General features: G+C 32.9%; 1 protein-coding gene across 1 annotated transcript; it reads right to left on the bottom strand.

Moving 5' to 3' along the window:
• Positions 1-6,825: 6,825 nt before the first annotated feature.
• LOC142322748 (putative sodium-dependent multivitamin transporter) lies at positions 6,826-53,686 on the bottom strand. Its single transcript, XM_075361823.1, has 11 exons — positions 53,551-53,686; positions 49,842-49,963; positions 45,472-45,693; positions 41,605-41,829; positions 40,646-40,761; positions 37,115-37,357; positions 28,590-28,764; positions 25,620-25,844; positions 15,090-15,265; positions 11,378-11,582; positions 6,826-8,760 (listed from the first exon to the last, which is right to left on the bottom strand). Exons 2-11 carry the CDS (start codon positions 49,956-49,958, stop codon positions 8,701-8,703), a joined length of 1,764 nt encoding a protein of 587 aa, XP_075217938.1. The 5' UTR covers positions 49,959-49,963; positions 53,551-53,686; the 3' UTR covers positions 6,826-8,700.
• Between the last annotated feature and the right edge of the window lie 7,262 nt (positions 53,687-60,948).

Genomic DNA, 60,948 nt, shown 5'->3' with positions numbered 1-60,948 from the left:
ACGGCTTGTAGGTTTGTGTTTAGAACAACCGCTTCGGTGGTAGCTCTAGTTGATGTTAATATGGCTACTCCACTTCTAACTCTTACATTTGGCGGTTGATCTCGCCGGAATATATTGAATCCTCTTAATTAAAAATTTTAATTTCAGCGGAAATGCGTTTCTTGCAGACATATACAAATCGGGTCTACATCATGTACCAAGCATTGGAGCTCATGGATGTTTGAAAAACATCCATTGATGCTATCCATTGTACTATCGACTCGCTGATTTTAAATTATATTATAGCCTCGGTTTTCCCTTCGGCCATCCTTTTTTTCTTTTCTTCTCCATCTTACGAACAGCATTGTGTTCGCGGAGAAGGTCGTCGCCCGTAAAGCTTCCGGTCTCCGAATCGGAGACCACCGAAGCCGCCGACGACAACGGGCATGGATCGGCACCGGTTACAGGCGCCGATTGTGGGGCGTCAACTTGGCCGACCCCAGACACGGGGGTCGCACCGGTCACCGCCTGTGGAAAGGGGGACACTCGTCCCCCCTGTGAAAGTTTTTGTGGCCTCTGAGGCTTAGAAGCCACTTCAGTTACAGGAGGCTTGGGAGCCTCCATAACAGACTCTGTAGCTGTCACTTACTTCTCATCAACTAAAATCTCACTATGACGGACTTGGATTTCAGGTTTAGTGTCCGTTTTCTTCTCTACTGGAGCGACTTTCTGTTTTGGAGATGTGTCTTCAGGAAGCTGTACAATTATTCTTGACTTAACAGGTTCTTTAGTGCTGAGAAGCTTCATTTTATTTTCAATTATCCTCTCAATTAAGCCAGCCAAGGTAGGTGCGAGTTTGTTGATGATTGCACTCTCATCAACAGCAACTGGAGCAGGAGCAGGAACAGCAGCCGCAGCCTGAGCATAGGTTGTTGTTGCTCTAGGTCTGCGGGCGTTTACGATCTTCTTAGCTTCAAAGTAGTGACCTTTTGCAGGGTTTTTACTTCCTGCACAGCCACTTCGTCTTTGTATACAGGACAGTTCCTGGATCTACAGGAATGCTGTCCTCTGCAGTTTATACAGGTAGGAGGCTCCTTACACGGCTCTCCTTCATGAACTCCATCACCGCACACGCATATTTGCGGCCTCTCACACCTAACAGCGGTGTGTCCAAAGCGTTGGCATTTAAAGCATCGCATTGGTTGCGGGACAAATGCCCGCACATCCAACCGATGTATGCCCGTTCTTATCTTCTCCGGCAAAGTAGGCCGGTTAAATGTAAGAACATGGAATGCTGAAGGTAGGACTTCGCCATTCCTTCTCATGTTCAACCTCCGACATTCTAATACTCCTTGCGGCACTAATTCTTCTACAATTTCCTGCTCCGTACAGTTAAGAAGATCCCGACAGACCACAACACCCCTTGAGGTGTTGAGCGTGCCGTGGGAGCAGGTACAGCTAGTTCCCCAATTTTTTAAGACCTAGGAAAAATATTTTATTTTTAGGAAAAAAATATTTTATTTAAGCTAAAAATATTTGTTTTTACTGTTTTGGAAGTACTGTTTTAGTTGGCAATTAATTTTGTAATTACTACAAGTCCGTTATTATTTCTTTATTTTCCTCCCACTTATTTTCATATGCTTACTTTTTACTATATTACCTACTTTTTTAGAGTACTTTACATTTTATATATACTTTTTTTACAGTTCATACTGCTAATGATTGTTTAACAATAAAATTGAACATCTAGGTCTACACTTTTTATTACAGTTATTTATAAATGGTTTTCAGAGCATAATCATGTTTTTCAATTTAAATATGTCAGCATATTTTCTACCAATCAGACACATAACTGTGCAGAGAATTACTCAAAATAACATTAGATGGTTTTATAAGTGACACAATATGCTATCAATGTTGATAAGGTATTTCAGTACCAAATGTACCTACCATCTTTTTTATTAGTTTTTTTTTTTAATTCATTGAGCTTTTGTTCTAACTTTTAAAACATATTATTTTGAAGAGTAACCGTAATTCTATTTTGTTAGTCTTTTAATATCACTTTGTTCTCTATTAATTTTTATATGTTTAATTAATTTATTTTTATTATTCTACTTATTTATATAATCTATTTTTGTAATAAATGGAATATCAGTCTTTGGGAGAAAGACAACTGCAAAGAGGAAAGTAATATTATTGTAGTGCATAAATAATCTGAACACAGATGTTAATTAACAAAATAAAAAATAGCTTTATTTAGAAAAAAAATCTTTCCTGTATAATTTGTGAATATCTAGTAATTAATATGGCCTCTATTCTTAATCACTTGCAGTACATGACTTGGCATCGATTCAACAATAACTGCTTTAATGAGGTCGGTCAACTGTTGTAGTAGAATCAATTTTTTAGAGATGATTTTTGACTACTGTCCAGAGATTTTCAACTTGATTTAAATCTGGAAAGTGTGTGGCCAAGGGAGCACTTTCATCTTTTGTTTTCAAAAAATTTACCCACTTTTTTGGCAGTATGATATGTGACAAATCTTGTTGTAACTCCCCATTGCCTTGTGGTCATTTGTTTTGAAGTTGTGTACTTAATTATAGTTGTGAACTTTCCTTCAGAATCTTGACATATCCATTATTTTTCAACATACCATCTAGTGGAAGTAATGATCATGGCCCTTCAAATGTGAAACAACCCCAAAACATTTTTCCTGTTGATGTTTAAATAGATTGTTGGATATGAGCTGGAAATGTATTTTCATATTATGATTTTCTAACATATGAAACGCTTTGCCCTTGGACATAAAAATGTGATTCATCAGCAAACATTTTTTCAGTCTTCTTTGGTTCACAAGTATAGTTTTTTTTGCACATTGATGATATTAAAAGCTTTTTAACCAGCCAAGAAGCTTCCCACCCATCTGCAAAAGTTGGCATTTAGCAGTTGTCATGTAAAGATCTATTCCATTGGCTGTTAATTCATAATTTAAGTTCATAACAGATAATTTTGAATCTGGTTTACTTTTTCTCACCAATATCCCCGATCCTGTATTGAAATAGTTTTACTTTTACAGCTATATATTTTCCTTTCCTTTGAGGTGAAAAGGAACCAGTTTCTTTAATTTTTTTTAAAAATAGCATTATTGTCACTCACCACACCACACTCCACTCAGAAGCTTGTTGTCATTGTGTTATATGGTGTGCTCAGAAAGAGAAACAATTTTCAGACACTTTGTTAGAGTTATGTCTATTACATAATCAAAACACAGATCAAAAAATATGATTTTGTAATTAAAAATGAAATAAACTTTCACAAAATACTATTTATTACATGAAAATTGCTAAATAACCAAAGAAAAATAACCTCATATTACACAGACAACTTAAACAATGGGTGTGGTCAAGCGGTTTAGCCACAACATATAAATAAATAGAAGATTTCCTGTGTTCAGATTAATGTGCATACTGTAATACAGCTAGTGTTATATAAAATATAAATAGTATTATAAAAGATTAATGATGAATAGAAGATAAATTAATGAAGTTATTTATGAATAACTAAGTAAATAAGCCAATAGATAAAATTCGAAGCAATAGGAGAATTTTTTCTTCAGTAAAAGAAATTAGATATTAGTTTTATCCTGTTCCATGTAAAAAAAAAAAAACATTCTCCAGTAAACAATAGACCACCCATAAATATTATCTTCTCCACCAATTTTATATTGATTGTTTTGTTTTCTTCAACTGTTTTTACTTCCTTGTATGAAGTAAATGATGTCTCTGCTTACGTATGTTTCTTGCACAACTCAAAAACAATTAGCTGTAGGATGTTGAAAATGTGGATTTAGGACTGTTGTAATATCTAGTTGTGCACCTTCACTTTTGATTGCAATTGACTGAACCAAAAGTGTCCAAAAAAGTCCAAAATTTAAAAATTGAATTTTGTACTTTTTCTCAACTGCAGAAGTAAGCCCTTATTGAGTGCTTTTCAATGATATCATCATATGGTACTTATTTTCATTGGTTCCAGAGTTATAGCCAAATAAAATTTTAATTAATTAAATATGTGGATCTTACAGGGGAAGGCACATCGGTTCGAATCATACTTCATCTCCTTTTTTTTAAATTTATATTGATTATTAACAATTATTAATTAATTAATATTAATTAATTAATTTATTAATTAATTTAACAATTATTAACCTCCGATTGTATAAACCTTTTACAATAATAATTCAATAATAACAATAAAAATAAAATGAAAAAATATCAGAAGTTATTAATGAAATAAAATTTGATGTACTTTTCATTTAAAAAAAATGTTTGTATGTAATTTAATAGGCGTTCAAGAAAGTCATGTGGTGTCCACATCAGATTTTTCTAACTGCTGCTGGGTCTGGGTGTGTGTGTGTGTATAAGCAAAATGAAATTACTTCTACCTGTTTGCCAGGCCTGACATAACTGCAATATAAATGTAAATGAACCAGTAAAAATATAGCTTGGAACAGTCTCAGGTTGACCATTCTGAAACATGTGGTTAATTGAAACCCAATCACCAAAGAACACTGGTATCCACAGTTTAGCATTCAAATCCACTTAAAAGCAACTGCCTTTATAAGGATTCAAACCTAGAACTTTTGACTTAGAAAATCAGCTGATTTTTGATGAGGTTAACCATTAGATTAACCTGGGGGGTTCCAATATTATATTGATTATATTATTAAAATCTATAGTGCCCAAGTACTTGATGTGAATAATCAATTTTGTTTGAGCCCAAAATTAAGTTTCGAATTATAATGAAAGGTAGACTTCAACAATCAATCTCTGTTGAGTAATATTTTTATAAACTTTTCATAAGTAGTTAAACTTAACCTTATCTGAATTATCAATTTCAAAACTGTCCTCATAAAAAAAATATTTTCACTAATGCAGTCTAAAAGATAAACATCATATTGCTGAAACATGTATTTCAGTATATAATTTATTCCAGAAAAAATCTTAATGTAATTTTTTTCTTTCTGATGTCAGTTCTAAAACTTTACTTCTTAGTAGTTTTTTACTCCAAAAGATCACAAATTTAATTTTTCCAATCCTGTATTACTGATCATTTTGATGATTTATTTCAAATCCTGTCTTCTTCTATCTGTTTATATTTATTTTTTCTTTTAGTTAGGTTTTATTTTATTAGTGCAATACATTTAACCCACAGGGTTGGTCTAATGGTGAACGCGTCTTTCCAAATCAGCTGATTTGGAAGTCGAGAGTTCCAGTGTTCAAGTCCTAGTAAAGTCAGTTACTTTTACACGGATTTGAATACTAGATCGTGGATACTGGTGTTCTTTGGTGGTTGGGTTTTAACCACACATTAATTAACCACACATCTCAGGAATGGTCGAACTGAGAGTGTACATTTCATTTACACTCATACATATCATCCTCATTCATTCATCTTCTGAAGTATTATCTGAATGGTAATTACCGGAAGCTAAACAGGAAAAAAAAAGAAGTACAATACATTTATTTATTTTTCTATAATTTTAAATGCTGTGGTTGGTAATACTGAAAAGTTTTTTCTCTAAATGTTGTAAATAGTTGTAAAAAAGTTCTGAATATAGTATCATTGTTGAATCAGCTTAAGAAGAATATCTTGGATATGATTGTAAATCAAAAAACTATTTAGATCGCAAGTAACTGACAGTTTAAAATTCAGCTGTCCAGGTTATCATTAAGAGAACTACAAATAACAAAAATTTATTAATTTTGAAACATTATAAATCAGATCTTACAGCGACATTTTTAAGAAATGCTTATTACTAAACAACACGGTCCAGATGCCATTATTAAAAGGTAAGGCAATCGAGGAAGAAAAGTTGAAGATATTATAAAAAATTCTTACAGATTCATTAAGGTAAACATTGAAAAAAACAACACAAAACTTTTATTTATTAAAAATTTACAAAATATTTGTAATGATGTGCAACTGGAATAAGATTACAGAAGTTGGGTTGTTTTGAGATCACAGGTGTCTTTTTCTTCTTTTTTCTAATTTGTAGATTTTAATAAAAATACTTAATTTATAGTTTAATTTTTAAAATAAATCATAGTAATAAATTACTTGTAAGGTTTTAATTTCTTCAAAAACTTACCTTAATACTGATTATTCCAAATCTTATCCAACAATGAATTCATGAACTCTTAAACAAAAGGGAACATTTGTGAGAGTTTCTTGATGTACTGGAAAATTATTTAAAATGGATGGAGCTACTTTTGAAGATATATGACACACTGTATTTACAGTTGTATTATTTATACTATAATGGTTCTTATGTAGCTTGTTAATATATTTTCGTTAAATTTCATCATGAATATCAGTAATGATATTTCATTAGAAATTGCTCACTTTGGATGTGAACAGAAAAAAGTTCTTACATTTCAAAAACAAATCATGAACTGAGTACAATTAAAATATAAACATACATTCCTTTTGTGAACACTTTACAATTTACAAAAAAATAAGTTTTACATGATCATCCTGATTTAGTTAGAGGATGGGTCTTTTTACAAACAATATCAGTTTGAAGTAAGAAAAAATAATTTTAAAATAGGATTACTATTTCAAGTACTGCAATAAAGAAAATATCCTGAATTTTTTATAATAAGTTACTTTTATTCTCTAAATTACAAATTGAAGAGTTTCATTTAAGAAATTAACATTACAAAATGTTTTAAATAATTAAATTTTATTGTATTAAAATTATAGCATCAAGAACTTGAATAGCATCAAGTAAATAAAATAATCTTAAATTATATGATGACAAGTAACATCAACATAAATACTCTTAAAATTAGGTCTTAATGACAAAGGGTCTTGATATTCATAACCTAAAAGGAAAATTTAAAAAAGTAGACAAGTAAACTGTTTAAATAGGAAAAGTTGTAAAAAAAAAAACTTCCAACTCTCCCTGTTTAAAGTCAATTTTTTATTTTCTGAACAATCTTCACAGCTTATGAGAAACGATCTTTTCTTATCTTAAAAATCAAGTTAAAAAAATTTCCCACCAATTTACTTAAAATGAAATTAAAAAATGTTGTTTTTCTTGAAACAATATTATTGTTGATAGGTTTTTAAATAATACTAAATAAAAAATATGAATTAACATGTTTGTGATCATACATTTTTATTCAAGACCGAAAAACCGCTTTGCTGGATGAAGTTGTGATGAAAATTTCCAATGCCATATTAAATTATTGTATACTGAAAGTACATGAGCCTGCTGACATTGTAAATATCTAGACAATCATATCAACTATAATTAACAAAATGTTCTGGATAGGACTTAGCTTTCTGCTTGATAGGTGCCATGTTTCTTAAAGGTCAACCAAAAATGTATTCATCTAAATACTTTCAAGGGTATTTAGAATTATTTAAACACAATTCTACTGAGCTTCTTCAGTGTTTTATGGAAGTAGATAAAACATAGATTCACCTCATGCTGGAAACCAAACAATGGGTGGGACAGGTATGTCAAAAGAAAGGGAAAATGGTTCCACTTGCAGGAAACAACATTGTAGGATCAGGAAAGGAAATCACAGAAACGATCCAGCCATAGGACCATAAATAATGTAGGATATGGAACCAAAGAAGTAATGAAGGACCACAGAAATGTGGGGTTTAATAAGGAAAATTAAAATAAATGTTGGGTTTAATGAATGATACCATTTAGGTAGAATATTTATGTTGATTTGGATATAGTGGACTGTAAAGAATAATACTAGGGCTGGAACAATTCCTTGGACTGGTATGAGAATAAAGATGCTTGATATATAAGATAAATGATATTTAATAACAAGATTCACTAAACTACAAGACATAGTAAATTCATGTAATGATACACTCGCTGATGGAGCAGAGCCGTGTTACTTATGACAAATGCTAAGCATGACTGACTTACAGAGCAGAGGATCTTGCTTATGACAAGTTCTAAACACGACTGATTTAATGATTAGTTATAAACAAACCTTACTACGATTCTCCCACCACTTCTCAATGTCCAATAGACATAGCTAGGGTTTTTTGGGATTCTAGTTGTGCTCATATACTATCTGGATTAAGATAGGACCATCACCAGGGAGTACTACACTTCACTACTGTATTAATTAAAAGGTCCTATTCAGAGTAAATGTCCACATCTGGTCAAAAAGAAAATGCTCTTTCATCACAATAATTCACCTGAACATGTTTCAGGTTGTTGTAAAACTCCATTTCACTTTGAAGTGTTTTCACACTTGTCCGATTTGGCTTCCAGCATTTTCTTCCCCCAAGAAATGACTCGCAGGATGAATATTCATTTCAAATGATGAGATCCAAGCTGTGACAACAGTTTATTTTACAGAGTTGAAAATCCTATTATACTGAGAGTTTTAAAAATTTGGAAAGTAGCTGATTTAAATTTATTGAATTGCAAAGTGAATGCATTGAAATTTTTTTATTTATTTCTGAAATATTGTGTTTTTTTTTGTCAGACTGAGAACTTTTCAAATGGTCTTCATATAATGTAACATAATGTATTGATCATCAAAATAAAACATTTATTAATTTTGATTAAGAAAGATAGCTCAGTTTAGACAGTTTTTTTACAACTTTCGCTATTCAAAAATTGTTCTGTAGTCATGATATGATGTACTTATATGATAAGTACATATCATGATATGATATTACTTATTTTAACATTACTGTTGATGCATCATCTGCTTCATCCTTTTCAGTCATTTCAACCATCTGAAAAATTAATTAACATTGAATAATTCAAACTTAATATACTAATAACTAAAAAGCATAATTCTTTGAATATTACAATTTATTTTAAAATAATTTTGTGTTTAATAAAGGTTTGTAATGAATTACACAGTGCAAATTTTCTCGTATTTTCTAGTATTAGTTTTCTACTATTAGTATATATTATATATTATGCACAACAGAAGACACCAATATAATGGTTGAAAATCGATAATGATGACAATAATAACCAGTTTTTTCATGTAAAAATACTAGAAATATAGTAGATAAAATAAATGCATTATTTATATTTTAATGGTTGTGTAGTCGACCTGTTGGACATGTAATTATAACACATGACCAGTATTTAATCTATCCACCCTATAAAATTAGCTACATATTATTTTAATATATAGTATTTTAAAATATATACAACTGTATGTGTACTTATACAAAAGACTTAAAATGATCTACTAACTGGTTGTTAGGTTAAAGATATTTAATAATATAGAATCTTAGTTTTTCAAATAATTTTGTTTTTAGTTCTAAGAATATTCTTCCTTAAAATTGAATTTTTTCAAAAAAATAAAAACTGCATTCACTTGGAATTATTTAATTTTCTGTTATACAGTTAAAACTGAAGTTATTCATTTAACCAAATTCTACTTTTTAACTTTTTATTTAGTAGTTGATCTTTCAAACAAATTGAGATGAAAAAAAAAAAAAATATTACAGTGTAAATATTACATTTTAAATTTTAAGTGTCAAAATCATATCTTTGGCTTGGTTACTGCATCCTCTAGCAACACATGTTAATTGTTTATGTGCATAACTGTGCAAATCATGCTTTGAGTATGTAACAATATCTTTTGTTTACATAATGAATATGCTTATTATATAATGCGCATTTATTATTTCTACTTAGCATAGTTAATTTTTATTGAACAAAAAAATAATAAAATGATTTTGATTTGAAAACAGGAAGAGAAAATAAAAGACACGAACATAAATATTTTACTTTGATATTAATTTATAACTAATGCCATAAGTAATGCATTGTGAATTTCTTTTTTTTAAGCAGACTGCATAAAGCTACACAGTATGTCTGTAAAGTTCTCTAACTAAATTAAAGTAAAATACAGATTTAAAAATAAATGAATTTACTCACATTAACCCTCTACATAGAACCCTTCTCTAATTACACACTTGTAACAGCGCCGGTAGAGCCCGTCAAAATCACTTTGTGGGATCGCCTTCAACTGCTCGGTGCAAACCCTTTGGATGGCCGGAATGTCGTCGAAAAAGTGACTTTTCATCTTCAACTCGAGTGTCGGGAACAAAACATTCGTCTGCTGGACTCAAGTCGGGTGGGATAAGATGATGATTTGATTTGAGGCGTCCCGAGGCATTGTCGTGCAAGACAGTCCAACTGCTTGAAAAATGCGATGTATCAGGCGTTTCATTACTTCCAAATAGAATTTAGAATTCACGGTTTGACAAGTTGCACGTGGACTTTCGCAATGTTTTTGTCGTGAACAGCTGTTGACGGCCTCCCGCTTCGTTCGTCGTCAGCCAACGACTTTTTACCGTGTATGTTGTCAACAGCTTCCACCACGCGTATGTTGTAGCACAAGATGTGGCTTCATCACCGAATGCGTGCCGTATTATGTATAGAATAAGTTTCAACGAAAGATTTTTGAAGTTGAACACAAAATTTTATCACGTTTCTCTGTTCCATGTCAGGAGCTCGCACAAGGTCACATGAACACAAAGTACTCGATCGAATATAACTTGTGACTGGAGTGAAGAAACGTGATGAAATTTTGTTCACACGCTCGTCAGACACCATACTACATACTTTATTGGTTGTCCAAGAGTTGGCGCTATTTGTATCGACTACAGAAATTTATTTCGGGAACTTTTCAGACATACTGTGTATCTTGATTTTTTTAAAGAAGTTCGAGCAAGTGTTTAAAAAAATTATTACTTTTTAACAAATCTCACTCTTTTCTTTTCCTGTTTAGCCTCCGGTAACTACCGTTCAGATAATACTTCAGAGGATGAATGAGGATGATATGTATGTAAATGAAGTGTAGTCTTGTACAGTCTCAGTTCGAACATTTCTGAGATGTGTGGTTAATTGAAACCCAACCACCAAAGAACACCGGTATCCACGATCTAGTATTCAAGTCCGTGTAAAAATAACTGGCTTTGCTAGGACTTGAACGCTAGAACCCTCGACTTCCAAATCAGCTGATTTGGGAAGACGCGTTCACCACTAGACCAACCCGGTGGCTCAACAAATCTCACTCTAAATGTACAAATAGAAAATCCACGTACTATCTACTAAAGAGAAGATTTACAATATTTTTTAAAGAAAATAGAATAACTACAAATGTCCTGCTGTGCACAAAACTGAAACTAAAAACAGTCATGTAATGAATCGATGCAAAATCTTTGTTTTGTAAATTAAGACGACAAGATGTGTTATGATTTTTTAGTTGGAAATGAATTCTCAAATCCTTTGAGATTACTTTGACATCCTTTTAAACATCATTGTTGGAGAAAATCCATCAAATTGGATTAACTTAGGAACTGTTTATAAAACATACATACTTACATTAACACCATGACGATTCTGTTTTTGTCTTTTTTTGTAGAAATAATTTGCTAATGGAGGAGTTAATAGTTCAAAATTATCACTATTAAATTTTCTTTCAGGATTTGTAATTAAACTAATTATTATTCCAATTACAATGAATGGAATAAATCCAAATAGTGGATACCACATGTAGCTCATTTCATAAAAAATAAAGTAGTATTGACTGTAAAAAAACAGAAATAAAAATTAGTACCATAACCATAATGGACCCTCCTGATGACCTGGTATGAAACCCAGCAATTTGACAAATCATATTTAAGATCAACTAACATCTCACACTGTGCACAAAGGAAAAATCACACAAGAGAGTTAAGTGGTTTTCTTTTTCATTTTTTACTGGGCCAAATAAATTGTTGCATATCAGATAAGAAGTCCACGGAACTATGACAATTACTCTGAAAGTGAAACAATATTTTATTTCAGCTTTCTATTCACCAATGGTCGTTATGATTAATTTTAAAGCAACATCCACAATCGGTAACTTCTACTCTTCAAATGTTTATTGATCAGTGCTGATGAGATAGAAAGTATAAACAATGTGACGGCTAATTTTTATCCAAATCGGTTGATAACCGATATATAACCCATCAATTGGTCTTCTATAAAATTTAAATTGACTATCCTTCTCTCTTACAATTTACTGGAATGGATTGGTCCAACAATACACTAGTAGACTGCTTCCAGTTGAATCACAAAATGAACAAAGCGCTTAGGGCATTGTTAGTGAGAAGATGATGTTTCATAAGATATTTTTATTACTAAGTTGTACTGTAGTTCATTATCAATGACTGGAATGCAAAGATTTTTTTGCTGAAAGTACAAGGATAGACCAGACGAGTATTGAGATTAGTGACTAAATTCAGAAATAGGGATAGGTTCTATTAATGATTATGGACACAAAATATCGAGGACAATACTGAATGCAGACACTGAAATAAATAGACAACTAACTACTTCATCGAAAAAATTAATTTTGCTTGTCAGCTGAAGTTTATCAGAAGTCAACCATTCATCAGTATACAAAACAGCTAAACCTATAACTATATCAAATTCAAAAAGAATCATTGAATTGTTAATCCCAGCAAAAAAAAAACAGCTAAAAAACATCTTCATCGATTTGATAGATTTTTAGATGTGGTTCATGTTACGAACTCGCTATTTTTTTCTGACAAGGTGTGGTTCCATTTTGATAGCTACATAAAACACCAAAACAGTAGGATTTGGGATTTGGGAAATCCCAAGATGTATCATGAAAAACCACTGGTCCACAAATCATTAAAAAATTTTTAGTACTATTTTCTTTGAGTGCACCATTAATACAGAGTAATATTAGAATATTTTATTGCACTCTTGAAAGAGGAAGATCGATACTGTTGATTACAACATTGTAAATAATATTATGCAAATTTAAACAATTGATTTTTTTAGTGAATTCTTGAGTGATCGCATCTCTGATAATGGCTTATGGTCACTGAGATCTTCAGATTTGAAAAGCCAGGGTTTTTCTTTGGGATGATTTCAAAGAAAAGACCTTTTCTTTTCTTTTTCTTTTTCCTGTTTAGCCTCAGGGAATTATCATTCAGGTGATACTCCAGAGGATGAATGAGAATGATATGTATAAGTGTAAATGAAGTCTTGTACAGTCTCAGTTCGACCATTCCTGAGGGTTGTGGTTAATTGAAACCCCCAACTACTAAAGAACACCGGTATCCATGATCTAGTATTGAAATCCGTATAAAAGTAACTACTTTTACTAGGACTTGAACGCTGGAACTCTCGACTTCCAACTGCATCAACAAAATGCAACTAAAGTTATAACTAACTGAAGTTCAGTGTTGAAGCTGTATCAAATATCCAATCGCAAACTCTGAAAACAGTTGCAAGAAATGCTGTGATAAGAGTGGAGAAGTGTGTTCGGTAAAATGGTGGCAACTTTAAGTATTTACTCTAGAATTCAAGATATAAAATTTTATAATAAACTGTATTTAATAAATTACTTATGAATTTTTCATTTAAGTATACCTACTGATATAAAGTTATGAAAAATAGTTGCATTTTATATGGGACATTCTGTGTAACAGAAATCAACTCCCTGATCCCTTCAGAGCACAAACTAACCTACTCTCCAGCTCTGTAGAGTACATCTATTACAGCCATAAATCACAGTTTTAACAAAATCTAGGATAAGTAATAATAAATTAATACAAACTTTTCAATAATAAAATAATTCAGAATAAAGATTACTTCTACTCTATAGAAAAATTATTATTTTATCTATACTATCATAAATGTTTAATATATTCATTTCCGTTTTAATCAGTAATCCAGCGTACTATAAATATTTTGAATTAAAAGTAAAATGGAACAATTAATCTAATAAAAAATGTTTTTATCACAAAATATAAACCTGTATATTTCAATAAATTTAAGCTTGACTACTCTTGAAACAACTCTTCTGAAACTAACAATCCATAATAGAAGTTATAGGAGAAAAAAGTCTCTCTTGTATAAGAATGGTATGTAGCCACAGCACAAATAACTATCGTGGATTACTCTCGTAGAAAAATAATCAATAAAAAAAAATATACATACTTTATAATCTTTAAAAAATAAAACAGATGTGAGAGTGAAATTAGAAAAGACAAGTCGTGCGGAACAGATACTTAATTAAAAAACAATCCATTTGCAAAAACAATTTTCATTGATGTAAAAATAAAATAAACAACTTTTTAGAAAAATAAAATTTATACAGCTATAAAAAGATAACCTGCAACTATAAAAATGCTATATTCTAACGTGTTATTCATGTAACCATTATATTTCAATCTGCCAAGTACCAGTCTCATTAAATGATTTTGAAAATGCCCATAATATGTTTTTTATCTGTAAAAGAATTGTATTCCAAGATCTGATGGACGATTTTGTGTAAAATTTTGTATTGTTATAATTCTGGAATGTATTTCTTTTGAAAAAGTATGGATATTTTAAAAATAGTTTCATCATTCTGGTATTGGGCAGAGTGATAAATAATGGTTAGATATAAAACTCTTTATCGCCATCAATTATTGTTTATAGATACTTAAATCTTTCTTTTTCAAAAATCTTCTGAAAAGCCATATTTTTTCCTATTCTTATGCAGATAAAAAAATTGAAAACATCACACAAGTTTTGTTTTATACATTTTAGGTTGAAAAGATTAATTATTCTAATACTGTAATTAAACTTTTTCAGTGACTTTTTTTGAATACATAGAAACATGAAAACGTCACCCACCAAGTTATAAGGTTCTTAATATATTACTGTGTGAACATAATGTAAGTTTTAACAGTCATACACCTGTAGCAGGATAAACAGTAAGCATGTTGCATAACATACTACTTATTAATAATAAATTTAACTAATAATTCTGAATTACACAGTAATTTTAAACTTAATTTAATAAAAATAAAGTATACAAGTAATGAGCTTTAAAAAAATGCTTGGCTTGCAATATTACAGTGAAAGAAATGTATATTAAGTAGACTTTTTTAATGATGTCATTGAACAATGAAACCATAATGCACCATTTTTCTTTGATATTACTCAAAGAAAAATTTGGTGCATTTATGTGTTTAAAAGTTATAAAATTTAGAATTAATTAAATAATACTTAAAATGATTAATATACTTACGTGTCTGGCACTTGGGAAAGAGTTGAATTACTCAAAGAAGAGATCGTTAAATTACTTAAATCAATGTAACTGCAGTTTTTTACAGACATAGGTAACCTTTGGAGTGGTGGCTTAGGGGTTCCAGAAGCTACCCAAATTGACAAAATTAAGCTTGAAATGAAACCGATAATGGCACCCTGTAACAAAAATTTACTTTAACAGCATTTTTATGAGTATATTGAGCTATTAAATCTAATATCGCTACTTTACAGTTACTGTATTGTATCCCTGTTAAGTAAAATGATCCTGCCAGATTCCTTTTTAGATATGAAAACAGATATACTACAAATAGTATATAACTCTAAGTCTGATAATAGTTATTCAGTTACATTTACATTGTGTAGAATTCATGAAGAGGCCCATCAGAATGATGGACAGTAGTAATTATTTGAAATGATAACTGTAATGGCTATTAGCAAATTTTGATGATTCCTCAACCTTAAAAATACAATTTTAGCATTGAAATTTTGGAAAGGTACATGAATGTTTGTATCTATTGTAGCTGAACTGCTCCAATGGCACGTGGTACCTTATGAATTTTGTGGTACCCCTTAAAATGGACTGTTTAGGTTTCTGTAGCAATGGCCCTGAAAAGGGCTGTTCATGTGTTTGATGAGGCAATGTTAGCTCGGCTTGACGGGTTGTAGTCGGGAAATTGCAGCTTGTCCATTGGAATCAAACCAAGCAGAGGAAGCTTGGTCACTACAGCTCGGCAGTGGTGACCTCCAGAGCCCTGCAGTGTTGGGTAAGGCCTGCTGCTTCGGCAGGATTGTTGGCATCTTCCCAGAGATCCCACCTTGGACCGGCCATTGGACTTCTTCCTTCTTCTTAGTCTTATCCTGGTTGTGGTACGAGTGTGAATGCTTTTACATTGCTTACATTGCATATGCTTATATAGTTGTTCGTGCATGATGGGGTGCCACTGCTACTGAGGTGGGGTGTTACATGCTCAATTGGCTGGGCAGGGAAGCGTGTGTGCAGGAGTGTATGTGAACTGCAGCTCCCCTGACATCTTACCATCTAGTTTCACATTTGCCGATGGAAAACATAGCATGTATGTACATAATTTAATGCCCCTTAAGCTGTCAAGATACTTTCTAGTGGTGTTAAATAATTATTTGAAGAAATAATTGTACCAATTATATGAATTTATTACATGATTAAATTAATTAATTTTTTTTTTTTTTCTTAATTCAGGCGTTAATTGAAAAGCATGGGTGTACTGAAAAATCATGTGCAGTGAGTCAGATTATGAAAATCCCCCAACAACTTTGAAACCATTCCAGATAGAATACTATAACTTCAGGATAAGGCATGGATCTACTACTTTACCTTTTGATGAGAAATAGAATTTCAACCCCTTCTTGGAGGGTAGCCCAGGGGTTGTAACTAAAATATCTTAAATGGTAACACCCTTTGTGTGATACCTCATTTTAAAGGTTTTTTTATGACACAAAAATTTTATAAATAAAAAGTCAGTACAATATCTCTACCAATAAAATGGCGGTGGGATAAATTTTGGATTTTAAAAATCACTAAATATAGTAAGTTCAAATAATAAAATTAAATAAAAAGAAATTAAACTGAATTAAATAAAAATTTTATATAATATATTTTGAAAGTTAACACAAAAAATTGTTTTTGTTCCAATTTAATGAGCAAATAAATAAAAATAATATCACCTAATCATGCTGATCAGCTGATCATTTAGGCCTCTTATCATTGTTGAAAAAATGAAGCTTACTTCATTGTTGTATAATATTCAACTTATACTGTTTCATTACTACAGTGTTAATATCTAATGAGAATTTATTGTGATTGCTTGGCTAATTGGTTTGGTCTAACTTTAGCATGTTTGTAAGCCACTTTTGTTATTTACATCTTTTTTTACCTTTTTGTAATTATTTTTTTTACTGAATTAATTTTTTCTTTGCTACCTGCTAACATTGTTATCAACATATCATTTAGTGAACAGGAGAGAGTCAGATTTTTAATGATGAGAAACTTTTGTGATAGATTTGGGTCGTATAATGATGTACAATCATAACGATGATTAAACGATGTATAATCGTAACGATGATCATAATGATTAAATAATCATAACCCTATTTCAAAAGATACAGTGTCCAAAACCATTAAATAATTTTAAGAAGATTTACAGGGAGCATCAATAATAGGGGAAAACCAGGGAGCCCTAAATCTGCAACAAATAATAATAAATCGTTGAGTGATTATACAGGAATTTATTGAGAATCCTCATTTCTCGACTCGAACAGCAGCAAGAGAACATAACATTAGCTGAAGTTCAGTGATTTGAACATTAAAAAGTGAAAATTTCAAAGCCTCCAAAATCCATCTGGTGCAAGAACTTAGTAAAAATGACCATGATCAAAAATTGAAGTTCTTGTTTAAACACGCCTACAAAACCAGATTTCTTCCCTGTCATATTAGGTGCTCCATCAGTCGTAATATACTGCATATACTGGTTATGGGTACTTTCAGTCCATAGGTCTTCTTGAAATTCATGAAAATTATTTATCCTTGCTGGCCTACCCTTTAATAATTGCATGCATGCTAAGTCTTAAGTAACTCAAACGTTATCATCAATACTTCTTATAAGTAGTAGTAACTGAGCAGTATCGTTTATGTCAGTACTCTAGTTCGTGGTAATAAAACAGAATTTAAACTGACTAATCCTTGATTCTAACTGTGACGATAGCTGTTTATCTATTGTTTCAATTCTAGAAGTAATTGTTTTTTTTGAGACAAATTGGCAGTCTCAAAATCCTTTGCTTTGTCAGGACACAAAATATCACAAACTTGGAACATGCAATATTTCACAAACTCCCCATCCGAAAGAACATAACTAGCATGTTAACTGCTTTTTGAGAACTATTTTGATTTTCAAAAATATTTTGCTGACCTAAGAGCTTTTAACGTAGATCTTCTGCTTTTTGTTTCCTTCCATCATCGGTCATAGCTTCATAACTGATATTGTTATGCTTAGATATAAAATTCCGGGAAATGTTAAATTCTTTGTAGATGGCCACAGTTTCATTACAAATAGGCACAATGGATTATCCTTAAAAGCTGTGAAAAAGTATTTCCAAGTCCAGTCATCTTTAAAAACATGGCACTCTGAATCAACTTTACGTTTTTTAGTTGCCATCTTGGCAAATCAGAAATGTCTCACAAATAATCACTAAAAAATAGCAAATAATAATAACCAACAACAATCTACTGGAGAGAACTACTGCATAAATAACAATTGACTCAGACTCACTGAGAGTATTAGGCTGTTAGGCGGCGGCTGGAGTGATGGGGGTAACACAAGTCGGTCTGTTGAGCACTACTATTGTGAACGCTCTGGTGGCGTTCCGTTCTGCTACCATGTGTGCAGAATACAGACAGAAAGAATACGATGTGATACGATACGAATGTGATGTACAACATGAATGTATGTGCGTGTTTGGTTGAGTGAAATGATCAGAACGCGGTAAAGAGTGTGTGTAAGGGACCATTCAGAACTGTGTCACGGGCCGGATTAGACCAGTTTAGGATCCACATCTGACCCGCGGACCATACTTTGTCCATCACTGTTCTAGAGTTTATTATATTCAGTTTTGGTTGGGGTCACCTTTAACCAAAAAACACAATTGAATCGGTCATTTAAGAAAGGGTTCAATGATAATCTCTCCACAAAAACCGTTTTTTTGTATGTATGTGTTTCTATAGGGTAGATACATATTCTGTAAAGAAATGGCTCGATTCCATTAGTATACGAGGTGTGTGAGAAAATTAATGAGATTGGTAACACTGCGAGCGATCTGGCAAAGCTGGGTCTACCGGTCTGTGCTAGGCCGGTTTGTTCATCCCTTCCACATGCTCAGTACGAGTTTAAACTCCGTTCATCCAACACATTATTTTTGACAGCGCCATCAGTGAAGTTGTGCTTTTGTTGTGTGTTACGAAAATGGAGCATTGGAATTTAGAGCAACGTTGTGCAATCAAGTTTTGTGTTAAACTTGGGGAATCCGCGAGTTTGACCTTTAAAAAGTTGAAACAGGCCTACGGGGAACATTGTTTATCAAGAGCACAAGTTTTCCGCTAGCACAAATCATTTGTGGAAGATCGAGAACACTTTGAAGAGCAGCCTCGCTCAGGGAGACCTTCAACTTCAAAATCTGACAAAAACATTGAGCGTGGGAGCGTTCTTGTGAGATCAGACCGTCGTTTAACAATAAGGATGATGAGTGAACAGTTGAATTTAAACACTTTCACCGTACAGCAAATTTTGACAGACGATTTGGACATGCGAAAGGTTTGTGAGAAATTGGTACCGAAAAACCTCACAACGGAACAGAAGGACAATCGAAGAAACGTGTGCGTTGATCTTCCTGAGAGGATTGACAATGATCAAAAAATCTTCAATCGTGTGATCACAGGTGATGAATCCTGGATATTTGAGTACGATCCTGAAACAAAGCGGCAAAGCGAAGAGTGGCACACTCCGTCAACTCCTCGACCGATAAAATGTCGAATGAGCAAGCCAAAGATCAAAACCATGCTGATTTGATTTTTTGACAGTAGCGGTATGATGTATAAAGAATTTGTTCCTTCAGAACAAACTGTCAACCAAGTATTTTACAAACGTATCCTTCAAAGGCTCAGAAAAAGTGAGTCGCGTGAGACCAGACATTGCAGTCATGGATGCTTCATCATGACAATGTCTCCTGTCACACAGCCATTTCTATCACGGAATGTTTTACCTCAAAACGGATTCCTACGGTTCCTCAACCTCTTATTCACCTGAATTTAGTCCTTATAACTTTTTCCTTTTCCCGAAGTTGAAACATGTTTTAAAAGGACGTCATTTTGGAACTCTGGAAAACATTCAAAAGACTGTAAAACCGACCAGTAAAAGCCCTACCAGTTGAAGCCTTCCAGCGCTGCTACCAGGAGTGGGAACAACGACTGCGCTGGTGTATAGCTGCCCAAGGAAACTACTTTGAAGGGGATAATATTGTTGTTTGAAAAAAATAAAAACTTTGGTAAGTAAAAAGTCGGTCTCATTTCTTCTCTCACACACCTCGTATATGGAAGATACAATCGTTTCAGAAGCGAGTTTCTTTATAGAAGCGACTTGACTCCAGAAGATGCGACCTTTCTATAATGAACGTACTGACATCTGGTGGTGAATTATGATAATATTTTTGAATTTCCTGTGGAATGCAGTCATTATTCATAACGAGAATATCACTATTTATATTACAAGATTAAACGTTAAAAAACTGTATAAAATATTCAAAGAAAAACACCCTACTAGTCAAATTAAATACAATTTCTATTTGCAATATTTCAATAATAAATTTGAACTTACTTTCGGGCAGTCCCAAATAAACGTATGTATAACATGCGAGAACTTGTAGTAAAAAAGAAAAACCCCACATCGAATGAACGTGCCAAACAAGTCGCTGCTTCTGAATACACGGTTCACAAGAGCCGTCCTAAAAAGTTTTTTACTAAAATCAAATAAAGTAAGAAAGGCATATGATTATCTCACTCCATTTCGACTCTAAGGCAAAACCTGTCCCTGCCGTGAATCCTAGTGTAGGATATATTTATCTCCTACAATTAAGATTTTTTATGTATTTAACATGCATAATCTAGGTACAGGAAAATCTGTTATGTATGTATACCGACAAGGTGAAGGGAAAAATGGTGCAAACGAAGTTTGTTCCTTCATTCTAGGTTATATAAAACGTCCCTCATACAGTGATCCGATTCTATCTCTTCTAAGATGGATGAGCGGGACAAAACAAAAATCTCTCTCCAATTAAAATATGCACAGCCTTAACGAGACCAAACGATTTGAAAAAAGATCGGGTGGGGCTGTGTCGGAGCGCACGGCCGTTGGTTTAACGTGAAACGTTATAGACCTCGGATGAAGTTCCTTCGAGCTACAGACTGACCATTCAAGTTAAATGGGATAGCCACCATCATATTTGTTTTTTGAACAATACTGAAAGTCTCCAATGAGAAATTTTAGTTCTTTCATTTGGTCAGCTCTACAGTCGGTATGTACGTCAGCGAGTCACTTTTAGTGTATCGGATTAAAATAAAAACGAGACATTGACTTCGTACTAAATTTAATTAAAATGATACATTATATTTATTTCGACTAATATTCGATGACAATTTTGTTCTGTGATATGAGAAGAAAAAGACATAAGCCATAATAAGCAGCGGTAGAGGTGCTCGCGCCGTCGGCGTCGTTCACCGAGCACTCCGTGCCAGCTTTGCGACGCTCCCGAAACAGTCTCGCTCGCTCGGCACCGGTCATCGGGGTATCTATGCGTAGCCCATAACCTTTCCAGCAACATGCGTAATTTGTATTTCCGGTTGGTTTTTGCGCGGCCTGAGACTGACATATTGAATTTTTGTACTTTTTACACGTAAATATCGTCCAAAATGCACTTACTATTATTTAAATCGATCTGTCTTACAAACTCTAAACACAAACACATGAATCACCACGCTATCAATTCTAAGTCATGAGCTAAATTGAATGAAAATGAACGAGAGCGTCAGTTCTGGCTGATCTGCGCTGTGTCCCCTCCCCGTCAACCCGTTCACGTAAAGTTTTATTCGTTACTTTTAAAAAAAAATTACATACCTTAAACTCTTCTTCCTGTTCAATCGACTTTACTTCAAATAATTTTTACTTCCTTGTACGAAGTAAAGGAAGTATTGTAATCGGGAAAAATTTCGGTTTTCAGATTTCAATGGGAATATCGATTTTGATCATCCCTGAATCCGTTTTGACTAGTTTCCGCGTGACGTCTGTACGTAAGTATGTAAATATCTCGCGTAACTCAAAAACGAATAGTCGTGGGATATTGAAATATTGAATTTAGGACTGTTGTAACATCTAGTTGTGCACCTCCATTTTTGATTGCAATTGACTGAACCAAAAGTGTCCAAAAAAGTCTAAAATCCAAAACGATATGGATTTTGGAGTTTTTCTTAACTGCAGTAATAAGCCCTCATTGAAAGCTTTCCAACGATATATCATAAGTGGTACTTATTTTCGTTGATTCCAGAGTTACAGCCAAATAATATTTTAATTAACGAAATATGTGGATCTTAGGGGAAGGCACATCGCTTCGATTAGACTTCATCTTCTCTTTTTAACCTTTTTTTTTTTTAATTTAAATATATTGCTTTATTAATAATTATTAACCTCTCATGGTAAAACATTTTTACGAGAAATAATAATTCAATAATAACAAAAAAGAAAAAATATCAGAAGTTTTTAATGAAAAAGGTTTTATTTACTTTTCATTTTATAAAAATGTATAAATGTAATTTAACAGACGTATAAGGAAGTCATGTGTTGTCTAGATCAGATTTTATTCGATATCAGTATCATTCTGATTAAAACAAGTTTTTACTTATATTACAGAAATTTTTGTTTTCTTGAACGGAAGAAATGATATCTTTTTTTTTGTGTTTTTTTTTTGCGGACCATTTTTAACCACTCGGAGGCAAACGGTAATCGCCTAGACGACGCTACCTTGGTTGGCCCTGAGTAAAGTGTTTTTAGATAAACGTGATTTTTAGATTTTGTTTTCTAAATTGAGGCCAATATGACTTCATGAAAGGGATTGGCACCGACGATTGCATCTTAAATGCTCTTGCCGAGGTGAAAAGCGCCGACTGCAAATACAGAGTGATTCAAAGAAACGGGAAATTTAAAAAATTAAATAACGTTAATGAAAATTTTTTTTAGAAAATGAATTTTATTTCATTTAATTGCACAAATGTTGCCATTTTAGGATACATACATTTTAGTTTATTTTTTAAAGATGACATCTTGCGGGTGAACTCCTCTTCTACGTAAACACTCACGAAGTCTCTTCGTTAAATTGTTCATGGTTTGACGTAACATCTCAACTGGAATTTCCGCAATTGCTTCTCGGATCTTTGCCTTCAGTTCTTCCGTTGTAGCAGGTCTACTGTGGAACACTTTGCTTTTAAGGTGACCCCACAAAAAGTAATCGCAAGCTCAGAGATCAAGCGATCTGGGAGGCCATCTAATGTCACCATTTCGTGAAATGACAAGTTGTCCAAACAATTGGCGTACAGCTGCCATCGATATTCGTGCAGTGTGTGACGTTGCTCCGTCTTGTTGAAACCAGGCTGTGTTAAGAATCGGTGGAAATCTCTTTGGTTGTTCCACAACAAAGGTTTCAAGCATGGCTACATAACGAGCCGACGTCACTGTAATCGCAAGACCGTTGTCATCCTCAAAAAAATAAGGGCCTATAACACCGTAAGATGATAGAGCACACCACACGGTCACTTTCTGGCTGTGCAATGGACGCTGGTGTAGCTGCGTAGGATTTTCGTGTGCCCAGTATCTGAAATTTTGCTTGTTAACAAATCCACTGAGGTGGAAATGCGCTTCGTCTGACATCCACAGTTCGTGAATGCTCCCAACACACTGTCATTTTTTTTGTAAAACGCTTTGATAGCAAATGCACGTTGCGCACCACTCCAAGGATCCATGACAACTAAATGGCAGGTTAGGTTAGAGAGGCTGGCGCCACTTATCAAGTGGTACCAATCGCCCACGGCAAGTTGCGGCGGACGCCGTCTCTGTGATGCACAAACTTTGAAGGATTGCTCGGAAGGATTACGGGCTGTCGGGCCGTCAAATGTACGTTGTGTACTTAGGTGTCTTCGAGAGCATGATCACATACGCGGCGCCAATTTGTGCGCATCGGTTGGATAGAAATAGAGCACTGCTTCAAAATTTAAGGAGTGCCCAGCGCTGAGCCTTGACAGTATGCACTGGTGTTTTTAAAACAACCTCCTACGAGGCTACCACCGTATTGGGAAAGGCTCCCCCAATCGATTTAGTGGTGAAAGTTCGGGCAGCCACGTGAAAGTTGCGAAGAGGTCGGGAAGCCGAGGCATTTGGGGTGCGGTTTCAAACCGGGCTAGAACCGGAGCGGAACGGTGATCACAATGCACTGGATCTAAATTTCGTTCAGTTGCCCATTTCTCGCCTGCGGAAGAGGCTACGGAGCCTCGCGATGGAGGCATGGCAGCTTGAATGGCACACCACGACTAATGATCCTTGTATAGGTTTATACAGGATCTGAGGGGATGGTATGCCTCGAATTCATTTTTAAGGGCAGCGGGTGCCCAAGTGCCACCAACCATGTGGATTTGAAGCAATGTCTGTTTCGGTTTCACCTAGCGGCTGATGAGTTGTGTGTCTGCGGGGAGTCCAGTCGAACGAACATATGATGTTCGACTGCCCTGCTCTTGGGGGGGGGGGCCAGAAACCGGGCCACCCTGGAACTTAGAGGTCAGGGGGAAAACTGGCCGCTCATAAACGGCGAGTCAGTGTGGCGAGAGCCGCATTGTCGGACCGTGTGGGAGTTCCTCGATGAGGTTGCGAAGTTCAACCGTCATCGCTAGAGTTTTTTGTTTAATCTGGGTTATACTGATTCCTATAGCGCCGCTGTGGGAAGTTTTTCCTGAGGTAATGGCTGACCACCAGCCAGATATAAGTTCCAAGCGCTTTAAATGGTGGACAGGCACTAGCTTGCATACAGGGACCGAGGCGTGACAGCCTAAATTGCTGTCTTTTATTTTATAACGTGATAATTTTTAGTTTATTAGTAACAAGGGGCGCCTCCCCGATTTAGATTTAGTTTGACAAGTGAGCGGTTGGGACACATAAGCGGGTGGTGAATAGCACCCTGCTTAATCCGCTCACGCTGATAGGTAGCTCAATAGGAGCTTTTAGGTAACGAGGTCGCTAAACTGTTTTAGAGGCACAGTAGCCGTATCTTGGCACTGACATTTGCTCTATGCTCTAGGGCGACCGAATGGGGTGGTGGCGGGAGAAATGTCAGTTAACCAAAACCTAACCCAGCCTGTGCATATAGCTAACATTGCTGTCTTGCCCGTCAGGGTCCCTCCTGGTTGATTGAGACATCATGACTACCGCTTCTGGTTGCCACTATACCCCTTCCCAGGAAGGCCCTTCCAGTCCCTATACTCTAATCAGAGTCCGCATACCCCTCCCGAATCGCGCGCTCACCTCACATATCTTGAGGGTCCTCAATCCTTCATCGGAGCGCCCCAATCCAACCACTCTTTCATGTAGATGGACTAGAAACGTCGTCAGCATGGAGGAAGAAATGATTTCTACAAGACTCTTACGGTACGGTTTACAATTTCATTGTAATTTTTTTTGATGATATCTACGTAATAAAAATATTATTACTATTAACTGTGATATCACAAAATTTACGCCAAGAATCACTTAAAAAATGTCAGACCTTCACAAAATACAGTTTGATCATGAAATTCCAATATCGGCAACAACAACATAGCATATTGAAGTGCAATACAAAAATATTTTTCATTAAAAACCAAATTAAAAGTATACATACAATATTTATTACTTACCTTTGCGTTACAAAAGTGTACAAACATTCCTAGTGTGAATAAGGCGAGCAGTGGTGACGTGGAACACAATTTCACTGTGAGAACAACCTGTATAATACTGGTTGCATGTCTCAGTGTTAATGCTGCAACTACGGAAAATATACTACTAATAACAACAACAAATTTAGCATAAAATAAAGCTTTACTCTCTGGATAATCAGATTTAAAACATTTCAGATGTATAGGCTGAAAAAATAAAGAAAACATAAATAATATTATATATATTTATATATAGTGTTTCTAAAATGGTAGGCTGGCTATACTTTATCGGATTGTATTTGTAAAACTAAACAAAAAATATCTTAAGGAAAAATGACAATTTCTACTTCGTTCTCCTTCTGTCCGCCATTTTATTATTTTTATATAAAAATTTATTTCTCAAGTTCTGATAGAGGAATCACATTAATATTAGGTAAGCGTCTTGGTAATAAAATTTTAAAATTAGAAACAAATCAGGACTTAAATACCTTTGAAAATTAAAAATATGGCAGCCATGTTTATTTTTCAATCTGTTATATCTCCATAAATATTAGTTTTATAACAATTTAAGTTATAGCCAAAATATTAAGTCTTTTATTTTGAACAAAATGACATTTTATTTTTTAAATTCGGTTAACTAATAGTCGAGTTATGGGAGAAAATTGATGTAACTTTGTGTCTGTTTTCATGTCCTCCACTTTACGTTATATTCGATTAAATATATATTTTTTTTATTTTTTATTTATTGTAAATTACTATCAAATTAAGTAATATTTTTTTTTTTTTACCATAATAGACCTAATAATTAAAAAAATAAAACTATCTATGATAATTTTACGGTAATTGTAGAACATTAGGTGAATTTTTTTTTTTTTTAAAGAGTTACAATTATTAAAAGTTATAAGCGATTTTCAAAGTATCCACCATTAGAAAGATAAGGTAGAAAATGTAGAATAAGAATGTGAGAATGTTAAAAGGAAATCCTTAAATTAGCAGAAGCGAACGTAGGCGGAACAAAGAAAACTGGTAGAAAACCTTGGATTTCAGAGGATATGTTGCAGCTGATGGATGAACGAAGAAATATAAAAATGATAGTAATGAAGAAAGGAAAAGGAACTATCGACAATTAAAAAATACTATAAACAGGAAGTGCAAACTAGCGAAAGAAGAGTGGATTAAAGAAAAGTGTTCAGAAGTGGAAAGAGAAATGAACATTGGTAAAATAGACGGAGCATACAGGAAAGTTAAGGAAAATTTTGGGGTACATAAATTAAAATCTAATAATGTGTTAAACAAAGATGGTACACTGATTTATAATACGAAAGGCAAAGTCGATAGGTGGGTGGAATATATTGAAGAGTTATACATTGGAAATGAAATAAAAAATGGTGTTACTGAGGAAGAAGAGGAAATCGAAGAGGATGAAAGGGGAGAAAAAATACTGAGATCTGAATTTATGAGAGTATTAAAACATTTGAATGGCAGAAAGGTTCCTGTAATAGACGGAATACCTGCACTGTGCAATGCAGGTGAGGAAGCGATTAATAGATCGTACAAACTGGTGTGTAATATTTACAAAAAAGGAGAAGTTCCATCAGACTTCAAAAAGAGTGTTATAGTCATGATACCAAAGAAAACAGTAGCAGATAAATGTGAAAAATACAAAACAATTAGCTTAACTAGTCATGCGTCAAAAATCTTAACTAGAATTCTGTACAGAAGAATTGAGAGGAGAGTGGAAGAAGTGTTAGGAGAAGACCAATTTGGTTTCAGGAAAAGTATAGGGACAAGGGAAGCAATTTTAGCGCTCAGATTAGTAGTAGAAGGAAGATTAAAGAAAAACAAACTAACATACTTAGCATTTATAGACCTGTAAAAGGCGTTCAATAACGTAGACTGGAATAAAATGTTCAGCATTTTAAAAAAATTAGGGTTCAAATACAGAGATAGAAGAATGATTGCTAACATTTACAGGAACCAAACAACAACAGTAATAATTGAAGAACATAAGAAAGAAGCCGTAATAGAAAAGGAAGTCCGACAAGGACGTTCCCTATCCCCGTAACTTTTTAATCTTTACGTAGAACTAGCAGTTAATGATGTTAAAGAACAATTTAGATCCGAAATAGCAGTACTAGGTGAAAAAAAAAAAGATGCTACGATTGCCTGATATAGTAATTCTAGCTGAGAATAAAAAAGATTTAGAAGAAACAATGAACGGCATGGATGAAGTCCTATGCAAGAAAATAAACAAGAACAGAACGAAAGTATTGAAATGTAGTAGAAATAACGAAGATGGACCATTGAATGTAAAAATAGGAAAAGAAAAGTTTACGGAGGTAGAAGAATTTTGTTATTTGGGAAGTAGAATTACTGAAGATGGACGAAGCAGGAGCGATATAAAATGCCGAATAGCACAGGCGAAATGGAGCCAACATTCAGAAATATAATTTGTTTACATCAAAAATTAATTTAAATGTCAGGAAAAGATTTTTAAAAGTATATGTTTGGAGCATAGCTTTAAATGGAAGTGAAACTTGGATGATTGGAGTACCTGAGAAGAAAGGATTAAAAGCTTTTGAAATGCAGTGCTACAGGAGAATGTTAAAAATCAGATGATGGATAATGTGAGAAATGAAGAGGTGTTGCGACAAATTGATGAAGAAAGAAGCATTTGGAAAAATATAGTTAAAAGAAGAGACAGACTTATAAGCCACATATTAAGGCATCCTGGAATAGTCGCTTTAATACTGGAGGGTCAAGTAGAAAGAAAAAATTGTGCAGGCAGGCAACGTTTGGAATATGTAAAACAAATCGCTAGAGATATGGGATTTAGGGGGTATACTGAAATGAAACGACTAGCACTAGATAGGGAATCTTGGAGAGCTGCATCAAACCAGTCAAATGCCTGATGATAATATATATATATATATTATTTAAATAAAATCATACCTTTATAAAATCTTCAACAATCATTGCGGCCATGGAATTTAAATTTGATGAAATTGTACTGAGACTTCCAGCAATTATTCCAGAAATAAATAACCCAGCAATGCCAGGAATAAAAGACAAATTCTTCAAAACGTATAATACTACAATTTCATCATATTTCTTTATCTGTCCTGATCTGAAAGGTAAACAATATTATTCTTCTAGTATGAAAATTATTCACAAATAAACAATTTCAAATATCATTTCACAAAATATATCCTGATAATAATAATAATAATAATAATAATAATAATAATAATTTTCTTTTTTTTTCTTTTTTTTGAGGAGGGAGGTGGAAATGCATTTACCCACGGAGTTTCGGGCTCCCGCTGATGGTATTATCCAATCATTATCAGCAGACTACCGACTAAAACCACCCCCCTTTCTGCCAGGGCTCGACCCGGAACCGTTTAACACATTACTTCCGGTCGAGTCCTCCTATACTAGCCTGTTAGGTGCTACCTAATTTTCAGGACTATCCAGGTCAACCTTTTTGACCCTGAGTATGTTGCCGACGAATCGGGCTACACTTTCCCAGCTGCTCAGGTCACGGAGCATCATCGCAACCACGTTGTGGGGACTCAGTGCTCTGTGATCCGCCTCTAGTGTCCCTCGATCTGCCGCCCACCGAGCACATTTGAAAAAGGTGTGCTAAGCGTCGTCCCGTACACCGGGACAATACAGGCAGTCGGGGGACGGCCCTTTCCCTATGACATGGAGGTAAGCGCGGAAGTACCCGTGACCCGTTAAAAATTGGGTCATGTAGTACTCCACTTCTCCATGTCGTCGCTCCGTCCACGGTCTGACCAGAGGAATAAGCCTTGCGGTCCATCGTCCTCTGGTCTCGTGGTCCCAGGTCTCTTGCCATGCGAGGAACGTGCGAGTGCGTTCCTCGTTGGCAATGGTCGCTAGGTCTTCGCCTCCCCGTCGCCTCCTGTAGATCGCCTGGCGCTCCCTTGCTAAAGTAGCAATGGGTATGACGTCGGCGATCACAAGTACTGCAGGCTCGGAGACCGTCCGATACGCGGAAGCGACTCGCAAGGCTGCGGTGCGTTGCACCTGCGCGAGCCGCTTATGGTTTCTCGCAACTCTTAATGCCTGGGTCCACACTTCCGACCCGTATAACAGGATGGAATGCACCGTGGACATCAGCAATCGCCGTCTGCTGGCCTTCGGTCCGCCGACATTCGCCATAAGCCGGCTGCGAGCAGTTACGGCTCTCGCAGCTTTGTCGGCGGCTGTACGAAGCTGCTCAGCAAAGCTGAGTTTCCGGTCAATCATCATACCGAGGTACTTTGCGGCCGGCTTGGTCTCGACAACCTCTACACCGACCCGCAGAGAGAGAAGGGTGTTGATACGTTTCTTCGTGAGAACTACGATCTCCGTTTTGCTGACGGCTAGAGACAATCCATGATCATCCAGCCAGGCACTGACTCTGTGTATGGCCCGACTGAGCCTCAGTTGGGCACGCTCCACGTCGTGGTCTGCGACAAGTAGCGCAACGTTGTCAGCGTACCCAATCAAGGCAGATTCTTCAGGCATCTCTAGCCTCAGCAAGCCATCGTAGACGGCGTTCCAAAGGTCGGGGCCGAGTATCGACCCCTGCGCCGCCCCTGACGTGATCGTAGTCCTACGCCAGCCTGCTGCGGTCTCGTAAATGAGACCGCGGTTTCTCAAGTATGCATCCACCATTCTGAGAAGGTATTGAGGCACATGGAACGAATGCTCCAGGGCCCGAATCATATCGCTCCACCGTGCGGAGTTGAACGCGTTTTTTACGTCCAACGTAACGAGAAGGACCATACGTCGCGAAAAATGATTATGGTCCTCTGCTCGCCGCACTGCCTCAACAACCTCCTAAATTGCGTCTAGGGTCAACCGACTCTGCCGGAAACCGTACTGGTTAGGTGACAGGCCACCTGCCTGATTCATCGCCGAAACCAGTCTTTTCTTTAACAGCTTCTCCAATAACTTCCCAGCTGTGTTAAGCATACACAATGGGCGGTAGGAGGACGGCGACTCTGGGTTTTCTTTTCTCTTGGGAAATAGCGCAGGACGCGCGGTCTTCCACCTGGCGCTAAAAGACCCAGCCTTCAGACATTATACATGTCTAGAAGAAGAGGGGCCTGCAGCGCCCATGTCGCCCATGTCGCTGAAGTCCCGCTCGGCACGGACCGAGTGGCCCGGGAACAACGTCTTAACGACGTCTTCCGCTTTAGCCTCGTCTAGTGGAGCTGGTGACAGAGGAGACCCCGAATCGCCGAGTTACTATCTTCAAACCTAGCCCCCAAGGGTCTGCATCCACGGTCTCCGTCAGTTCTCCCCAGCAGCGTGCCTTGCTCACGTTGATGGCTCGACGGAGCCGTTTCTTTGCCGTCTTATTCTCGGCTGACCTGGCGTTCGCGTCTATGCGATTCCTCGCACGTTGCGCCACCCGTCTTAGTCGAAGACACTCTCGGCGCAACCCCGCAATCTCCTGTGTCCACCAGTACACGGGTCGCTTCTGGTGCCTCGGCCCCCCGTGGGGCATGGAAGCGTCGCATGCAGAAGCGATCAGCCGCATAGTCGTAGCAACTACGGCTTCAGCGCCAGCGTCCCCCCCCCCCCCGTTGGTGAAGTTTTCAGGGGCTACCACCCCTGAGGAGATCTTTCTGTTGAATTTATTCTCGACGATTTTGTTGACGTTATATCTTTTCACCAGCCGTGTGGGCCCCGGGCGCTTTCGTGTACCATCTAGGGCTCCAAATGAGATGTATTGGTGGTCGCTACCGGCATAATCCTCGAGAACTCTCCAGTCCTGAACGAGCGTGACCAGCTCTTCGGAGGCGAAGAAAATATCAGGAATGGTTTCCAAATATCCTGGGCGGCAGAACGTCGTCGTGTTCCCTGTATTGAGAATCACGAGTCCAGTACGTGCCGCCATGTCCAGAATGTATTTCCCTCTGGAATTGGTATGCGCCATACCCCAGTCTACCGCCAATAATAATAATAATTTGTATTTGTTTATTTGTTTTGTTTGTGCAACAGAACAGTTACACAAAACCTTTGTACGTTGCACAATATTACATAAAATCACATAAGAATAGCCACAAGTCAACAACCCACTTATAAATTAAAAACACAATATTCAAAATACAATAATAATAATAATAATAACAATTATATATTCAAATACAAAAAAATAATAATTAGAACTTTAAATACGGTAGCTATGGAGTGATAATAAAATCACATGATGAAAACATACAAAATCAAAAACACAATATTACTAATACATTTCAAATAAAACAAGTTATAAGTAATAATCCTTAAAAAAAAACAACAATAATTTTAAAATCATAAAAGTGAGCATTACTACCTCACGAATTTTTTAACTATAACCTCATGTGTCGCCTCTAGTATTACACCAAGGATAATAATCCATCGCCACGTAACCCTCTCAAATTTTTAATGAAGGTCGTCTCATCTTCCCAAAAGCTTAGCTTATCCTGGAACTCCACTGCAACACTGGTACACCGCTCAATCGGAGACACTGTGGAACCAACCGGTGTCACAAATTGTCTAAAAGACCTCACTGACCTGGCCTGGTTTCGTTAGACAACATGGTAACGCGTCGGAAGTTTATTGTGCAGAGCTTTATAAAAGAAAACAAAGTCAAAGTATGTTCTTCTAACAGGTAACCTGGAAAGGTCTAATCGCCTCAACATATCCTCTCTACTAGGGCCAACAAAACAATCTCCTAACTTAAAACGCATCCAGTTCAAGAATCTATTCTGAACACCCTCAACCAGATCAGAGGCAAAAACTCGTGTACTGTTCCACACCACGGTCGAGTACTCCAAGCGACTCCTCACCAAAGATTTGTACAGCAGGTTACAAGTGGAAATATTGTTAAACGATCCACAAATCCAAAGGACAAGATCAAGGTCCCGGTGTGCTTTATTGACAATCCGAGCAACATATTCGTGATAATACAATTTCGTGTCAAACAAAATCCCGAGGTCCTCAACCAATGTTTCAGCGACAATAGCGTGCGTATCAATCCTATAGCTGAAAACAGAGCTCGACGTCTTACGAGATAAAATCAAATGTTTGGTCTTTCGAAAATTTAAGGGCATACAATTGCGGTTAGCCCACTCAACAACTTAGTTAATATTCAATTGTAGCAACAGGTGATCCATACTATTCCTGATCGGACAATATATTTTGACGTCATCCGCAAACATCTTAAAATTGCATGTCAAAAGATCCCCGATATCATTTATAAAAAGAATAAAAAGAAGGAGACCCAAAGCAGAGCCTTGGGGCACTCCAGACTTAGCCAAGAAGGCTTCCTCAGACATCTGTGCACCAAAACCCACCGAAAAACGCCTGTCACGAAGATAAGAGGACAGCCAATCGGTCAAATTAGAAGCCGGCGAGCGACCTTTAATAAATCCATGCTGAAATGACGATAACATCGGGAGAACATGGTCATAAATATGTCCAAATAGAATCCTTTCGAAGACTTTGGAAAAGGTACCGAGGATAGAAATAGGTCTGAAATTATCCAGAGAAGGGACACCAGGCTTAGGTATAGGAGTAATAACTGCGTGCTTCCATAGGGAAGGAAAATAAGAAGACAACAAGCTCCAATTAAACAGGGAAGCCAGGATAGAAGAAACAATCTCATTTAAACCTTTGATAACAAACGCAGGAACCCGATCCAAGCCGACCGTCGATCTAGCGTTAAGAATGTTTATAAGACTGGATACGAAAGAAGATGAAACCATCGGAATGTCAAGAATCTGATGGTTGTTGATACAGGCGTTACCAGATGTAGTTTGCATAGGAAAGTATACTGATTGAAAATATTCACCAAAATGCTGACAACTCAACCGAAGATCAGAAATAGTCCGTCCATCGACAATAGGGGCTGGAGTCCTCACAGAGTTAGGCTTCTGTCGAGAAATATATTTCCAAAAATTCCTCGGATTAGAACAAAGGTCAGATTCACACTTCCGAGCCCAAACCACTCTGGCATCCGCTATCGCGTACTTAACATCTCTACGCAGCCGAGAAAATAAGAAATAATCATCCGACAGACCAGAAGATTTAAACCTGCGATGAGCAGCCTTTTTCCTCATGAGAAGATTAACAATATTCCTATTGAACCAAGGTGGAAATTTGGTTTACTTAGGACGAAAGGCAGGAACATGTTTATCAATCGCTGCAGTAATTATTTTCTGTAAACCCAGAACCGATTCTTCTAAATCGACGGTTAAGAGAATATTACACTAATCAGCAAACTTCACATCGTCATACAACGCACGATAGTCACCACGATCATAGCGAAAAACCAGGCCCGTTTCCGCCACATCAATGGTTACTACTTCAAGGAACCCAATTTCAAATGGAAGATGGAACTTATCAGGGTAAACAAGAGCCTCAGCATCACTAGTGAAAATCCTGCAGTTAGTCAAAATTAAATCCAAACATTTTGTTTCGTGTGTAAAAACGTCCAAGTTCATCATGTCAACAAAATCAAAAACCAATCGTACCTTACATTTAGCATAAAACCCAATATTTGCAGGAAGACTTCTAGTAGACCAACACACTCCAGATACATTAAAATCGCCTACAATACAAATATTAAAACATAAAATATCTACGTGCCTATACAGAAAATCAAAATATTGGTCGAAGAGACTTGAAGCTAAAAACGGAGCAACATACATAACACAAACCAACAAATTCTTCATGCCTGGCCGAATTAGCTCAACCCACACAGCTTCAGGAAACGTCTCGAGGTCCTTCCTCCTTGTACACCTAATGCTCGATTTTACAAGAATAGCCGAACCACCACCACGCTGAAGTAAAGAAGCAGCATAATCCCGGTCAGTCCGAAAAACATGGTAACAGTCTGGAAACAGATTGACATCACAGTGCTCATCACTAAGCCAAGTCTCAGTCAAGGCAATCACGTTGAAGTGAAAATCAATCAAGGACGCAAAATGTTCATCCTGTTTAATTCTCAAACCACGAACATTCTGGTAGATCATCCTTAATTTATCCATCGCTACCGAGCTGCAATCCATCCTCCCGTGAACCTTTTTCTACATCAGGCCTCAACGGACCATAAAATGGAGCCAACAGCGTACCAACAGGCCAGACCTCAGGACGAACTAAGCTGTCAAAATCCGAAGCACAAACTTCAATTCGAAACGAGTTATACGAATCGTACCTAGTCTTCAGACGGATACACTTAAGATGTTGAAAATTGTGCTTCTCAAGCAACTTGGTGATATCACCAAACCCGGTTGAAGAGTTAAATCTCGGAACAAAAAGCGCTTTAGTCTTGGGCTTAACCAAATTGCAGCATACGTCGCCTTTCCCAAAAACAGCTTTTTGAGACCTCACCCTCTTCTTAGGGTTAGACGGAGCAACGGAACCCTCAAGAAGAGACTTTACTTTGGGGCCTTTATGCTTGAGTAAAGGCCCAGAGCCAACAACAATCCAAGCATGGGAGGCTGCAGTCAAAACATCATTCACAGGGTTAGCGGATTTATTTGCAGTGTCAATTGTAGGAGAAGTAAGCCCCTCAGCATTTTCTAAATTCACATGCGAAGCGTTTCCGGAGGATCTCACTGCATCCTGAATATACCCAGTATCAAAACTCCGCACTCGTGTCATGTTGCTATTCCTCTTAGCCACATTAACTACAGAAGTAGCACAGTGAGATGGCAAGGAGAGGTTAATATTATCCGAAGAGGTAGAAAATTCGTTACCACAACGAGGTCTAACTGGATCAGAAATGAGGTTAGCAGGCAAAAGAAAACAACAACCAGAGGAAAGAACATCTTTGTGTAAATTTCTATCTTGAACAACCATGCCAGTCATGACTACACTTCTTATTTCGCTAATCGAAGAATTCTCATATCGAAGACGTTTAAGTTCAAACCTTACATCATTAAGTTCAGACTGGAGGGCACGAATTATTTCTAGAACTCCTTCGTCAACAGCAGACCGCAGAGATTGAAGTAAATCCTTATCAGCAATGATATCGTTCTGTTTATAACAGCTATCACAAACCACCTCGGGTGAATTTATTGAAAGACTCGTATCATTCATAATACACTCAACACCTTTAACAGGCAGCATATCTCTTCGAATAGAACCACTAACAGTACCATTATCAGATTCAACGTTTTGTCCAACAGAAGTGTTATCATCGATAATGGCATGCTTCTTTATGCAAGAGCCACATTTAAAATTCTTGAATTTCCAGAAATTCTTTCCATTCATCAACAGAAAAATTTAAAAATTTCTTACTACAACGTACATAATGATTAGAATTACAAATTAGACATTGCTTGTAACTAAATTTTGAATAACAGCTGAAATTATTTGCCTAATACTGCTTGTTAGCATTTTTGTTAAAACATTTAGTGTAGGCTTTAGTTCTACTAATGTGTCATTGTCTCTTGGAATTATGTCTTACGGTGTCTTGATGGTTTGACTTATTTCCATTAATACATTCAAACACCTGTCTTCTAAATTCAAGGAATTCTATGAAATCTTTGAAAGTGGGAAACCTTTGAGTTAAAAGTTTCTCCTTTCATAATCTGGAAGTATTGTAATTTATCTTTGATGTTAACAATTGAACAACAATAAATTCATATGTATTGATTGGAATATGCATTGCTTCAAGAGCATTGACATGAAGATACTTCGATAATAAATTTGGATAAATTATCCAAAGATTCTCTCTTCTATAGAATTTAGATTTAAAATACAATCTGCTTTATGGGATGCAATTAAATATTTATTGTCAAAACATCTTTTTAGTAGATCTAGTGCAATTGTATAATTTTCATTCGTAATTGGTAAATTTTTAATAATAGCTAACTCTTTGTCCTTCAAGGAGGTATATAGATAGAGGAGTTTTTGTAAATTACTTAAATTGTTTCTATCATGTTTATCCATCTCTGAGGCCTCAATCACCATCATCAGAGGTATAGGCCATCAGGAGGATGGGGAAAAAGAAAAAAAGAATGGTGAAAAGGGAAACCTAGGTGATAAAGAGTATTTGATAAGTTTAATACAAACATGACACATTTTTGTACATTTTGTCATTTTTTTAAATACTAACAGATTTATTTTTAAATATTTGCTATAAATAACTGTGGTTCTTTTGCTCCTTTTTGATGATTTGACAACATTTCTTTATAATTGGATGTATGTTTTTAAGTAGCAAGAGGCCCTTTGCCATACATCCTTGTATACAACAAAAACATTTACATATTATGTTTCTGGGATCTCAATAATAGTGAGATATTGTAATAACTCTAATTACAGATTTGAACCGTTTGACAAAACTAGTTTTTGACTAAGTCAGAAGGTATTTATCCGGAAGGAAAAGCTTTTTTCTTTCTTTTTTGTTTGAGACAAGAGCTAAACCACAACAGACGATGCCAATAAATCTAAAAAAAAGTAATAATACTTACTCCACTGGATCACAGTCTTCATAGATGGCGAACAAGGCAAATCCTGCATATATACTTAGGGCGACAATAATCAGTACCATGAATGTTGAAATAACAATCGTCTGAATAGCCTCTTTCTTGCTTTTAAGTGTCATATAACGTTGAACTTGTGTTTCTGTCACAACACAGAAAGACAACTGGCCTAATCCACCACCGATCATTGTATTCCAGAATGTATATCTAACAGTTGGATCAATATCAAAACTGTAATTGAAAGTAAAACTATTATTATCATAAACATAATTTTATTAGATCGGTACCTAAATAAAAATTATATAAATCGTGTCAGGAATGGTTAGGTATCCTGTTCCATGGATAAAAAAGGAACTGCCCTGTCATTTGCCTGAATAAATGTAGATGTGATTAAAGTCCATTTTATCAAAATATAAATACATGAAATGGTATTAAGGAAATAAATAAATATATGAAATGTATAAAGTAATTGAAACTAAATTGAATATTTGAATGAAATTGGATTGCCTTGATGCTATTAAGGTATTAATAAAATTATTGGAGCACAAATTAAGTGCACATTCAACATGATGTGGAGAATTAAGTTTTTAAAAAAAATTTATAATCAGTACATTTTTCAAAATTTCATTGTCAGAATAATTTTTTTTTAAAATAAAGTGTTTTTGTACTTTGAATAAAATACAATTTAAAAATCTTCCAAAACTGTATAGTATTCACAGAACTTTTTTCTTTAATTAATTTATTCAAATTTTTCTGTGCTTAAATAGGAGGGTTTAGTCGTAATTTAATGGCACTTTTTCTCCTTGATGATGCCAGCTAGAAAAATCCAAATAACGTATGTTTTTTTAAAAACAAGAGAATGTTGATCATAATTTTAGAATTTGAAAAGACTGAATACTAGACAAAAAAATTTATCAAATGAACATTTCATGTAATTTTTAGCAAATCCTTGTCTTTAAGTTTATCCACGTTCTGTCATGCTCATTAACGAATTTAACTAAGCTAAAGGGTTTTATTCAACAGTTAAATGTATTAAAGCAGTTCTCAATCTGATAAAATCACAAATGTATGAAATTTTTTTTTCAATTACCTACCTCTTACATAATTATATTTTACGATTGTTCATTTCACAAACACAACACTATATTTATAATACTGTTTTATACGTTAAATTTTAATTACATCTGTCATAAATATGTTGGTTCTTTTATAATCTATACTTGTATAAACTAAAAATAATTTTTTCTGATTGAAAAATGATCTATTCTGAAAAATTGTTTCACTGTTTTTTGCACGTGACATGTAGTTTAGCTCATATTTATTCACCTTGTTCTTTATAATGAATTCGTGTCAATTCTGTTAATGTATTAAACATCAATAGAAAAATAGCTTTTAGAAAAATAAATTTTCATAAAATTATCTTTATTTTTGTATTGTTGCATTATTTATTTATTTTGACAATTTTTTTTTATAAAATGAAAATTAAAACTTCAAAGAAATGTATTAATCTTTCTTAGTGAGTAATTTTAAATTAATTAAATTTAGTTAACTATGAGATAAATGTAGAAAGCAAATAGATAGTAACTGACAGAGTTAAAAAAAATGAAACCAAATAAATACTGGTTTCGTAACATAATTATTTCATGAACTTTTTAAATAATTACAAATTTTATTTATGATTCAGTATGTTATTAAGAATAACACAGTTTTAATACATAAATTAAATTTTAGTCATAAAAAATGATTATTTATTGTAACTTTATAAATATATATATATATATATACATATAATATTATAATATATAATAATATAAAAAAAGACTAATGTAATGTATTTACAACAAAGAGGATTTAATAATAAGAAGTGAAGGAAGAATAGAAAAAGTAAAAATTACAGATATTCTGGTGCTATGGTGACAGAGGAATGGAAATAAATGGAATGAAAATTCCACAATGGAAATAAAAGGAAGGATAACGATGGCAAAGGAAGCCTTTATTAAAAAGAGCAAATTACTATGTAGTAAAAGTCTGGACTTAGAATTAAGAAAGATGTTGCCAAATGCTATGTACATCTTGTTGTATGAGAGTGAACCATGGACATTGAAAAAGAGGATAAGGGATTAGATAGAAGCTTTTGAGGTGTGAATATGGAGAAGAATAGAAAAAGTAAGATGGATAGTAAAGTGAGGAATGAGTAAATAATGAACAGGATTAAAGAAGAAAGAGCACTTAGCGGGAAGTATACAAAAGAAAAGGAGATTGGTTGGGACATGTGGTTAGAGGAGATGGAATCTTTACAACTGTAATGTAAAGGTAAGAAGAAGGAGAAAGGATTTTAGAAAGGAAGAAGAGGATGAAGTTAATAGATGAGGTGAAGACTGGAAAACTATTAGAGGATGAAGAAAAGGCTTGTGATAGAAATCACAATTGGATTGGATACAGGTCCTGCTGCCAGGCTGATCACCAGATGATGATATAAATAAAAACTTACGGGTAATCAAATAAGCACTGCTGGTTAGAATTCTTGCTCCTTTCAACCACGTTTGTTTGTTGAGATCATTAATTTTATTTGTGTTATTTTAAATTTAAAATGATTTGTTTTGTAATTGTAAATTATAAATATAATTGTCTTGTGTTTTCAGAAAAATGTTTTGAATCAACAAGCTTTTGATTAATTAACAACAAACTCTTGATTAGCTCTTGGTGTGTTATTATTAACTACTAACAAGGTTTGACTACTAACTTGCAAATTAGCAGACTAGTAATAAAGTTTGTCTCCTACAACCTACATCAATGATGAAGAAACTATATAATAGCTCAGAAAAAGTTTTCTGAAAGCTCATTTAATGTGTTTAGAAAAAAATTTGTTTTTTATTTTATCGTGCTTACCAATGAATTCTTCTGAAAACTCTATTCTAAAAAAAAATCCGTCAACAGATGAAAGGGCCTCACAATCTGCATTTGATATTAACATTTACAATCATTTGTCACCTTTATAACATTATATCGCATTCCCCATCAAACAATATGTAAATGTATGCATACTCACACACACACACACACACACACACACACACACACACACACACACACACACACACACACACAGAGAGAGAGAGAGAGAGAGAGAGAGAGAGAGAGAGAGAGAGAGAGAGAGAGAGAGAGAGAGAGAGAGAGAGAGAGAGAGAGAGAGAGAGAGAGAGAGAGAGAGAGAGAGAGAGAGAGAGAGAGAGAGAGAGAGAGATGCTCAGGCTGAGTTTCATGTATATTTGTTCATTAGAGCTATGTATGTGTTTTACATACGAGCTATATACAAATGTTACGTACGAGTGTTTTGTGCTACATATGTGTGTTTTATGTATTTTTAACATAAAATTTGTAAAAGATTATTAATTTAATTTGTAACAAGATCATATAAATTTTTATATAGATTAATTTTAAAGATAAATGATCCTATGAACAGAAATACAATTATTGAAAAACAAAATTTCTTAATTAGTTGACTAATAATATATTTACTTAAAAAACTGCATTCGCCCTCCTTTATATGCTGATTCCAAAACAGGTAAAACTCCACCTTTTTCAATTGTAGCCACTACTAAAATAAGTATCAATGTCCCAAAAAATATTATTGCCTGAAAAATTAAATCAAATTTTTTACTAGATTAAAATTAATATTACCTTTACTGAAACAATTCATTTACTACTAATAAATCTTAAAACATAAAATGAAAAATTTTAACAAGATAGTATAATATATTTTGCCCTTCCTTGTAACCAAATTCAAATTTCTTACTCATTTCATGTTTGGATCTCACATTATTTACCAAATTCAAAAAAAAAAAGGATAAAATAAGAGATATAATAAGGTGGAATAAGTTTATAATAGTTTATTAAAGTATCTTCACTGTTATGATTTAATTTGTCTACTTTTATTTTTTATTTATATGAATTCTGAAACAGTTTGTAGCTATTAATATTAGACTACTATTTAAAAATGTCATAAACAGAAAAAAAAAATTATGTACATTCGATCTCAGTCTAAATACCAGCATAAATAATAAAATTTATTCATTTTATAACATAAACATAAATAACATTCATTTTGCTTAGTAAAAGGATGCAAAGATAATTTAAAAAGAATTAAGAACAGTCTTCAAGTTAAATGATAAATCAGGTAGACAATCTAATAAAAAACTACGTATGAAATCAAATGGAAATGAATTCTGGAATTCAAAGGCTCTCACATCATTATAATAATAATGCACTCTTATTGTTGAAATTATACTGTTTCATGACCACCGACCTGCCATGGACCAATAACAGTATAAAATTTTAATTAAATTTAAATGATTTTAAATAGCCTTGTGATTAAACAAAACCAGAAACATGGCCATCCAATCCCCTTAAAAACAAACAATACACATTTTCTTGGGTACATATTCTGTATATAAAAAACTTGATATGTTAAGAGTTACCTGAAATACGTCTGTCATGATAACACCTCTTATGCCACTGATTGTTGCATAAAATGTGCAAGTAACACTTATTATCACTATTATCCATTCCACAGGAAAGCCAGTCATAGTTTCTAATGCCAACGCTGGTATATATAATGTGATACCAGAATTAAATGTTGAGACTAGACAAGAAAATGAAGAGGCAAAAATTCTCATACCATAATTAAATCTTTTTTCCAGATACTGAAAAAAAAAAAAATTATTTACCTGATATTAACATTATATGGGAAACATAAAATATGAAATTAAAACAAGAAAATTATCATAATTTTATTGTATTGACTTAAACTAAAATCATATAATTTACAATTTTTTTAATAAATAGCATATTTAACAATAAAAATGGAAACAAAAACCAGAAAATCGTCAACATGGTCTTAAATTCTAAATAGCTAAGGATATGATAAAGAAGATATAATAGTCTCTATTAAAAATTAATAAATGCACATTACAAGTACTCAGGTGAAGTTTGCGGTAACTTCAAAGACTATTTTCACAAGATTCTTGTAACAATATTTAGTGCCATTTCATAGTACCAAAAAAATAGGGAAAAAATTATTAAAAAGCCAAACAGATTTTATATTGCACTATAGTATTAGAAGATGTCATCAGTAACAACTCACTCTGAAAACCACAATCTAACTTCATTTTAGAAGTTGGGGGGGGGGGGGGGGTTCAACCAATTCTGTCTGCATTCTGTACCTAAATACAAGAGTCCCATGTCATCCTAATTATCATCATTTTTCTATTCCGAATTATCTACATCACACCCTCGACATGTCTTCATGACATTACCTCTTCTTTGATATCTTTCCAGGCAATAATCCAATATCTTCTTCTAACATGAACATACCACATTAACTGGCAATATGGCCATATGAACTGAGCCCTCAACTACCAATCTCCTCTTTATAGTCTAATTACTAATGTTCTCTAACTTAAAACCCCACTGAGCATCGATCATCTCCAGAGTTTCTAACCTTCTCTTACTGCTCTGGCTAATTTCCAACATTCAGATTAATCTATGGCTATTAGTTCTACTATTACTTTGTACAATAAATCATTTTATTCTCCATTACTGAGGGGATGATTGAAGGGAAAAACCATAAAGGAAGGGGTAAACTGGAGTACATAAGATTGATCATGTATGATATAAATTGCGCAAGCTATTAAAAACTACCAAGAAACTCTCTGGAAATTCAATCCAAACCAATCTGCGAATTGATAACAACTAAGAAACAGAGACCAATAAAACTTTAATAAAATTTCTAAATTTTATTTAAGGGAGCCATAACTGAGATATCTATTTTTAGTCAACAACTCATTACACACAAAAAAATACAATATGCTGTAAAAAAACGAAACACTGTTGGTTTTTGACCGACCAGATTTGATTAAATTATAATTTACAGTAATAAAAGGATTATTCAGACTCAGTCCAAGCAAGTTTTAAGTGAAGACATTTGTACAAACACATGGCCATTTTGATATATATATATATATATATATATATATATATATCTAAAAGGCATCTGGGCTAAAGGGTTAATTTAATAACATTTTTTTTTAATAAACCCAGCAACTCACCAAGTTTTAATGTAGGTTAGTCAAGTTCAATGTGTGCACTTTTTGTAGCTCAGCAGATGTCTAGACGATAATCTTAACTCTTGCCAGGTGTTTAACAGTTTTACTGTTTCAGGAGATTATTGTTTGACTCAGTTCCTATGTATTTAAATTTGTGTTGGATAACTCTGAATCTTGCCCAGTTTGTAATGAGGAGACTCCTTTGCATATGTTTTTCTCCTGCTCCAGATTTGAGGATGCCAGAGGGGTACTGCTGAATACATCAACAAAGAGATCATGTTTACACCTGAAGAGGTCCAGGCAGTACTTCTGGGAACAGAGAGTAACTAAAAGGCGGTGTCTAGATACACAAACAAGGTCATGGAAGAACTAAGGGCCTGGGAGGAATCTCGCTCAAGAAGGGGTGTCGGAGGGGCGGGGGCGAACATGGGATTGGCCGAGCGCCTAGGGGGTTCCCTGTGCACCTGGGGATGCGACGAGGCTGGAAGCACTTCGCCCTTGTACTCGATGGCAGCCTTCGGTAAGTAATGTGAATGACATTTGTGTATAATGTTCAATCTGATGTGATTGTTGAGTGGTGTTGTACGTGAAGAAAGATGTGTGTGATCCCTTGTGATTCTGTGGCTCTGTACATGATTGGTGTATGACTGTGTGTAAGGGCGTATTACCCCTCCCTCTTGATGAAATGCTTCATTACCAATACCAGGAGGGGATTAGCCAGGGGTGGAGTTTAGTCAGTAGTGCCCAGGTATATATACGCACTTAATAACAACTGTTGGAACCTGTTAGTGAGCCCAACACTGCCTGGGCACCCGTAAATGGAGGAAAAAAAGAAGTGTTTAGCAGCATCTACGACATAATTAGATCAACAGCTTCAACATTCTTTGTTTTAAATTGTCCAGATTTTTAACTTTTCTTTGGGACACGCAACTTTTAAGTAAATTCCAAGAAAAAATCCAAATGAGTGATATCTGAAGATCTAGGTGGCCATGCAATTAGTTGGACCTCCTCGTCCGACCTAACATCCGGGGAAAGTGTTGTTCAAGAAACACAGTAAAATCTCAATGAAAATGTAGTGAAGCATCATCTTGTTGAAAAATGAAGCCTGCAGGAATCAAAGGAATAGCAAATTGCTCAAGCATGTCATGGTACATGTGTCCTGAACAGTGAGGTCCATAAAAAAAACAGACTGATGACGCTATTTTTATGCAATCCTAACCAGACATTGATTTTTGGTGAGTCCCTTTCATTTTCGATTACTGTATGGGGTTTTCAGTACCCCAAATTCTAAACTTGTGTCTGTTAACTTTCCTCTATCTCATCACTAAATAACAATGTATGAACCAAACTTCCAGTCTCTCTTAAAGTTGTATCCTACTGACGAATAGACTTGGGATATTCCATTCAATTTGTACATGCCGTTGAATATGAGTAACTGACTGAAACTCTGTTAACCAAAGCATGCATTGAATTTTTATGTTGTGGGGTCCACATCTTGACTGACTGCAATTTCATTGTGAGTTGGCTTGCCTGTGTATGGGTAATTCGCTGACCTTGGATACCATTAACCCAGAGTCCCTTTAAATTATTATATAAAACAGGGTGATTCCAAATTGCTCAGCAATCTCTCAGGAGATGATTCTATAGTCAAAAATATTCTTATAAACATAAGTCAAAGAACCATACAACACATGTACAAGAGTTATTACCACCTGATTTTGATAAATGGATAATGGATGAAATTTAATGGATGTTACTTAGAAAATGTGAACATATATATATAAAATCATTTAATATTTATTTATTATTTTTTTAGAATTTGAATAGATATTTTTATATTTAAGCATTGATTTTAATATTGTGATTTAAAATAAGCTGTCTAAAATTACAAGTAAATTGTTTTAACTGTGAAAAATATTTTTTATTAGTAATTTATTTTCTAATGTAGCTCAATCATAATGAAATTTGATTCATACAGTTACTAAATTTGTTTGAGTATTATGTAAATGTAGCTTGTTTTAGCTTTTTAAATGATGGAAGATTTTATTTATAATAACAATCCAACAAGCAAATTATGTTTTTTGTATACTTAACTCTGTTTATAACTGGATTCAAACAAATAAATCCTATTCTATTCTAAATTGATAAAATCTTAAAACATTATATCGAATATAAATTTCCTGAATAGAGATATTAAAATAATTTATTACCTTTTACCTTATTTTTTATTAATTCACTCACCTGGTATGGAGATATAAGTTGCATTTTATAGAAAACAGGAAAATATAAATAAATAATAACTGGTAATAACAGCACATTTGCAACATAAGTCATTACTAACTGACTACCAAATGAGTATGATTCTGATGGAACAGATAATATTGTTGCTGCAGTAAAGTATGTTGCTGTTATTGATAATGACACACTCCATATATTTCCTTTTTTATTTGCCAAAAGATAATCCTAAAATATCATAATTTTTTAAAATTACTATTAACATTGCATGTAATCTCTCTTAACATATTATTTAGAGATTAGAAGAGAAAATAGGTTTCTGTATGATACAATCTAACAATAGCTCATAAATATAATATATATACACACATACAAACACACACACTCACACACAGAGCGATTCACTAAGAATGTAACAAAATTTTAGAACTTGTTCTACTGGTAAAAATAAAGAAAAAAATTTATAAACATAGGTTCAGAAACATTTCATTATTGAGTGTCAGCTGGCGAAAGATTTTGCCCTGATTTCTGCGCCTTCAGAAAAGTTAATCCAGATTGTAATTCTGTGAGATGGTGAGGAGCATCATCTCTGGGAAGGAGGAGAAAGAAAAGTAGTACAGCCTGCAAAAGTAGGGTTGCATGTCCTCATATCGATAAGGGTGTGAATTCTCCATTGAGACCCGTGAATCTCCTCTTTCTTCCTGATGCGTCCTGCCAGTGATCATACTCATCACATTAGAGTGATGAACATTATCCCAAGGGAGAAGAGTCAAGTTTGGAGGGAAGGTTAAGCCTACAAAGGGAGGGGAATTCATCCACAACCAGTTGTAGATGAGTATTTCCTGTTGATCCTCAAGGGACTCCGCCATCCTGCCATCTCCTTCTGACTGGCAATACTAAAAGTCCCTTCAAAGACTAAGTTTTACTTTTTAGTGTATCCAGTTTTCACTTGCTTCCAAGTATGAGGGTGTTTAGACAGTGTGAGCCCAACAATGCCATCTGTGCAGGTGGGCGACAGCTGGCAAAACTTTATCCTCCTATGATTGAAAAAATTGTAATTCTTGGGACCCACATTAAGGGGTTAATTTGGTGGTTTTTATGAAATCTTATTTGAATTTTTTTTAAAAATAGGTCCCAAACTGTATTTTTTAGAAGTTTTTGAGAAATCTGGGACAAAGAAATAAGATTGTTGATGAAAAACACACTATTCTATATTTGATGTAAAATAACTATGTTAAATGAGTAATAAACAAATAAGAGTTTAAACAAATCTTCAAACTAGTAATCTCTGTCATAATCTCAAACCACTAAACAGTATACCAACACTGATCTGAAAAATGTTTTGTATTCTGTATACTGATATCAGGCTTATAATATCTCCTAGTATATAAGGTTGTAACAACATTATTCTTATCAATAACATTAAAAATAACAGTATTTTATTCAACAAAAATGATAAAATAAATGAAAAATAATATTTATTAATAAAATGATTAGACTAAAATAATAACAAAAAATTAATATAACACTTATTCTTCATTAATTATCCAATTCAGAATTAATAATTTATTAATTATCCAATTCACAATTAATAATTTATTAATTATCCAATTCACAAAATTCTTTAAAAAGAGCAGTCATGGTTCAGATGGAATGTTGAATCATTTCAATGTATTGTTCCACCACACCTAGAATATTTTGAAGCTAGCATTCTATAAATTATAGGCTGTCAAGGAAAAGATAAACTACTAATAACCACAGGCATATTCAATAAATCTGCTTATACAGATCATTACAGTTAAGCAAATTGGTGTAGTTTTTCCAACTGCATTGTGTTGGAATACAGCAACTGATAGATAATACACAAAAATTTAAAAAAACATGCCACAATTACATCATTAACAAGGGTACATCATTAAAAAAGTAAAAACTCTTACGTGGACACCACATGACTTCCTTGTACGCCTATTAAATTACATATACACATTTTTTGCTGCACTTAATTTAAACTCATTTCATTTGAAAGTGAGAAGCGATCCTCCAATTCTTTAATGAAGTGGACTGTTACACAATTGCTGAAATATTAGTTAATTGCTGAAATGTTAGTTCATTAACATCAAATATTAATACAATTATTAATTCAACAATCTTACATGAAATATTAGGATAGTGTAAAAGTCCCTTTATTATTATATAATAATAAAAAATATCTAGTATTACTAGATCAGTATTATTCGTATCTTTATGAGCTGCTGATTAACAAAAGTTTTAGATTTCTGGTGTATCGTATAAACAAAAGTTAATAATAATTAAACTATTCCATTTAGGGAACTCCTGTATACTGGTTACAAATGTTAATTCCAACCTAACAGTGTAAAATATCCAGTTTTTATTACTGGATTATTTGGTGAATAATCAAAAATGAAAAAAATAACAATCATACAGGAAAAAGAAAGGTAACATGAAGAAATATATCTCAAAAAAACAAGAAGATGAATATTAAGGGGAAGAAAACGTTAAGAACAAGGGAAGAATAAAAAAAATTAAGAGATGATAAATAAAAAAGACGAAGAAAATGTTAAAGCCAAAGAAAGAATAAAAAGATTAACAGAAGATGATGAATATAAAGAGAGAGAAGATTTGCAACTAGAGAACGTGTACAGAAATTAGGATTAGAAGAATTATATCAAACCAAGGAGCAATTAAATGATTGGCAACAAAAAACAAATAAACAAAATGTTGATCAACTCCGACTTACGGAGAATATTGTCCAACAATATCAGAGGAGTAATGAAATAAAAAATAAAGATTTTTTGCAATTTATTAAAGATCGGGCAGGTATGCCTCAGTGTATGTGTTGTTCTTGTGAGGGTCTATTTTTTTCAGTCATTCTGTAGTTAACTTTAATGTAACAGAAATTCCAGAATAATTAAATAAAATTAAAGAAATTAAAGTAGAAAATCCAAAAATAATAAGATTCTAAATTATAATTTTCAATTAGTATTAAAAAATCAGATGTTTTACCAAATCTATTACATATATATGTATGCAACACCTATTATATTACATTAAGTACATAAAATTTTATTTTCCCAATAATTTTTTTTTTTTTTTTAATTATTATTTACTGTAAAATGTTTATTAAATTCATGGGTTAATAATTATTAAATCAATATATTTAAATTAAAAAAAAGAAAATTTAAAAAAACAAAAGGGGAGAAGTCTGATCCAAACTGATGTGCCTTCCCTTTATGACCCAAATTTTTTCATAAATTAAAATTTTAATTTTAATTTCTATTGGAATCAAAAAGGGAGGTGCATAATTAGATGTTACAACAGCGGTAAATCCAAAATTTCAACATCCTACGGCTAATCGTTTTTGAGTTATGCGAGATACAAATGCACACACATACATACAGGTGTCACTCAAAACTAGTAAAAGTGGATTCAGGGATGGTCAATATTGATACTTCCGTTGAAATCTGAAAACCGAAATGTTTCGTGATCATAATACTTCCTTTACTTCATACAAGCAAGTAAAAATACTTGAAGAGATTTTTTTTATTCAGTTAGGTATGTAAACAAATATACCACTAAAAATCAGTTTTTAAGAAAGCCATTATTGAAGAAAATTGTTAAATAACTGCTAATTATTCATCAACGAGTTTACTCATATTGACGCTTGCTACGACACTTAGTATGTTGTTGCACATTTTCATTATGTATTATCAATAGGAACAGTTTTTGCTATCATAGCAAGAATTATCAAAAACACAAAAAAAATACAAAAAAAGGAGAAACATTTGTATACAAACTGTAAGAAAAATTAATATAAGGAAAAAAGAATCAAATAATTTAGAGGTTTACAACCTTGTACAAAAAAGCTTTTTTGTAGAGATAAGAGGACACTAATTTTATTTCATGTTAAATATTTTTTCAAACATTATTCATTTCACCAACTACTACTGGTTCTACAATCTCTAAGCATTAGCTTAAAACAATTTGCTACTTCAAAAATGTATTAAACATATTTCTAGAAACAAAACCTACTACTTGGGTAATTTTAAAGACAAAATGAAAGGTAGGTAGAAACAGTTTTCTACACTTCATCAATCTTGACGATTGTAATAGAATTTATATTCTTTTATTGTAGCTTTTAGATCGTGAAATAGGATCAAGGAACCACTGGAAATACAGATAATATTGTACAGATACACAAAGAATTATTTAAGCTTTAAATCATGAGAGGATCAACTTGTTTTCTATATATAATTAGATTACTAATTATAATACGTAATTATTATTATTGTTATTATTCTAAAATATTTAATAAAAGTTAATTTATTGCTACTATACATTAAAATTTGAAAACATACCTTTAATGTTTCCGTATCTCTAGAAACAATGTGATAATATACCCCGATAATTGCAGAAAACAAAAGACAAAAGATAATCACAATAATATCCAAAACACCAAGACTGAAATAAGCCATACTCCCTTTGACAACAAACAAAAAGAAGGTATTATTACAGTGTGTTAAAACAGACTATATTCTAACAAGAAAATAATTTACAAAAGATGGGATCACAGGAAATGTAGGCCAAGTAACAAATTGAAATATTTTGAATTGAGGGCATTTTTGAAACCAGATGTTGAAATATATTAAGGAAAAAATAAGCCAAGAGATGGTATCTTTAATATTTTTTGAACTAAATAATGAAATTATCAATTTGTTAAAGGAAAATTAGTACAAGTGCATAGTTCAAGGTGTTCTGTGTTAACATAAAGTGATGTTTCAATGCCACCATTGAAAAAAAGTTGACTGAATGATTTATGTATTTTCTCCAGTTGTTCTGTGCAGAAAACGATAAGTAAAAATTATCTAAAAGCAAGAGGATTGGTGTGATGGGAAAATCTATAATATAGTAAAATTTCCCATTTTTTCCCTTCAAGCAGCAGATTTGTTGCAAGTGATTGATCACAATCCACCGGGTTGGTCTAGTGGTAAACACATCTTCCCAAATCAACTGATTTGGAAGTCAAGAGTTCCAGTGTTCAAGTCCTAGTAAAGGTAGTTATTTTTTTACGGATTTGAATACTAGACTACGGTGTTCTTTGGTGGTTGGGTTTCAATTGACCACACATCTCAGGAATGGTCGAACTGAGACTGTACAAGACTACACTTCATTTACACTCGTACATATCATCCTCATTCATCCTCTGAGATAATACCTGAACAGTAATTCCCAGAGACTAAACAAGAAAAAGAAAGAAGTGATTGATCACAAATTTTTTGAACCAGATTAATTGTTTGAGTGTAATGAAGGCTTTCTTTGGTTGTAATGTTGATTACAAAAATCAAATTTAGTATTGTTTTGTGTTCTTGTTCTTTTCAAAACAAATACAATAACTAAAAGTACATCAAGTGAATACAGAACAAAATATGTTCAATTAGACAGCTTTAGTTATTTTTTCATCAACATATAAGAAAAAAAAATCATGTATTTTTGTTTAACATGTTGCTTAACATGTTAACATGTTGTTTTTTGTTTATGAGGTTGTTTTTTTTTAGAAAAAAAACAACCTCATAAGAAATACTTTGAGAAATTCTACGTATACAACCCAATAAAGAATAAACCGAATTAGAAGATCAACTGTCAATCATAATAAAATAAATTCCTAGCCCAGAACAAAAAAAAAAAATTAGACAATAAATAAATCCAACACAATTAAAAGTAAGAGGAAACAATAACCAAAATAATAAAGAAACAGACAAACCTAAAACACAGACAAAAAAATAAATCAAATAATTACCAAAAACAAGAAAATAATACTCTCCTCTAAACAACTTTAAAGCATCACTAAAAGGCTGTAATAACCCAAATAAATCCACCTTATTAGGACCTTTACGATACTGAATATAACCTAAAACCTTCCGTTCAAATAAGGTAAAAAAAGCAGCACCCAAAAGAATAAAAATAAATAAAAAAAAGAACAAAATATAAACATTTACTAGCTGTAAAACTACATAATTAAATTCTAAATTTAAAGCACTTAAATCTGCCAAATTAGTAAATAAATTATTATATTACCAAACATCCTTTCATTCCAATTAGAATTAAAAAAAAGAAGATAGAAACCAACCTGGCTCACACCGGCTTGAACTCAGATCATGTAAAATTTTAAAGGTCGAACAAACCTAAAACTGTAAAACCTACCCCACAGAGATTTTTAATCCAACATTGAGGTCGCAAACAAATCTATCAATCTATCTATCTATCAAAGGTATCTAAATCTTAAAATCAAAATAAAGGATCAAAATTACATTTTTTTTTTTGTCTTCAGTCATTTGACTGGTTTGATGCAGCTCTCCAAGATTCCCTATCTAGTGCTAGTCGTTTCATTTCAGTATACCCTCTACATCCTACATCCCTAACAATTTGTTTTACATATTCCAAACGTGGCCTGCCTACACAAAATTACATAAATAAATGTAAAAAAAATAAAGATTAAAATTTTACCTGTCACCCCAACAAAATTTAATTTACAAAAAATAAAAAAATAGACTAAAAATTGTTGTAAACAAAATAAAGATCTATAGGATCTTATCGTCCTTCTTCAAAATCTAAGCTTTTTAACATAAAAGTAAAATTCAAATTAAATTAAAAAAATAAAGTATAATTTTCGTCAAACCATTCATTCCAGGCCTCAATTAAAAGACTAATTATTATGCTACCTTAGCATAGTCAAAATACTGCGACTAATTAAAATGACTGAGCAGGCCAAATCTTAAATAAATAACAAAAGGACAAAAGTTTTTGATAAACAGGAAAAATTAATTTTTGCCTAATTCATGATTAAAATTTTTAAATCTACTAATTTAATCATAATTAAAAATAAAATAATTAATTTAAATCCAGTAAAAAAACAAATTAATAACAAAAAATAATTAATCTACAACGAACTTAAAATGATAAAAGATATTAATCCAACAAAAAAACAAAAAAAAGAATAAATTATATAAAAAAAAGAGCTTATCCAACTTAATTTAAAATTTCAAAATGCAGAAAAAATAAATTAACAAAAATAAATTCTTGATTAAATCAAATTACTAGATAACCAGATATAAAAAAAAACTAATTTCATATCAAAACAACCCCAAACTTATAAATAATTATTCAACAGTAAAATGCAGTTCGAAGTAAATCTTCATTAATTGGGAAAAAAAAAAAATCTAAAAAATCAATTAACCCTGATACAAAAGGTACTAAAAAAAATAATTATTCTAAATTAAAATTTAATTAGCCCTTACAGTACAATTAATTAAATTTAAAAAAATTAAATTAAAAAGAAAGAAAGAAACAAAAAAAAAATTTTTCAAAAAAACTAACAGACCAAACAAAAATACATATTGTAAATAAATATAAGCCAAAGTCCGGTTCTAGATACACTTTCCAGTACATCTACTTTGTTACGACTTATCTCAATTTATGAGAGTGACGGGCGATATGTACATAATTAAGTGCAAAATTCAAAAAATTAATTAAAAAAAGTTACTATTAAATCCAAAATTCAAAATTAATAAAAATAAAAAATAAAAATAAAAATTAATGTATCCCATAATAACCTCCTTATAACTGCATCTTGATAAATCTAAAAATAGAAAAAGAAAATAAATTTTCATTACACTCAACGACAGCGATATACAAGAAAAAAAAGGTACAAAAAATCGTGGAATATCATTTAAATTACAGGTTCCTCTAAAAAAAACAACTTACTTAAGTAATAATACTATATAGTATTAGTATTATTATTATTTGTTTAGTAATAATATACTTTAGTATATTATACTATACTAAAATATATTATTACTTTAAAAACTTTTTTTATCAAATATAGAATTATTTGTATGATTATAAAATCAATTTGTTTACACATTCTCAAAATTAAAACAATGTGGCCTGATCGAGTTTTTTTCTCTGAGAATCACAGATATTAACAGCAAATTATCGATACCACATATCCAAATTAATTTGATTAATTATTTATGTCGATATAATTTTATAAAGAATTAAATTACTTACCAGTGAAAATTAATTAATGATCTACAAGTTGGATTCAATTTAACACCAAAAAAAAAAAAAACGTTAACTTCAGCTGTTAATGATTTCCAAGCAGAACTTAAAGTTGTTAATAATTAAGGTGTAAAAACTAATGATAAATTCCAAAAAAATACTATCATATAATTTCTTACAAATGAAAAATAATAGCTTAGATAATAATTTATGTAACATTTAACAAAACTCAAGGTTTTTGCTTAATTACAATCATTTTTTGTAAATTATAGTTTATTATAATGTGTCAATTTAAGGGTATTTAGTCATCACTTTAAAATATAATTGGTTGTAATAATAAAAATAAAAAATATATAAAAAAAAAATTTTTTAAAACCATTCTTATATTAAATGCACTAAAAAGTACATCATACAAAATATATATAAAGACTTTTACTATGACATAAAAATATGTAAAAAATGACTTTAATTGAAATATTTTATGAAAAAAAAAACATAATATGGCCATGAATCAATATAGAATATATATATATATATATATATATATATTCATTCTATATATAGAGTACACGACACTTAACTCCTTTACAATTAAATAATAATGTAAGAGAAAATTACAAACTTAAAATTACATAGAAATTTGTATAAGTATAAAATTTAGTATAATTAGAATGACTACTTGAACAGAAATAATTTGATTAGAGGTCACCTTCGCTAATGGAAAACTCAATACCAAAAATGATTAAATACAGGTGATATATCAGCTTACTAATTATTTATTTAACTGTTCTTAAATCTAATTTTGCCACATAACTCTAAACCAGTCATTAATAAATGAGTGGCCCAATAGTAAGTATACAATATGGTTTATTTAAATTTTATTATATTTACATTTGTTTAATACTGTTTAATATTGTAAGTGCTAGAAATATCTTCAATCAACTTTGCAACATTTCTCCAACCTATCCAAAACACTGAGATACTATTATTACACAAATTCCAGTCCGTATTTGTGTCTGTCTATAAATGCTTCTGAGAAGAACATTTTTATTTATTCACTAACATCTTGGGTTTCCTTTCAAAAACATTTTTCTTTACTATGTCCCAAAAAAAGAAGCCCATTGATTAAAAATAAGATGAACATGGTTGCCATTCAATGCTGCCTTGTTTTCTCAGCTGTGGATACATATTAAGGTGCCATGTTGTCTGAGCTGTGGGTAGAATCAAGGTATTCCCTTATTGCAAAAGCATAATGAGAAGATGCCTCATCTTACTGGTAGAGCAGTTCTAGTAGGACTGACCAAGTAATTTTCCAGCTGTCTTTTTTCCAGCTCTACTGAAAATGACATTATATAAGAGTAAAGAATAATTCTCCAATTGCCTTAAGTGATTTGTGCAGTGGGAACAATAAAAATCACAATGTAAACAATGTCATATGTTTTTCATTTAAGTAGCAGACTTCACAAGAGATTGACCACAACATTTTTAACAGGGTCATTAATTTAATGAATATTTTCTTTAGTTGTATTTGGAGTTTACAAAAATCAAACTGAGTATTGCTTTGTGCCGAATGACTAGATTAAGAATATTTTAAAAGCCTTTAAAAGGTTTATTAAAAAAGAACTGAAGCAAGAAGATTTGCCCAAGAAGGATTTGAAGCAAGATGAGTTTTCCCTGGTTCTAAGTTGTGGCATTGTGACATCATGCAACATGTTTAGGTAACTATTATCACTAACAGTTGTATTGTGAAGACTGGTTCATTTAAGAAATGAGTAAGGATATCAGTGCTGGCTAATAGCTAAAATTAGTGGGGGTGCTACTCCAAAAAACTTTCTGGGCCTTTTCAAGGCCATGGTTAAATTTTTCTGTAAAATAAAAAACAACAAAAATATTAATGAAATGAATGGCTGGAAGCAGAATAATAATCTAATTCTACACTTTATCACATTCAAGAATATGGTACATGGTTTTTAAGCATGTTGCACTTAAAACCCGTATTTGTTTTAACCGAATAAATAATAAAATGTCAGTACAGATAATATTTTTTAGTATTGTTATATAATAACTTAATAAAATGTCTGCTTACAAACACTGTAGTGTATGGTGCTTAATTTAAATTTCTATGTACTCAAAAACAAATACATAATGTTGTTCTCCTTCAATTTGCCCTTCTAGTTTTTTTGGACAGATTTGGCAATCAAAGAGCCCTTGCTTTCCGCCATCTTCTGATCACTACTGAAAAAACAAATAAACCACTTTCATATTCCTTCCACCAACTAAACTAGAAAAAGGAACAAACAAGGAATGTTCCATACACATGCGAAGTAAAAAAAAACTACCTTCCACCTGCATGCCAGGGTCATCTCTGCTGTTGCAACAGTGCTCTCTCTCCCTCATAGCCTCATGTGCAGCTACCTATGTACACATGCGCACAATAGCCAAACACCATGCCACTGGAACTGAGAAGCACACAGTTTCATACAAAGATTTTTGTAGCTGTTTCATAAACTGGGGGATGGCAACTGACATTAATCTTAAGGATTATATATTGTACAAGTATAAAGAAAGAATTTTTAAAAAAATACTCATTATATTTAATGTTATTGATAATATCAAGTGGAAATAGGGGTAGCTGCAGTTCCACAGTGCCTGTACACAAGTCGTCACTGAAAGATATTCATCTGTCTAATACACACAGTTATATGTGTCTGAAAACTTAAAAGAAGCCTAATCCGATTAGATAATCTTACCAAGAAAGTTTGGTTCAATAATAATAATAAATTAAGCATCATCAAACAGAATTTTAGTAGTTTTTCAGAAAACTGTGTAACAATCTTGGATGTTACATCAATTTCAGTATGACCTTACTATGGAGAGCTGCTATAAGATCCATGTCATCTTTTTTTGTACTTTTCAAAAATGTCAAACCAACTCTTTACCAGTTTCCTCTAATAAAAATGTTCTACAAAATCCATATCTGATACATTAACCACTGTACCTTGAAATTTATCTGTAATGCAATAAATGTTCAGATGTATTTATAAAGAAGTCTAAAATGCCCTGTGATATTTTCATCTTGTGGGAATTTTCGGTCTTCCAGTACTGTTCAGAATCTATTTTTTTTGTTGTAAATCAAGTTCATTGTCATTTTATATAATATTAGTAAAAAAATAAAATAAATAAGAAATTTAAAAACTATATTCCTACCTTTTTATTACTCTGTACATAAAAATTATTTAGTGTAATTAATATAAAAAAGTCAACAGTGAAACAATGTAATGTTTTTGTAGTCTCTTAAAACTCAAGACATGATTGTGACAATCATTATGAACATCCAGATGAGATAATGTTATTTGATTTTTTAATTTAAATTTACTATTTATATAATATGTAACATTAGAATTTATTTTACTTGCAATAGATTCTTTAAAAGATAATACAAATTCTGTGAGAAGAGAAAGTTCTTATTATTGGTTTAAATAACCAACCTTTTTTTGTGAAACTCTTTCATCTTTTTACACTTCTGATAACTGATAACAAAAAACTGAAAGAAGTTTAAACCAAAATGTTCTTTTGTACAATTCACTAAAAATTTTAAATACCATTCTTTCCTTAGGTTGATTGTTACATTCACCATATTATTACATATTACATATTATTGATTCACCTTATTATTGATTTTTTCTCTTCTATAAATGTAACTAGAGAATTTTAACAGACTCAGTACAGGATTCATCTGCAGAATCATTTTAGCAATATCTAATAGCAGATTGAGGAAATTACTTCATTAGTAGAACTTGGTGATGATTAGTACATATCCAGGATGTCTTTTTCCTATTCAGGGATTTTACAAAAATCTTAAGCAGTAGCCAGTATAGCTGTAAGTTAAAACCAGGCCTTATATTTCAACCTTCTCTAATAATCTATAGTTCAAATATATTTTGATGTCTGTTTGTTACTACTGGCTCCATTGTTACAGTCACAAAAGCCTAGTAGATCTGAAAGACATTATGCAGAATCTGTCTTAAGACTCTGTCTTAAAAAAGTATTTCAACATATATGTAAGCTGTGCAATATATATTGTACAGACTAGAGATTTAAAGCGATGTTTTGAAACAGAAACGATTGCAAATGCAATTACAGTTGGGCAATTCTGGGTAAAACATTTAGCTTGATACATACCTATGTACTCATTGACGACATTGCTACATGTCACGAATTTTGAACACAAAAATAAATAGAATAATCACAAATAATTGTTTGCTTGTTGATTTACTTCTTTTTTTAATTATTAACAACTATTAAACTGATAACAAAAAAACTTATTCATTGTTTAAAAGCTTACCTGAATGCCAAACTGAACAACCTCATTTTCTGTCAGATTGGTTCTACTGTTCTACTATTTATGTAGATTGGTTCTACTATTTATGTAATGGTAAAATATTAATAACAAATAAAATCTGAATAAAAATAAAGTCTGTGAAAAAACCATTTATTATACATCCACCAACTTTGAAATCTGATTCTATAGGACCAGAAACATACCATTACTGGATCGTAAATTTCCATCCGTACAAATTTTATTTCCGTAAAATAATTAAATGCTGAAGTAAAATATTTTTTTTTTTTTGAATATGTTCTACTTTCAAAAAAACTAAAAATTCACATAGGTGAAGGAGAGAGTTTCAGTCTTCGTTGTCTCCACAACAGAAAGTAAAAATATAAAACGAAACTAAACTGAATTAAAAAACTCTAACATTGTGGCCCACTTAAATTTACAAAAAATTAAATAATATAATTTTTAAATTGTTCTCTTTCAAAATGGGTTTTTACTTTCAGAAAAAAATAAATATATAAACATCTAAGAGGATCAAGTTTTCTTGCTGCCTATGGTTTCTAGCTCACCCCCCTCAAAATTAACTGAAATTTTCAAACAAAAGTTATTCAAATGTGTAAATCCAGAAGTACCAAACTCTTTGCTCCCAAAAGCTCTCTTTTCCAAACAGCTAATTTTAAACAAGTATAAGTATTGCAATTATTAAATCTTTCTTCTTGAAATGAATATACCTGAAAAAAAATTGAAAATCATATAGAAGTTGCTTATGTTTTTTTCCCCCCAAAGGGCTCATACCCATAATCCCCTTTAATTAACAAAAATTTAAATATAACAATATTGGAACTGTGTTTTTATTTTAATGTCTTCAACCTTCTGAAAAAATTAAAATTCATAATATTTTCTAAAAGGTTTAGTTTTATTTTCCTCCAAAAAGCTTCCTCAATTTAAAATTTAAAGCCTGGATATTCAATCTCTTTTTTCAAAGTTTTTTTTGAGGGGCCTATTTGATCTTTATGTATTAAAAGCTTGATCTATATTATGCTCCTAGGTACTCTATGTTCTTTCAATAACTCCATTAAAAGAGAAAAATTCGTGATATTAAAATTTTATTTCAATTAACATTAGTTTTCAAGGACATATAAAAACCTCAAATGTGTCAAAGAAGTTAATTAAAACGTGAATTATTTACTGCTATCAAATTATGAAAATTATGAAACTATTTTGTTGTTATAATTTTTTTTAAACTTTTTTTTTCTGGAGATAGTAAAACACTCAATCCCATTAATCATTTCTTGGCTTTCCTTCTCCTACCACAATACACTTCTGTTATGAAAATTTATAAAGCCAAGCAATTATTAAACAATTAATTGTTGAAATCTACGTTTGTAAAATTAAACTTATTTTTTTACATTTTCCTCAATGTGGTATTTTTATATCAAAGTGTTAAAAAAAATAACTAGAAGTAACAAGTTCATTAATTATTTTTTTTGTACTATTTTCATTAATTAATTTTTTTTACTACATAACTACACCACCAATTCTAGTACAATTTCCAAGGTAAGTAAACAATAAAGTTTTATTGCACCTATGGGTGTACGTACCCAGCAGTTACTACAACTTTTAAATGTTGACATACCTTCTATTTTTCAACATATCCCTGTTCATATTCTCCGTTGAGAATCAACTGTATAAATTTTATTTTTGATCTTACCATATACAAGAAACAATCAACACCACCTGTTGTCTTTCAAGAAAGTTTTCACCACATTCTCTCCAAAATAAACTCAGACACAATAGTATACACAGATGGATCAAAAGAGAATGATACCGTTGGATGTTAATTATTCTTAATAGCAGAATCTATGTGTTTGGTCTGCCTAATATTTCAGGTATATTTACTGCTGAACTGTACACTATCAATAAGGCATTGAATATTGTCAAACTTGTCAAATATTGTCAAACCAAAATACCATCATATATTTATTTTTAGTGACTTGTGTAGTGTACTCCAAGCTTTAGAAAATTTTGGTAACTGAAATCTATAATAAAATTGCTGAGTTGAACCACTGCAATGCATGAGTGAGTTTCTGTTGGATTCATAACCACGTGAGAATTCCAGGTAATGAAAGAGCAGATTCCGCTGCTAAAGACTCAGGTAATCAGTTTCCTTTTACCACTAGTGTTGCTATTTCTGACTTCATTAATTGTATAAAACAGTCTCTTCATACAAAGTGGTAAGATGACTGGACGGTTATCGTTGATAACAAACTCCGGCACATTAAAGATTCTGTGTTGCCATGGGACTCCTCATGCAGAAAAATTCATCATGAGGAAGTCGTTCTTAGTTGATTGCGATTAAGATACACCAGAGTCACACACAAGTACCTGATGTCAGCAAGACACGCACTTTTACCTGCACGATGCAACTCCCGCATACTGTGTGCCACATACTTGTGGATTGCATATGTTATGCGGTGCTGTGTTGTAAATTTAAATTACCCAAAAACATTCGCCAAATTTTGGGCAGTAATAAGGAAATTTTAGACCAGGTGTTGCTATTTTTACAAAATGTTAATATTTTACACAAAATTTAAAGTTGTATATATTTTTTTATTCTAGTGCTGAAGAATTGTTTTAACATTTTGTTTTTCTATTTATTTAATTATAATTTTTATTATTTTTTATTCTGTATCCAGAATGGGATCTTTTACACCCCTCTTTGACTTCTTTAAATTTATTGAGTTTTATTTAAATTTTATATAGTTTTTGTTTCCTTTTGAATAAATGTTACCTTATTAAGTTTCCCACTGTGATATTATTTATATGATTTTTGTGATATTAATTTTAAGTTTTTTAGTGATATTTTATCTGCGTTATTAGTTGTAAATTTTAGCTTTAAAATATTTTATTTTTTAACCTAGGTTTAGTTTTTTATGTTAATTTTTTTAGTTTTCCTGTTATCCGATTTGGGGTCCTTTACACCCCTCTTGGACTTTTTTAAATCTTTTTATTTTTTGTTAAATTTTACGTTTTTAGTTTTTTGCTTATTTTTAATTTTATTTTTATGGCTG

Source organism: Lycorma delicatula, chromosome 1 (genome assembly GCF_047948215.1).
Source record: "Lycorma delicatula isolate Av1 chromosome 1, ASM4794821v1, whole genome shotgun sequence".
NCBI classification, from domain to species: Eukaryota; Metazoa; Arthropoda; class Insecta; order Hemiptera; family Fulgoridae; genus Lycorma; species Lycorma delicatula.
This window is presented reverse-complemented; position numbering and strand designations above follow the sequence as displayed.

Coding starts and splice junctions, on each gene's coding strand:
- LOC142322748 (XM_075361823.1), bottom strand. CDS start 49,958: ATGGCTTATTTCAGTCTTGGTGTTTTGGATATTATTGTGATTATCTTT. Junction 40,762..41,604: donor TCATGACAGACGTATTTCAG/GTAACTCTTAAC, acceptor TTAATTTTTCAG/GCAATAATATTTTTTGGGAC. Junction 28,765..37,114: donor GAAGACTGTGATCCAGTGGA/GTAAGTATTATT, acceptor TTTACCTTTCAG/ATCAGGACAGATAAAGAAAT.